Source organism: Panulirus ornatus, chromosome 28 (assembly GCF_036320965.1).
Source record: "Panulirus ornatus isolate Po-2019 chromosome 28, ASM3632096v1, whole genome shotgun sequence".
Classification (NCBI taxonomy): domain Eukaryota; kingdom Metazoa; phylum Arthropoda; class Malacostraca; order Decapoda; family Palinuridae; genus Panulirus; species Panulirus ornatus.
The window spans coordinates 17,795,860-17,867,948 of NC_092251.1; the positions used below are offsets into that span (position 1 = coordinate 17,795,860).

Here is a 72,089-nt window from a genome sequence, read left to right on the forward strand (position 1 = left end):
GAAGACCTCTCTCAACCACACTCTTTTTATTACCACACATCTCTCTTACCCTTACATTACTTACTCGATCAAAGCACCTCACACCACACATTGTCCTCAAACATCTCATTTCCAGCACATCCACCCTCCTCCGCACAACTCTATCCATAGCCCACGCCTCGCAACCATACAACATTGTTGGAACCACTAATCCTTCAAACATACCCATTTTTGCTCACCGAGATAATGTTCTCGACTTCCACACATTCTTCAAGGCCCCCAGAATTTTCGCCCCCTCACTATGATTCACTTCCGCTTCCATGATTCCATCCGCTGCCAAATCCACTCCCAGGTATCTAAAACACTTCACTTCCTCCATTTTTTCTCCATTCAAATTTACCTCCCAATTGACTTGACCCTCAACCCTACTGTACCTAATAACCTTGCTCTTATTCACATTTGCGCTCAAATTTCTTCTTTCGCACACTTTCACATGAATCAGCCACCAGCGCTGTATCATCAGCGAAATACAACTGACTCACTTCCCAAGCTCTCTCATCCACAACAGACTTCATACTTGCCCCTCTTTCCAAAACTCTTGCATTCACCTCTCTAACAACCCCATGCATAAAATAAGTTAAACAACCATGGAGACATCACACACCCCTGCCGCAAACCTACATTCACTGAGAACCAATCACTTTCCTCTCTTACACGTACACATGCCTTACATCCTCGATAAAAACTTTTCACTGCTTCTAACAACCTGCCTCCCACACCATATATTCTTAATACCTTCCCAGAGCATCTCTATCAACTCTATCATATGCCTTCTCCAGATCCATATATGCTACATACAAATCCATTTGCTTTTCTAAGTATTTCTCACATGCATTCTTTAAAGCAAACACCTGATCCACACATCCTCCACCACTTCTGAAACCACGCTGCTGTTCCACAATCTGATGCTCTGTACATGCCTTCACCCTCTCAATCAATACCCTCCCATATAATTTACCAGGAATACCTAACAAACTTATACCTCTGTAATTTGAGCACTCACTCTTATCTCCTTTGCCTTTATACAATGGCACTATGCAAGCATTCCGACAATCCTCAGGCACCTCACCATGAGTCATACATACATTAAATAACCTTACCAATCAGTTAACAATACAGTCACCCCCTTTTTTGATAAATTCTACTGCAATACCATCCAAACCCGCTGCCTTGCCGGCTTTCATCTTCCGCAAAGCTTTTACTACCTCTTCTCTGTTTACCAAATCATTTTCCCTAACCCTCTCACTTTGCATACCACCTGGACCAAAACACCCTACATCTGCCACTCTATCGTCAAACATATTCAACAAACCTTCAAAATACCCACTCTATCTCCTTCACACATCACCACTACTTGTTATCACCTCCCCATTAGCCCCCTTCACTGAAGTTCCCATTTGCTCCCTTGTCTTACGCACTTTATTTACCTCCTTCCAAAACATCTTTTTATTCTCCATAAAATATAATGATACTCTCTCACCCCAACTCTCATTTGCCGTCTTTTTCACCTCTTGCACTTTTCTCTTCACCTCCTGCCTCTTTCTTTTATACATCTCCCACTCATTTGCATTTTTTCCCTGCAAAAATCGTCTAAATGCCTCTCTCTTCTCTTTTACTAATAATCTTACTTCTTCATCTCACCACTCACTACCCATTCTTATCTGCCGACCGCCCACGCTTCTCATGCCACAAGCATCGTTTGTGCAAGCCATCACTGCTTCCCTAAATACATCCCATTCCTCCCCCACTCCCCTTACCTCCTTTGTTCTAACCTTTTTCCATTCAGTACTCAGTCTCTTCTTGTACTTCCTCACACAAGTCCCCTTCCCAAGCTCACTTACTCTCACCACTCTCTTCAGCCCAACATTCTCTCTTCTTTTCTGAAAACCTCTACAAATCTTCATCTTCGCCTCCACAAGATAATGATCAGACATCCCTCCAGTTGCACCTCTCAGTTACATTTACATCCAAAAGTCTCTTTTCCGTGCCTATTAATTAACATGTAATCCAATAACGTTCTCTTGCCAACTCTCCTGTTTACATACGTATACTTATATATATCTCTTTTTAAACCAGGTGTTCCCAATCACCAGTCCTTTTTCAGCTCATAAATCTAAAAGCTCTTCACCATTTTCATTTACAACACTGAACACTCCATGTGTACCAATTATTCCCTCAACTGCCAAATTACTCCCTTTGCATTCAAATCACCCATCACTATAACCCGGTCTCGTGCATCAAAACCACTAACACACTCATTCAACTGCTCCCAAAACACTTGCCTTTCATGATCTTTCTTCTCATGCTCAGGTGCATATGCACCAATAATCACCTATCTCTCTCCATCAACTTTCAGTTTTACGCATATCAATCTAGAATTTACTTTCTTACACTCTATCACATACTCCCGCCTCTCCTATTTCAGGGGTAGTGCTACTCCTTCCCTTGCTCTTGTCCTCTCACTAACCCCTGACTTTACTCCCAAGACATTCCCAAACCACTCTTCCCTTTTACCCTTGAGCTTCGTTTCACTCAGAGCCAAAACATCCAAGTTCCTTTCCTCAAACATACTACCTATCTCTCTTTTTTTCTCATCTTGGTTACACCCACACACATTTAGACACCCAAATCTGAGCCTTCGAGGAGGAAGAGCACTCCCCGCGTGACTCCTCCTGTTTCCCCTTTTAGAAAGTTAAAATACAACGAGGGGAGGGTTTCTAGGCCCCCGCTCCCGTCCCCTTTAGTCGCCTTCTACGACACGTGAGGAATGCGTGGGAAGTATTCATATATATATATATATATATATATATATATATATATATATATATATATATATATATATATATATATATATATATATATATATATATATATTTTGGGAGCCTTGAAAAATGTGTGGAAGTCGAGAACATTATCTCGGAAAGCAAAAATGGGTATGTTTGAAGGAATAGTGGTTCCAACAATGTTGTATGGTTGCGAGGCGTGGGCTATGGATAGAGTTGTGCGCAGGAGGATGGACGTGCTGGAAATGAGATGTTTGAGGAAAATGTGTGGTGTGAGGTGGTTTGATCGAGTAAGTAACGTAAGGGTAAGAGAGATGTGTGGAAATAAAAAGAGCGTGGTTGAGAGAGCAGAAGAGGGTGTTTTGAAATGGTTTGGGCACATGGAGAGAATGAGTGAGGAAAGATTGACCAAGAGGATATATGTGTCGGAGGTGGAGGGAACGAGGAGAAGAGGGAGACCAAATTGGAGGTGGAAAGATGGAGTGAAAAAGATTTTGTGTGATCGCGGCCTGAACATGCAGGAGGGTGAAAGGAGGGCAAGGAATAGAGTGAATTGGAGCGATGTGGTATACAGGGGTTGACGTGCTGTCAGTGGATTGAGTCGGGGCATGTGAAGCGTCTGGGGTAAACCATGGAAAGCTGTGTAGGTATGTATATTTGCGTGTGTGGACGCGTGTATGTACATGTGTATGGGGGGGGGTGTTGGGCCATTTCTTTCGTCTGTTTCCTTGCGCTACCTCGCAGACGCGGGAGACAGCGACAAAGTATAAAAAGAAAAAAAAAAAAAATATATATATATATATATATATATATATATATATATATATATATATATATATATATATATATATATATGTATATATTTTCCCTGGGGATAGGGGAGAAAGAATACTTCCCACGTATTCCCTGCGTGTCGTAGAAGGCGACTAAAAGGGAAGGGAGCGGGGGGCTGGAAATCCTCCCCTCTCGTTTTTTTTTTTTTTTTTCCAAAAGAAGGAACGGAGGGGGGGTATAGGTGGGGATGTTCCCTCAGGGGCCCAGTCCTCTGTTCTTGGCGCTACCTCGCTATCGCGGGAAATGGCGAATAGTATGAAAAAAAAAAAAAAAATATATATATATATATATATATATATATATATATATATATATATATATATATATATATATATATATATATATATATATATATATATATATATATATATATATATACATATATATATATATATATATATATATATATATATATATATATATATATATATATATATATATATATATATATATATATATATTTCTACTTTCTTTCTTTTAAACTATTTGCCATTTCCCGCGTTAGCGAGGTAGCGTTAAGAACAGAGGACTGGGCCTTTTTTGGAATATCCTCACCTGGCCCCCTCTGTTCCTTCTTTTGGAAAAAAAAAAATCTTTCTTCTCATACTATTCGCTATTTACCGCGTTAGCGAGGTAGGGTTAAAAACAGAGGACTGAGCCTTTGAGGGAATGTCTTCACTTGGCCCCCTTCTCTCTTCCTTCTTTTGGATAAGCAAAAATGCTAGGGGAGAATTTCCAGCCCCCCGCTCCCTCCCCTTTTAGTCGCCTTGTACGACATGCAGGGAATATGTGGGAAGTATATTTTCTCCCTATAAATATATATATACATATATATATATATATATATATATAGAGAGAGAGAGAGAGAGAGAGAGAGAGAGAGAGAGAGAGAGAGAGAGAGAGAGAGAGAGAGAGAGAGAGAGAGAGAGAGAGAGAGAGAGAGAGAGAGAGAGAGAGAGAGAGAGAGAGCTAAAGTTGACAAAGAGAAAATATATGTCAGAAGTGAAAGGAACAAGAAGCGGGAGACCAAATTGGAGATGGAACAATGTAGTGAAAAAGGTTTTCAGTGATCTTGGCTCGAACACACACGGGGGAGACAGGCGTGTAAGGAAAAGAGTGAATTGGAACGTTGTGGTATACCGAGGTCGACTTGCAGTCAATGGACTGAGCCAGGGAAAGTGAAACGTCTGGTGTAAACCATGGAAATGTCTGTGGGGCCTCTATGTTGATAGGTAGATGTTGGTTCGGTGCAATACACATGACAGCTAGAGACAGAGTTTAAAGGAATGTGACCCTTGTCTTTTATCCTGGCGCTACGTCGCTGAAGCAGTGGGTAGCGATGCTGTTTCCTGTGGGGCAGAGTTGCTCCAGGAATGGATAAAGGCAAACAAGTATAAATTTGTACATTTATTTATGTATATGTCCATGTTTGAGTATGTATATGTAAGTATATCTGCATGCATGGGCGTATATATATATATATATATATATATATATATATATATATATATATATATATATATATATATATATATATATATATATATTTTCTTTTTTCTTTCATACTATTCGCCATTTCCCGCGATACCGAGGTAGCGTTAAGGACAAAGGACTGGGCCTTTGAGGGAAAACCCTCACCTGGCCCCCTTCTCTATTCCCTCTTTTGGAAAAGTAAAAAAAAAAAATAAATACATGTATATGAATATATATATATATATATTATATATATATATATGTATATATATATATATATATATATATATATATATATATATATATATATATATATATATATATATATATATATATATATATATATATATATATATATATATATATACACATATATATATATATATATATATATATATATATATATATATATATATATATATATATATATTTTATATTTATTATACTTTGTCGCTGTCTCCCGCGTTTGCGAGGTAGCGCAAGGAAACAGACGAAAGAAATGGCCCAACCCCGCCCCATACACATGTATATACATACGTCCACACACGCAAATATACATACCTACACAGCTTTCCATGGTTTACCCCAGACGCTTCACATGCCTTGATTCAATCCACTGACAGCACGTCAACCCCGGTATACCACATCGCGCCAATTCACTCTATTCCTTGCCCTCCTTTCACCCTCCTGCATGTTCAGGCCCCGATCACACAAAATCTTTTTCACTCCATCTTTCCACCTCCAATTTGGTCTCCCTCTTCTCCTCGTTCTCTCCACCTCCGACACATATATCCTCTTGGTCAATCTTTCCTCACTCATTCTCTCCATGTGCCCAAACCACTTCAAAACACCCTCTTCTGCTCTCTCAACCACGCGCTTTTTATTTCCACACATCTCTCTTACCCTTACGTTACTCACTCGATCAAACCACCTCACACCACACATTGTCCTCAAACATCTCATTTCCAGCACCTCCATCCTCCTGCGCACAACTCTATCCATAGCCCACGCCTCGCAACCATACAACATTGTTGGAACCCCTATTCCTTCAAACATACACATTTTTGCTTTCCGAGATAATGTTCTCGACTTCCACACATTCTTCAAGGCCCCCAGAATTTTCGCCCCCTCCCCCACCCTATGATCCACTTCCGCTTCCATGGTTCCATCCGCTGCCAGATCCACTCCCAGATATCTAAAACACTTCACTTCCTCCAGTTTTTCTCCATTCAAACTCACCTCCCAATTGACTTGACCCTCAACCCTACTGTACCTAATAACCTTGCTCTTATTCACATTTACTCTTAACTTTCTTCTTCCACACACTTTACCAAACTCAGTCACCAGCTTCTGCAGTTTCTCACATGAATCAGCCACCAGCGCTGTATCATCAGCGAACAACAACTGACTCACTTCCCAAGCTCTCTCATCCCCAACAGACTTCATACTTGCCCCTCTTTCCAAAACTCTTGCATTTACCTCCCTAACAACCCCATCCATAAACAAATTAAACAACCATGGAGACATCACACACCCCTGCCGCAAACCTACATTCACTGAGAACCAATCACTTTCCTCTCTTCCTATACGTACACATGCCTTACATCCTCGATAAAAACTTTTCACTGCTTCTAACAACTTTCCTTCAACACCATATATTCTTAATACCTTCCACAGAGCATCTCTATCAACTCTATCATATGCCTTCTCCAGATCCATAAATGCTACATACAAATCCATTTGCTTTTCTAAGTATTTCTCACATACATTCTTCAAAGCAAACACCTGATCCACACATCCTCTACCACTTCTGAAACCACACTGCTCTTCCCCAATCTGATGCTCTGTACATGCCTTCACCCTCTCAATCAATACCCTCCCATATAATTTACCAGGAATACTCAACAAACTTATACCTCTGTAATTTGAGCACTCACTCTTATCCCCTTTGCCTTTGTACAATATATATAGAAGTTTCAGTTTCTAAATTGTTTCTTACATTTTTCATATGTATATATATGTATGTGTGTGTGTGTGTATATGTGCGTATGTATGTGTATGTGTGTGTATGTGTATATGTATATATATATGTATATTATCCCTGGGGATAGGGGTGAAAGAATACTTCCCACGTATTCCTCGCACGTCGTAGAAAGCGAATAGAGGGGACGGGAGCGGGGGGCCAGAAATCCTCCCCTCCTTGTATTATCTTTCTAAAATGGGAAACAGAAGAAGGAGTCACGCGGGGAGTGCTCATCCTCCTCGAAGGCTCAGAGTGGGGTGCCTAAATGTGTGTGGATGTAACCAAGATGTGAAAAAAGGAGAGATAGGTAGTATGTTTGAGGAAAGGAACCTGGATGTTTTGGCTCTGAGTGAAACGAAGCTCAAGGGTAAAGGGGAAGAGTGGTTTGGGAATGTCTGGGGAGTAAAGTCAGGGGTTAGTGAGAGGACAAGAGCAAGGGAAGGAGTAGCAATACTCCTGAAACAGGAGTTGTGGGAGTATGTGATAGAGTGTAAGAAAGTAAATTCTCGATTAATATGGGTAAAACTGAAAGTTGATGGAGAGAGGTGGGTGATTATTGGTGCATATGCACCTGGGCATGAGAAGAAAGATCAAGAGAGGCAAGTGTTTTGGGAGCAGCTGAATGAGTGTGTTAGTGGTTTTGATGCACGAGACCGGGTTATAGTGATGGGTGATTTGAATGCAAAGGTGAGTAATGTGGCAGTTGAGGGAATAATTGGTATACATGGGGTGTTCAGTGTTGTAAATGGAAATGGTGAAGAGCTTGTAGATTTATGTGCTGAAAAAGGACTGATGATTGGGAATACCTGGTTTAAAAAGCGAGATATACATAAGTATACTTATGTAAGTAGGAGAGATGGCCAGAGAGCGTTATTGGATTACGTGTTAATTGACAGGCGTGCGAAAGAGAGACTTTTGGATGTTAATGTGCTGAGAGGTGCAACTGGAGGGATGTCTGATCATTATCTTGTGGAGGCTAAGGTGAAGATTTGTATGGGTTTTCAGAAAAGAAGAGTGAATGTTGGGGTGAAGAGGGTGGTGAGAGTAAGTGAGCTTGAGAAGGAGACCTGTGTGAGGAAGTACCAGGAGAGACTGAGTACAGAATGGAAAAAGGTGAGAACAATGGAAGTAAGGGGAGTGGGGGAGGAATGGGATGTATTTAGGGAATCAGTGATGGATTGCGCAAAAGATGCTTGTGGCATGAGAAGAGTGGGAGGTGGGTTGATTAGAAAGGGTAGTGAGTGGTGGGATGAAGAAGTAAGAGTATTAGTGAAAGAGAAGAGAGAGGCATTTGGACGATTTTTGCAGGGAAAAAATGCAATTGAGTGGGAGATGTACAAAAGAAAGAGACAGGAGGTCAAGAGAAAGGTGCAAGAGGTGAAAAAAAGGGCAAATGAGAGTTGGGGTGAGAGAGTATCATTAAATTTTAGGGAGAATAAAAAGATGTTCTGGAAGGAGGTAAATAAAGTGCGTAAGACAAGGGAGCAAATGGGAACTTCAGTGAAGGGCGCAAATGGGGAGGTGATAACAAGTAGTGGTGATGTGAGAAGGAGATGGAGTGAGTATTTTCAAGGTTTGTTGAATGTGTTTGATGATAGAGTGGCAGATATAGGGTGTTTTGGTCGAGGTGGTGTGCAAAGTGAGATGGTTAGGAAAAATGATTTGGTAAACAGAGAAGAGGTAGTGAAAGCTTTGCGGAAGATGAAAGCCGGCAAGGCAGCAGGTTTGGATGGTATTGCAGTGGAATTTATTAAAAAAGGGGGTGACTGTATTGTTGACTGGTTGGTAAGGTTATTTAATGTATGTATGACTCATGGTGAGGTGCCTGAGGATTGGCGGAATGCGTGCATAGTGCCATTGTACAAAGGCAAAGGGGATAAGAGTGAGTGCTCAAATTACAGAGGTATAAGTTTGTTGAGTATTCCTGGTAAATTATATGGGAGGGTATTGATTGAGAGGGTGAAGGCATGTACAGAGCATCAGATTGGGGAAGAGCAGTGTGGTTTCAGAAGTGGTAGAGGATGTGTGGATCAGGTGTTTGCTTTGAAGAATGTATGTGAGAAATACTTAGAAAAGCAAATGGATTTGTATGTAGCATTTATGGATCTGGAGAAGGCATATGATAGAGTTGATAGAGATGCTCTGTGGAAGGTATTAAGAATATATGGTGTGGGAGGAAAGTTGTTAGAAGCAGTGAAAAGTTTTTATCGAGGATGTAAGGCATGTGTACGTGTAGGAAGAGAGGAAAGTGATTGGTTCTCAGTGAATGTAGGTTTGCGGCAGGGGTGTGTGATGTCTCCATGGTTGTTTAATTTGTTTATGGATGGGGTTGTTAGGGAGGTAAATGCAAGAGTTTTGGAAAGAGGGGCAAGTATGAAGTCTGTTGGGGATGAGAGAGCTTGGGAAGTGAGTCAGTTGTTGTTCGCTGATGATACAGCGCTGGTGGCTGATTCATGTGAGAAACTGCAGAAGCTGGTGACTGAGTTTGGTAAAGTGTGTGGAAGAAGAAAGTTAAGAGTAAATGTGAATAAGAGCAAGGTTATTAGGTACAGTAGGGTTGAGGGTCAAGTCAATTGGGAGGTTAGTTTGAATGGAGAAAAACTGGAGGAAGTGAAGTGTTTTAGATATCTGGGAGTGGATCTGGCAGCGGATGGAACCATGGAAGCGGAAGTGGATCATAGGGTGGGGGAGGGGGCGAAAATTCTGGGGGCCTTGAAGAATGTGTGGAAGTCGAGAACATTATCTCGGAAAGCAAAAATGGGTATGTTTGAAGGAATAGTGGTTCCAACAATGTTGTATGGTTGCGAGGCGTGGGCTATGGATAGAGTTGTGCGCAGGAGGATGGATGTGCTGGAAATGAGATGTTTGAGGACAATGTGTGGTGTGAGGTGGTTTGATCGAGTGAGTAACGTAAGGGTAAGAGAGATGTGTGGAAATAAAAAGAGCGTGGTTGAGAGAGCAGAAGAGGGTGTTTTGAAGTGGTTTGGGCACATGGAGAGGATGAGTGAGGATAGATTGACCAAGAGGATATATGTGTCGGAGGTGGAGGGAACAAGGAGAAGAGGGAGACCAAATTGGAGGTGGAAAGATGGAGTGAAAAAGATTTTGTGTGATCGGGGCCTGAACATGCAGGAGGGTGAAAGGAGGGCAAGGAATAGAGTGAATTGGAGCGATGTGGTATACCGGGGTTGACGTGATGTCAGTGGATTGAATCAAGGCATGTGAAGCGTCTGGGGCAACCTATGGAAAGCTGTGTAGGTATGTATATTTGCGTGTGTGGACGTATGTATATACATGTGTATGGGGGGGGTTGGGCCATTTCTTTCGTCTGTTTCCTTGCGCTACCTCGCAAACGCGGGAGACAGCGACAAAGTATAATAAAATAAAATAAATATATATATATATATATATATATATATATATATATATATATATATATATATATATATATATATATATATATATATATATAGGTATATATATATATATATATATATATATATATATATATATATATATATATATATATATATATATATATATATATATATATATATATATATATATATATATATATATATATATATGTATATATATATATATATATAGGTATACATATATATATATATATATGTATACATATATATATACATACATATATATATATATATATATATATATATATATATATATATATATATATATATATTTTTTTTTTTTATACTTTGTCGCTGTCTCCCGCGTTTGCGAGGTAGCGCAAGGAAACAGACGAAAGAAATGGCCCAACCCCCCCCCCCATACACATGTATATACATACGTCCACACACGCAAATATACATACCTACACAGCCTTCCATGGTTTTCCCCAGACGCTTCACATGCCCTGATTCAATCCACTGACAGCACGTCAACCCCGGTATACCACATCGCTCCAATTCACTCTATTCCTTGCCCTCCTTTCACCCTCCTGCATGTTCAGGCCCCGATCACACAAAATCTTTTTCACTCCATCTTTAAACCTCCAATTTGGTCTCCCTCTTCTCCTCGTTCCCTCCACCTCCGACACATATATCCTCTTGGTCAATCTTTCCTCACTCATTCTCTCCATGTGCCCAAACCACTTGAAAACACCCTCCTCTGCTCTCTCAACCACGCTCTTTTTATTTCCACACATTTCTCTTACCCTTACGTTACTCACTCGATCAAACCACCTCACACCACACATTGTCCTCAAACATCTCATTTCCAGCACATCCATCCTCCTGCGCACAACTCTATCCATAGCCCACGCCTCGCAACCATACAACATTGTTGGAACCACTATTCCTTCAAACATACCCATTTTTGCTTTCCGAGATAATGTTCTCGACTTCCACACATTCTTCAAGGCCCCCAGAATTTTCGCCCCCTCCCCCACCCTATGATCCACTTCCGCTTCCATGGTTCCATCCGCTGCCAGATCCACTCCCAGATATCTAAAACACTTCACTTCCTCCAGTTTTTCTCCATTCAAACTCACCTCCCAATTGACTTGACCCTCAACCCTACTGTACCTAATAACCTTGCTCTTATTCACATTTACTCTTAACTTTCTTCTTCCACACACTTTACCAAACTCAGTCACCAGCTTCTGCAGTTTCTCACATGAATCAGCCACCAGCGCTGTATCATCAGCGAACAACAACTGACTCACTTCCCACGCTCTCTCATCCCCAACAGACTTCATACTTGCCCCTCTTTCCAAAACTCTTGCATTTACCTCCCTAACAACCCCATCCATAAACAAATTAAACAACCATGGAGACATCACACACCCCTGCCGTAAACCTACATTCACTGAGAACCAATCACTTTCCTCTCTTCCTACACGTACACATGCCTTACATCCTCGATAAAAACTTTTCACTGCTTCTAACAACTTGCCTCCCACACCATATATTCTTAATACCTTCCACAGAGCATCTCTATCAACTCTATCATATGCCTTCTCCAGATCCATAAATGCTACATACAAATCCATTTGCTTTTCTAAGTATTTCTCACATACATTCTTCAAAGCAAACACCTGCTCCACACATCCTCTACCACTTCTGAAACCACACTGCTCTTCCCCAACCTGATGCTCTGTACATGTCTTCACCCTCTCAATCAATACCCTCCCATATAATTTACCAGGAATACTCAACAAACTTATACCTCTGTAATTTGAGCACTCACTCTTATCCCCTTTGCCTTTGTACAATGGCACTATGCACGCATTCCGCCAATCCTCAGGCACCTCACCATGAGTCATACATACATTAAATAACCTTACCAACCAGTCAACAATACAGTCACCCCCTTTTTTAATAAATTCCACTGCAATACCATCCAAATCTGCTGCCTTGCCGGCTTTCATCTTCCGCAAAGCTTTCACTACCTCTTCTCTGTTTACCAAATCATTTTCCCTAACCCTCTCACTTTGCACACCACCTCGACCAAAACACCCTATATCTGCCACTCTATCATCAAACACATTCAACAAACCTTCAAAATACTCACTCCATCTCCTTCTCACATCACCACTACTTGTTATCACCTCCCCATTTGCGCCCTTCACTGAAGTTCCCATTTGCTCCCTTGTCTTACGCACTTTATTTACCTCCTTCCAGAACATCTTTTTATTCTCCCTAAAATTTAATGATACTCTCTCACCCCAACTCTCATTTGCCCTTTTTTTCACCTCTTGCACCTTTCTCTTGACCTCCTGTCTCTTTCTTTTATACATCTCCCACTCAATTGCATTTTTTCCCTGCAAAAATCGTCCAAATGCCTCTCTCTTCTCTTTCACTAATACTCTTACTTCTTCATCCCACCACTCACTACCCTTTCTAATCAACCCACCTCCCACTCTTCTCATGCCACACGCATCTTTTGCGCAATCCATCACTGATTCCCTAAATACATCCCATTCCTCCCCCACTCCCCTTGCTTCCATTGTTCTCACCTTTTTCCATTCTGTACTCAGTCTCTCCTGGTACTTCCTCACACAGGTCTCCTTCTCAAGCTCACTTACTCTCACCACCCTCTTCACCCCAACATTCACTCTTCTTTTCTGAAAACCCATACAGATCTTCACCTTAGCCTCCACAAGATAATGATCAGACATCCCTCCAGTTGCACCTCTCAGCACATTAACATCCAAAAGTCTCTCTTTCGCACGCCTGTCAATTAACACGTAATCCAATAACGCTCTCTGGCCATCTCTCCTACTTACATAAGTATACTTATGTATATCTCGCTTTTTAAACCAGGTATTCCCAATCATCAGTCCTTTTTCAGCACATAAATCTACAAGCTCTTCACCATTTCCATTTACAACACTGAACACCCCATGTATACCAATTATTCCCTCAACTGCCACATTACTCACCTTTGCATTCAAATCACCCATCACTATAACCCGGTCTCGTGCATCAAAACCACTAACACACTCATTCAGCTGCTCCCAAAACACTTGCCTCTCTTGATCTTTCTTCTCACGCCCAGGTGCATATGCACCAATAATCACCCACCTCTCTCCATCAACTTTCAGTTTTACCCATATTAATCGAGAATTTACTTTCTTACACTCTATCACATACTCCCACAACTCCTGTTTCAGGAGTATTGCTACTCCTTCCCTTGCTCTTGTCCTCTCACTAACCCCTGACTTTACTCCCCAGACATTCCCAAACCACTCTTCCCCTTTACCCTTGAGCTTCGTTTCACTCAGAGCCAAAACATCCAGGTTCCTTTCCTCAAACATACTACCTATCTCTCCTTTTTTCACATCTTGGTTACATCCACACACATTTAGGCACCCCACTCTGAGCCTTCGAGGAGGATGAGCACTCCCCGCGTGACTCCTTCTTCTGTTTCCCATTTTAGAAAGTTAATACAAGGAGGGGAGGATTTCTGGCCCCCCGCTCCCGTCCCCTCTAGTCGCTTTCTACGACACGCGAGGAATATATATATATATATATATATATATATATATATATATATATATATATATATATATATATATATATATATATATATATATATATATATATATATATATATATATCTGTTTCCCATTTTAGAAAGTTAAAAAAGTACAAGGAGGGGAGGATTTCTGGTGAAAGGAGTGCAAGGAATAGAGTGAATTGGAGCGATGTGGTATACCGGGTTGACGTGCTGTCAGTGGATTGAATCAGGGCATGTGAAGCGTCTGGGGTAAACCATGGAAAGCTGTGTAGGTATGTATATTTGCGTGTGTGGACGTATGTATATACATGTGTATGGGGGTGGGTTGGGCCATTTCTTTCGTCTGTTTCCTTGCGCTACTTCGCAAACGCGGGAGACAGCGACAAAAAAAATATATATATATATATATATATATATATATATATATATATATATATATATATATATATATATATATATATATATATATATGTGTGTGTGTGTTTATAGTTGTGTTACTGGAGTGATAGTTTTCATACATGGTGCTTTGACAAGAAAATAGTGAAATTGGAAAAAATGTAGCTTAGACATTGAAGCTTATTGATACAGTGGTTAAATTGATGAGAACTACTATTGACTTTTGTGTAAATGAATTAAACATTTCCTTTTTCCATAGCCAGAGGTTGAACCATTATGTGACATTCATTTTTTCTTTTCATTTCAAGCTAGAAGTTTCAGTTTTCTAAATTGTTTCTTACATTTTTCATATGTATATATATGTATGTGTGTGTGTGTGTATATGTGCGTGTGTGTGTATGTGTATGTATGTGTATATATATATATATGTATATTATCCCTGGGGATAGGGGTGAAAGAATACTTCCCACGCATTCCTCGCGTGTCGTAGAAAGCGACTAGAGGGGACGGGAGCGGGGGGCCAGAAATCCTCCCCTCCTTGTATTTTTTTTTAACTTTTTAAAATGGGGGATATATATATATATATATATATATATATATATATATATATATATATATATATATATATATATATATATATATTTATTATCCTACTTTGTCGCTGTTTCCCGCGTTAGCGAAGGAAACAGACGAAAGAATGGCCCAACCCACGCACATACACATGTATATATATACACGTCCACACACGCACATATACACACCTATACATCTAGACGTATACATATACATACACGCATAGACATATACATATATACACATGTACACAATTCATAATGTCAGCCCTTATTCATTTCCGTCGCCACCCCGCCACACATGAAATGAAAACCCCCTCCCCCGCATGTGCACGAGGTAGTGCTAGGAAAAGACAGCAAAAGCCACATTCGTTCACACTCAGTCTCAAGCTATCATGTATAATGCACCGAAACCACAGCTCACCTTCCACATCCAGGCCCCACAAACTTTCCAAGGTTTACCCCAGACGCTTCACATGCCCTGGTTCGATCCATTAACAGCACGTCGACCACGGTATACCACATCGTTCCAATTCGCACTATTCCTTCCATGCCTTTCACCCTCCTGCATGTTCAGGCCCCGATCTCTCAAAATCTTTTTTACTCCATCTTTCCACCTCCAATTTGGTCTCCCACTTCTCCTCGTTCCCTCCACCTCCGACACATATATCCTCTTTGTCAATCTTTCCTCATTCATTCTCTCCATGCGACCAAACCATTTCAAAACACCCTCCTCTGCTCTCTCAACGACACTCTTTTTACAACCACACATCTCTCTTACCCTTTCATTACTTACTCGATCCAACCACCTCACAACACATATTGTCCTCAAACATCTCATTTCCAGCACATCCACCCTCCTCCGCACAACTCTATATATAGCCCACGCCTCGCGTCTACTGTACGCCTAGGTACACCAGGATTCTTTCATGGCAATTTCTCGTGGGGTACGTACATAAAAGATATATGAATATGTATTTTTAGAAATTTACTTGACGCAGGAAATATAATGCCTCAGTCGTGACCATATATACCGACAAGAGTAAATGAGATACGGTAAACTATATAATATTGCAGGGATTAATTAGAGCTGAAGTGTCTGTATATCCGACACTTAAAAGACTTTAGGAGGAAGACAGTTATTGGAGATAGACGGGAACGACAGATAACAGGACATATCATTCTCCTCGCCAAGTTTGTCTATTGAGGAACAGTAATATCATTATAGACAGCAAATACATGAGAAAGAGATAGATAGATAGGTAGATGTAGAGAGAGAGAGAGAGAGAGAGAGAGAGAGAGAGAGAGAGAGAGAGAGAGAGAGAGAGAGAGAGAGAGAGAGAGAGAGAGAGAGAGAGAGAGAATCTAGAAGCGACTCGCCACCTCATCCTCTAGTACGCAAGCAGCTTGGAAAATACCTTACATGGGCACTATACATTATGTACAGGGTAAGATACAGTTAAGATTTTATCGAAAAATGTAAACGGGAATATTCCACTGCACTTATACCCAATGGGGATACTGCTAAGTATGTATTTTTCCTTCATAAACAAACTTGCTTATTGATAATTGATATGATTCATGTATTTCTCTTACCGTGACTTAAAGATAACGAAGACCCCAGCAGTAACATCCAATGGTGGTAGCTTATTCCCATCTTCAACAGCTCTATGGTTGATATAACGTTTGCGCAACATCGTATTATGTTTTCCTTTAATCTTTGCACTGCATAAAGTGAAATCAACTATCTATATTTTCCTCACAAAGCTTATTTCTAAGTAACAGAATTAGTTCTGTGGCATTTTTGTTATATTCTTTCTGGTTATTTTTTTCGTATTTGATCCAGTTTTGTGACCACAACTGATCACCGGATATTAATGATGTGTGACTCAGATGGTTAAACTCCGTTTCATGGTTTATGTTTCTGGTTTTGTAAGCCAATATTTCATTTACTCTCCCATAAAATCTTGAAAATGAACATCGCTTTCCATATCAAAGGTCTTTGTTGCCTGTCATTCTTGATTGCTTATTCTTTACGCGCTTCTAACAATTCTTCATCCAGGATGTTCCATCTATGATTTTAGCTTCCTTGGTCAAACGAATTACTTTCACTAAAGAATGTTATAGCTTCTCTCTGCGAGGATTGGAAGCGCTTACACACACACACACACACACACACACACACACACACACACACACACACACATTTACAATGTAGCTTTAGGTTCTTGAATATGGAACATAGACTCAGATAATTAGATGCACTTAAGTACTAACTGACGGTCGAGCTGTTATGCTGAACATATGTTCTGAACTTCTCGATCTTGCAACATGGCGGCCTTCTATCTTGAACATCTCCAGCGTCACAACATGGTGGTGTTTTGTCTTAAACTCCTCCAGTGTTACAATATGTTGTCCCTGTGTCTGGAACAGTGTTACAACGTGGTGACGCTGTGTCTCAAACGTCTGTAGTGTTACATGCTGACCCTGTGTTTTGCACTTCTCCTGTGTTACAACATAGCGACCCAGTGTCTGGAGCTCCATGATAATGAGGCATGTCGGAGCCTTCTCAGCGGCTGTCCTGTTGTTAACACTAATCCATTACTGACCAGCACACCATCAGTCACTTCCTATGAGTGACTTCTGGCCCGGCTGTTTCCCTAGAGGCAACGCCAGAGCGTTGGAGATATTAGGGTAGTAGTGCTTGTGGGAAGTGCTTCTTGGTAGCGTTGGAGGTGTGAAGTACACTTTCCTGTAGTGGACGCCCGGAAACGTAACAGGCTGCTCGTATATTGGTGCTGAGGGACTGTGTTGTCGCTGCCTCTCAATCCTAACCAGACAACTGTTTGGTTTTGTTTGTTGGCTTCTACGGCCATGGACCAATGAGGAAGGTGATTACGCCTGCAACCCTATTTAATACGTGATTAAAGTCATTATCCTCAATTGCCTATTCTAGAAGAAAAAGGAAAAATAGAAAACAGTATAATTCTGATATTCTCATAATAAAGATAAATATAATGTGTACGTGTAGGAAGAGAGGAAAGTGATTGGTTCTCAGTGAATGTAGGTTTGCGGCAGGGGTGTGTGATGTCTCCATGGTTGTTTAATTTGTTTATGGATGGGGTTGTTAGGGAGGTGAATGGAAGAGTTTTGGAAAGAGGGGCAAGTATGAAGTCTGTTGGGGATGAGAGAGCTTGGGAAGTGAGTCAGTTGTTGTTCGCTGATGATACAGCGCTGGTGGCTGATTCATGTGAGAAACTGCAGAAGCTGGTGACTGAGTTTGGAAAAGTGTGTGGAAGAAGAAAGTTAAGAGTAAATGTGAATAAGAGCAAGGTTATTAGGTACAGTAGGGTTGAGGGTCAAGTCAATTGGGAGGTGAGTTTGAATGGAGAAAAACTGGAGGAAGTGAAGTGTTTTAGATATCTGGGAGTGGATCTGGCAGCGGATGGAACCATGGAAGCGGAAGTGGATCATAAGGTGGGGGAGGGGGCGAAAATCCTGGGAGCCTTGAAGAATGTGTGGAAGTCGAGAACATTATCTCGGAAAGCAAAAATGGGTATGTTTGAAGGAATAGTGGTTCCAACAATGTTGTATGGTTGCGAGGCGTGGGCTATGGATAGAGTGGTGCGCAGGAGGATGGATGTGCTGGAAATGAGATGTTTGAGGACAATGTGTGGTGTGAGGTGGTTTGATCGAGTGAGTAACGTAAGTGTAAGAGAGATGTGTGGAAATAAAAAGAGCGTGGTTGAGAGAGCAGAAGAGGGTGTTTTGAAGTGGTTTGGGCACATGGAGAGGAATGAGTGAGGAAAGATTGACCAAGAGGATATATGTGTCGGAGGTGGAGGGAACAAGGAGAAGAGGGAGACCAAATTGGAGGTGGAAAGATGGAGTGAAAAAGATTTTGTGTGATCGGGGCCTGAACATGCAGGAGGGTGAAAGGAGGGCAAGGAATAGAGTGAATTGGAGCGATGTGGTATACCGGGGTTGACGTGCTGTCAGTGGATTGAAGCAGGGCATGTGAAGCGTCTGGGGTAAACCATGGAAAGCTGTGTAGGTATGTATATTTGCGTGTGTGGACGTATGTATATACATGTGTATGGGGGGGGGTGGGCCATTTCTTTCGTCTGTTTCCTTGCGCTACCTCGCAAACGCGGGAGACAGCGACAAAGTATAAAAAAAAAATATATATATATATATATATATATATATATATATATATATATATATATATATATATATATATGAGGGACAAGTATGAAGTCTGTTGGGGATGAGAGAGCTTGGGAAGTGAGTCAGTTGTTGTTCGCTGATGATACAGCGCTGGTGGCTGATTCATGTGAGAAACTGCAGAAGCTGGTGACTGAGTTTGGTAAAGTGTGTGGAAGAAGAAAGTTAAGAGTAAATGTGAATAAGAGCAAGGTTATTAGGTACAGTAGGGTTGAGGGTCAAGTCAATTGGGAGGTGAGTTTGAATGGAGAAAAACTGGAGGAAGTGAAGTGTTTTAGATATCTGGGAGTGGATCTGGCAGCGGATGGAACCATGAAAGCGGAAGTGGATCATAGGGTGGGGGAGGGGGCGAAAATTCTGGGGGCCTTGAAGAATGTGTGGAAGTCGAGAACATTATCTCGGAAAGCAAAAATGGGTATGTTTGAAGGAATAGTGGTTCCAACAATGTTGTATGGTTGCGAGGCGTGGGCTATGAATAGAGTAGTGCGCAGGAGGATGGATGTGCTGGAAATGAGATGTTTGAGGACAATGTGTGGTGTGAGGTGGTTTGATCGAGTGAGTAACGTAAGGGTAAGAGAGATGTGTGGAAATAAAAAGAGCGTGGTTGAGAGAGCAGAAGAGGGTGTTTTGAAGTGGTTTGGGCACATGGAGAGAATGAGTGAGGAAAGATTGACCAAGAGGATATATGTGTCGGAGGTGGAGGGAACGAGGAGAAGAGGGAGACCAAATTGGAGGTGGAAAGATGGAGTGAAAAAGATTTTGTGTGATCGGGGCCTGAACATACAGGAGGGTGAAAGGAGGGCAAGGAATAGAGTGAATTGGAGCGATGTGGTATACCGGGGTTGACGTGCTGTCAGTGGATTGAATCAAGGCATGTGAAGCGTCTGGGGTAAACCATGGAAAGCTGTGTAGGTGTGTATATTTGCGTGTGTGGACGTATGTATATACATGTGTATGGGGGGGGTTGGGCCATTTCTTTCGTCTGTTTCCTTGCGCTACCTCGCAAACGCGGGAGACATCGACAAAGTATAATATAAAAAAATAATATATATATATATATATATATATATATATATATATATATATATATATATATATATATATATATATATATATATATATATATATATATATATATATATATGTTGATATGTATACAAGTTTGTTGAGTATTTCTGGTAAATTATATGGGAGGGTATTGATTGAGAGGGTGAAGGCATGTACAGAGCATCAGATTGGGGAAGAGCAGTGTGGTTTCAGAAGTGGTAGAGGATGTGTGGATCAGGTGTTTGCTTTCAAGAATGTATGTGAGAAATACTTTGAAAAGCAAATGGATTTGTATGTAGCATTTATGGATCTGGAGAAGGCATATGATAGAGTTGATAGAGATGCTCTGTGGAAGGTATTAAGAATATATGGTGTGGGAGGCAAGTTGTTAGAAGCAGTGAAAAGTTTTTATCGAGGATGTAAGGCATGTGTACGTGTAGGAAGAGAGGAAAGTGATTGGTTCTCAGTGAATGTAGGTTTGCGGCAGGGGTGTGTGATGTCTCCATGGTTGTTTAATTTGTTTATGGATGGGGTTGTTAGGAAGGTGAATGCAAGAGTTTTGGAAAGAGGGGCAAGTATGAAGTCTGTTGGGGATGAGAGAGCTTGGGAAGTGAGTCAGTTGTTGTTCGCTGATGATACAGCGCTGGTGGCTGATTCATGTGAGAAACTGCAGAAGCTGGTGACTGAGTTTGGTAAAGTGTGTGAAAGAAGAAAGTTAAGAGTAAATGTGAATAAGAGCAAGGTTATTAGGTACAGTAGGGTTGAGGGTCAAGTCAATTGGGAGGTGAGTTTCAATGGAGAAAAACTGGAGGAAGTGAAGTGTTTTAGATATCTGGGAGTGGATCTGGCAGCGAATGGAACCATGGAAGCGGAAGTGGATCATAGGGTGGGGGAGGGGGCGAAAATTCTGGGAGCCTTGAAGAATGTGTGGAAGTCGAGAACATTATCTCGGAAAGCAAAAATGGGTATGTTTGAAGGAATAGTGGTTCCAACAATGTTGTATGGTTGCGAGGCGTGGGATATGGATAGAGTTGTGCGCAGGAGGATGGATGTGCTGGAAATGAGATGTTTGAGGACAATGTGTGGTGTGAGGTGGTTTGATCGAGTAAGTAACGTAAGGGTAAGAGAGATGTGTGGAAATAAAAAGAGCGTGGTTGAGAGAGCAGAAGAGGGTGTTTTGAAATGGTTTGGGCACATGGAGAGAATGAGTGAGGAAAGATTGACCAAGAGGATATATGTGTCGGAGGTGGAGGGAACGTGGACAGGAGGGAGACCAAATTGGAGGTGGAAAGATGGAGTGAAAAAGATTTTGTGTGATCGGGGCCTGAACATGCAGGAGGGTGAAAGGAGGGCAAGGAATAGAGTGAATTGGAGCGATGTGGTATACCGGGGTTGACGTTCTGTCAGTGGATTGAATCGGGGCTTGTGAAGCGTCTGGGGTAAACCATGGAAAGCTGTGTAGGTATGTATATTTGCGTGTGTGGACGTATGTATATACATGTGTATGGGGGTGGATTGGGCCATTTCTTTCGTCTGTTTCCTTGCGCTACCTCGCAAACGCGGGAGACAGCGACAAAAAAAAAGAAAAAAAAATAATTAGAAAAAATCATGGAAAGAAAAAATTTTGTGGTTATTGATCCAACGTGGCAGCAAACACCGCCCAGTCGGCACAGACCCACAGATGCAATTTACCCAAGAGTGCGAAGAGATAGAACAGACTAGAGATAGTCCTCCACCACGTCATACACAGAATATAATTTGTTCAGAGGCCCGATGGTTCAACCCAATTGAGCAGCTAACACGGAGCGTACCCCATAATCTCATGGCCCACCGCCTAATTAGCGGACATGTCCACCCGCCATGCTAGTAGCCCAAGTAGGAGGAGCCTCACACCGAAGGCAACCCGCCACAGAGAGCAATTCACGAAATGCCTTACATAATTTTTGATATCATCGTATCTTGCTTAATCCTGTTCTGAGAAAGACCATCAATTTGTCAATAGTACTCGAGTTAAAATATGTTAAAACATGTGTTTTGTTGTAATAATCTATTACATTTTCCTATGTTGATTGAATCTATGGCATCAGAGAAATGAATTTTCTATCTTTAAAATTTCTGGGCATTGTTGACAAGTTGGTTCGAGCGTCCCTTGTATTTATAGAACAGGGTGAGGATATCCCATGACGTCATTATTAACACAGACTAGGTTTGCACCATGTTCCCTAACCACAGAAATTGTTGGCTATACATTCTCGTGAATGGATGATCACAAAACGCGCACAAACACAAACTCACCTACACAAACATACAGGGTGACATGGCTACTGTGTAATTTCTTCATAGAAAGGGTTATCATACGTCTGGCAACCGCATTGTCAACTATGTTGTACTGTAGAATAAGTATCAATTATTTGGTGTCTTCTGCATTTTCATGCTTCTAGTTACCATTAAGGACAATTATTTATAATATAAACCTTAGACAAAAGATGAACTGATTTGTGTTTACCAATGATGCAAAGATATCACGTTTTAGCCACAAGATAAGCTGGCATCGTACAGGAGGAGGAGTGCATAGGTACCTGCTTCCAAGAAGCAGACAGAAACATGCTCGCTGTGATTTCATGTTGCATCTTGTGTGTGTGTGTGTGTGTGTGTGTGTGTGTAAGTTTATTTCTTCATAAGAGTTTTTCACATATTCATATCTGTGTTTATCGAAATTGGTTTTAGTTAATGTAATTCTGTTTGTTTCTGTTTGTGCGTAATTGCTTATTATTACATAAAGAAGCAAGATGTACACTTTTAAAGCCTCATATCAACTTTTCCTCATATAAGAATGTATGTGGCCTTACGTGTAACTGTTTATTTCTATGAGTTAAATCCTGTTACAAGGTATGAGGCAAGAGTTTTACGCTGATGAGGCCCACCTTCTTACACTTCCATTTTCATCATTGGATCTTCTGCATTTTCCTATGGTACTCTGTAGGTCATTGCAGTCACTTGACCGTTGAGGATGCAGATAAAGTGATTGATGTTGTGAAGGTGTCAAACCTCGGCCACTCCCAGCTACTTCGTCCCTGACATCTCTCTATCCACGGTAAGTGGTCGTATGATTATCCATGTAGTCCCATCTAATCAAGCTCTATCTGATACTGCCACAGTATTTTCTATTTTTAGTTGTAGATTTTTGGAGTAGGGAAATACGACCATCCTAACTGACGAAAGTTAAAGTGTTGGCTGGAATCATCTTACCCTCTTTGTGCCATGACTTCTCGTTTTATTTTCTCTAATTGATACTTGCCTTCTTGGCTATTCGTAACCTTTCCTCCTATATGTACCACGCATGAGTCCTACTTCTGTATCCTTCTTGTTTTAATATCTTTATTCTTGCCAACCATTTTATTACTGTGACTGACAAAATATTCAGATATATCTGGGATAGGGTTATTGTTGTAAGGGAGAATTGACGAGGGACGTGAACAGTTTACTTGTCTTCACTTTCTTTCCTTCTGTTTTACTTTTTAACATTTCTCCCATAAAACTGGACAGAGAATATGAACGAAATACTTTAGCACTTAATCGATCATAAAAGAAATGACTTTGATTACAACATACTGTTAGTAAGGAATGACTTAAACGTGAAAGACAATGAGTACGGGTGAGTCTGAAATCAAGCACTCCTGGCTGCTCATATCTTTCCATAAATAACACCGTCCTGCTATAATGAACATCATACTACATACACCCTAAATGTAAAGATGGGCTTCTCTTTCCTACCTCAGAAAAATACAGGTTGCAGTGATAGCTAATGACATGTTTGCATTTATTCTTCGTGATAAAACAATGGGCATTAAAACACTGTTCAGGTATCAGTTTCCGTTGGAGACCTGATTAACTGGGAATGATTCACATTAGCTGTTGTGCCAGTGTGGTTCATGAAAAGTTTTGCGTGTCTCTTGCAACAACTAAAACTTGGAACTTGATACTAAAGTTGCTATTTGTAGCAAAGGTGTCACATAGATGGTGCTGAAGGTATCGAGTTTCTTGGATATTCACTTGATTATGAAAACCTTGATATTAAGAGGAATTCCATTAAATACTAAAAGTAAAGCAACGAATACATAAATCTATGCGATGTCTGTGCGTTTCTTTCTCCCTGTCACCTATTAGCACACATTAATGTACATCGACTTAAACCAACACTCAACAAGGAACAGGATATAAGTCTATCACCGTTCACTGTGCTTCAGCTTCGTCATGATTCCTCAGCCTCGTCGTCCATAGGGGCAGAGAGCCTTCTTGAATCTCGCCCCAGGTAAGATCTGTCGTATAACCTTTATTTACCTAAATAAAAACAATAATTTCCCAAAGGAAAACATAAAAACCATGGCGTGAGGAGAATTTATTGTTTGAAGTTTAATACTCAAAACCTGTGTGAGAAGATTAGTCATGCCATTCACTTAGCACTACATAGTATTTTGCCCAATATCCACTGTGATTATAGCATGTTTCTGAGTACATGGATATGTACCTCAGCAGAACGATGGACGCTTGCCAAAGATTCTGTTGCTCAACGTATTTGTTGGTTGAAATTGTTGAGTATAACAGGATGGTGGTCCTGTGTGAGTGGAACTAGTCCAGTGTGTCTAGGAACTAGTCGCCTTGTGTCTAGAACTTCTCCAATATTACAGCAAGGTGACCATTTGCGTGAAACTTCTCCAGAGTTACAACATCATGGCCCTGTATCAGGAACTTCTCCAGTGTTACAATGTGGTGATCCTATATCTGGAAGCTTGAGCATCCTATGGAACATACTAGCCATGTCTGAAACTCCATAGACTTGATACACGGGAGAGCGTCCTCAGCAACAATCTTGCCGTTTCCTGTGAGCCATATCAATACGTCACTCAGGTCCCACTGATTTGGACTCCATTGGTCAGTTCATACATTTCACCTGTCCCCCAGGATGCAGTGTCCTCTCACACGGGCGCTAGGGTGTGGGCCAAGTTAGGGTAGTGATGCTGGTGGGACGGGCCGCTTGGCAGCGTTGGTGGAGTGAAGTACACCTTTTGGTAATAGACCTCCGCAAACCTAACAGGCTGCACGTATATTGGTGCCGAGGGACTGTGGTGTCGTTGCCTCTCCATCCTCAACCTCTCCGCCAATTCCTCCTCCGTCAGAGGCCACGGCATTGCCTCACGTTCCTCCGTCGGTGATCCCAATAGGTGAGCCATGACCAAAGTGAGGACGTGCTAGTAGTGTAACAGGTGCAGTAGCGAGGAGTGCTTGTCTCGATGGAAGTGCACCACACAACTGTTGCGGAGTCTGATCGTCTCTTGTATTTATTGAGGAGAGTGGGGATATCCCACTGACGTCACTATGACGTAGCTATGATCACCGTAACCCTAGGCTTAAGAGTTCATGTTATAACCTGTTTTTCTCATGATCTGTTCTGCTTCTTAACATATTCATTTTCATGTGAACATGTTTGCAGATACGTACACTTGATAATATGCACAATATTACTGAATCTGTTTCGCTAGAAACAATTAATCTTTGTCATGAGAGACAAATCGTTCCGGTGGTTGGCAGCCCCACCGTCGAAAGTGTCGTACTGTATGGATGTGAGTTTTGGAGTTGCACTACCCTGGTAAGATAATGCATATCATCAAGAGAAATTATTAGCTGAATATATATTGAATACTTCATAATGTAAACTTTAGTGCAGTTAGCCCACGCTCAAATCTAAAGGAAAAAATACAAATTTACATCAGGTGGCAGCAGGTAGGCAAGCGGCTACACATAAGGTAGTCACATGAGGTCATCTCAAAGAATTTTGAGAGAGAAACGTTTTGTTTGCAAAGACAAGCGTATCATTACGTGAACGTTCATTTGACAGTTTGTGTGTGTTCGTTTATACGATAATAATGATAATGATAATAACAATGATATTATAGGTGATAATAAGAATAATAATGATGATAATAACTATAACAGTAATAATGATAATGATAATGATACTAATAATGAATGAAGATAATAATGTTAATAATAATAATAATGATAATAATAATAATAATAATAATGATAATAATAACAACAATAATAATAATAATAATAATAATAATAATAATAATAATAATAATAATAATAATAATGATAATAATAAAAAGAAGAATGAAAGTAATAACTAATATTTCACTAAATGAGTTGCAGTCAAATGCAAAACAATATACCGAGAAGAGCATACACAAGGTAAACACAGATTTTAAGTACGAGGATAATCTTAAAAGGACACAAAGACTAGGGTTAATGATCTGGTGTGAGGTGGTTTGATCGAGTAAGTTTTGAATGACTGAGAGATGTGTGGTAATAGAAAGAGCGTGGTTGAGAAAGCACAAGAGGGTGTGTCGAAATGGTTTGGACGTATGGAGAGAATGAGTGAATAAGATTTGACAAAAAAGATATGTGTCAGAGATGGAGGGAACAAGGAGAAGCAGGAGACCAAGTAGAGGTAGAAGGGTGGAGTGAAAAAGATATTGAGTGATCGGAGCCTGAACATGCAGGAGAGTGAAAAGTGTGCACGTGATAGAGTGAATTGGAACGGTATGGTATACTGAGGTCGACGTGCAGGCACTGGACTGAAACAGGACATGTGAAACGTCTTGGGTAAACGATGGAAAGGTGTGTGGGGCCTGGATGTGCAAAGTGAGCTGTGGTTTCGGTGCATTACACATGACAGCTAGAAAATGAGTGTGAGCATATGTGGCCTTTCTTCGTCTGTTTCCTTGCGCTACATCGCTGAAGAAGGTGATGGCGATGGTGTTTCCAGTGGTGCAGGTTGGCACCGGAAATGGATGAAGGCGAGCAAGTATGAATAAATGACTGATAGATGTACCAAAGAAAGCGGCATCAGGTCAAGAGGAAGGTGCAAGGGTTCAAACACAAAGGCAAATGAGAGTTGGGGTGAAAAAATATGATTAAACTTGAAGGAAGATAAAAAGATATTTTGGTAGGAGGTAAAAAACGTGCGTGAAGGGGGCAAGGAGGAAGTGATAATAACGTACTGATGAATTGAGAAAGAGATGGAGTGAGTATTTTCAAGGCTTGTGGAATGTGTTAGATGATAGAGAGGCAGATGTAAGATTCTTTGGTCGGGATGGTGTGCGAAGTAAGAGACAGGCGAGAATTGTTTGGTTAAGAGAGAAGAGGTGGTGAAAGCTTTGCGGAAGATAAAATCCGGCAAGGCGGCGGGTTTAGAAGGTATCTGTTTAATTTATTTGTTTATTGGTTGGTGAGGATCTTCACTGTATGTATGGATCATGGTGAAGTGCCTGAGGATTGCTGCAGCTTCGCAGTGATCCATCAGCGTCGTAGTCCTTCCTGAAGCTCGCCTCAAGTACCATAATATAACCGTTATTCACCCAACCTGAAAAACAATATTCTCTCTGAGCAAAACATAAATCATATAATAAAGAAACTTTATTCTATATTTTTGTTCGTATAATTCAATAATGTGATCTGTTACGCCATTATATTTTTTGTTACCATACAAGTGGTGTCTGCATCTATTTATACAATTTCACCATATCTTCCCATCTGAAGAATGTTAGAGTCGATAAATGTAATGTGATAGTTTTATGCTGCTGTATACAGGAATATGTAATGTACGTCTCTACAATAAAGTATGTTGTACTTGGGTGCCTACTTAAGGCTGAGCAATTCCAAGAACGACATGGGGGCCATAAATCTGAAACTTCTCCATGTTATTTGGTTTCCCTGAGACTGGAACCCTCCCAATGATACAACATGGCAGTTCTGAATGTAGACCGTTCAGTATTGAGCGTCCTCAGTATCAGTCCTGCTGTTAGCACTCATATTTAAGATCCACTATGTAAGGTAGGTCCTACTGACCTGGATACCATCAATCAAATCCTACCTGATGACTCCTGATTCGCTTGTGTATCCCTAGAGACGGAATACCCGATCATACGGGCGCCTTAGTTAGGATATTGGAGCTGATGAGAGAGGCGACCTGGCAGAGCTGGAGGTGTAAAGTGCGCTTTTTTGTAGTGAACATCGGAAAACCTGACAGGCTGTACGTATGATAGTACCGAGGCACTGTGGTGTCGCTGCCTCTTCCTCTTCAGCCTATCCGCCAATTACTTTCCACCAGAGGCCACGGCATCGCCATACGCCCCTTCGTAGGCGAACTTTGTAGATGAGCCATGACTAAGGTATGGGTGCGCTAGTAGTGTAACACGTACAGTAGAGAGCTGTGCTCGTCTTGTCTCATCACGTGATCGATCACTTGGTATATGAATCATCCTGGCCGTATCACCATGACGTCACGAATTCAGTTCTTTGTGATTACACCACATTCCTTAACTCAGGCTTAACGTTGGCTGCCATTATAAAATCTTTTTTATCTCTTCTATATATGAAATATGCAGATATACATATATACCTAACTATTAGCATGCATATTATGCAATTTCTTAAATAGATGAAATCAAACTCTCATACGCCTGGCAACTACACAGTCGAGTGTTGTGTTGTGAACATATGATCCTTGATACTACACTACTAAGGCAAGACTTTAGTTAACAGTAACGACGATAATTCGTTGGTGTACAGTGGAATATCAATTTCTACGTCTTCAGTGAAGTATTTGTGTTTCACAAATAGGTTTGTTCCCATGCTTAGCAGGTACGGAGAAGGAAAGCGAAGTCAGACGTGTCTCATTATGTCACCACGAAAGAAACAGACAAACGTTTTGTTCACTGAGATAGAAAGAAACCTTGTGACTTCATGTAATCCCCTTAAGTGCGTGTACGTTTGAAGTTAGACACTCTTTTGTAAAGATGGTATGCCAAATAATGCTCACTCCAATTTTTGATATCTGTGTGTGTTTGCGTGTGTGTGTGTGTGTTTGTGTGTGTGTGTGTGTGTGAGAGAGAGAGAGAGAGTTCAGATCGACATGCTGAACTATAGGCAGCCAGAGATATGATATGATTTTGTATGTGTTATCTGCGTCTATTATTTCCTCACCCAATATGTATATGTGTGTGTGTGTGCTTGTGTGTGTGTGTGTGTGTGTGTGTGTGATTATCTACTCGCATTCACCCATATGCTCGTAAGGCCCCACTTCTTCAACATTCTCTATTTTCATGCAGCTTTTAAACTTCTCTATGCTCTCAGCATTTAGTAATTCCTCCTTTAATCTGCGTTTATTGTTGTATACATATGTTGAATGCATATTTGCAATTGTCTATATATATATATATATATATATATATATATATATATATATATATATATATATATATATATATATATATATATATATATGGTGATGTGAGAAGGAGATGGAGTGAGTATTTTGAAGGTTTGTTGAATGTGTTTGATGATAGAGTGGCAGATATAGGGTGTCTTGGTCGAGGTGGTGTGCAAAGTGCGAGGGTTAGGGAAAATGAGTTGGTAAACAGAGAAGAGGTAGTAAAAGCTTTGCGGAAGATGAAAGCCGGCAAGGCAGCAGGTTTGGATGGTATTGCAGTGGAATTTATTAAAAAAGGGGGTGACTGTATTGTTGACTGGTTGGTAAGGTTATTTAATGTATGTATGACTCATGGTGAGGTGCCTGAGGATTGGCGGAATGCGTGCATAGTGCCATTGTACAAAGGCAAAGGGGATAAGAGTGAGTGCTCAAATTACAGAGGTATAAGTTTGTTGAGTATTCCTGGCAAATTATATGGGAGGGTATTGATTGAGAGGGTGAAGGCATGTACAGAGCATCAGATTGGGGAAGAGCAGTGTGGTTTCAGAAGTGGTAGAGGATGTGTGGATCAGGTGTTTGCTTTGAAGAATGTATGTGAGAAATACTTAGAAAAGCAAATGGATTTGTATGTAGCATTTATGGATCTGGAGAAGGCATATGATAGAGTTGATAGAGATGCTCTGTGGAAGGTATTAAGAATATATGGTGTGGGAGGCAAGTTGTTAGAAGCAGTGAAAAGTTTTTATCGAGGATGTAAGGCATGTGTACGTGTAGGAAGAGAGGAAAGTGATTGGTTCTCAGTGAATGTAGGTTTGCGGCAGGGATGTGTGATGTCTCCATGGTTGTTTAATTTGTTTATGGATGGGGTTGTTAGGAAGGTGAATGCAAGAGTTTTGGAAAGAGGGGCAAGTATGAAGTCTGTTGGGGATGAGAGAGCTTGGGAAGTGAGTCAGTTGTTGTTCGCTGATGATACAGCGCTGGTGGCTGATTCATGTGAGAAACTGCAGAAGCTGGTGACTGAGTTTGGTAACGTGTGTGAAAGAAGAAAGTTAAGAGTAAATGTGAATAAGAGCAAGGTTATTAGGTACAGTAGGGTTGAGGGTCAATTCAATTGGGAGGTGAGTTTGAATGGAGAAAAACTGGAGGAAGTGAAGTGTTTTAGATATCTGGGAGTGGATCTGGCAGCGGATGGAACCATGGAAGCGGAAGTGGATCATAGGGTGGGGGAGGGGGCGAAAATTCTGGGAGCCTTGAATAATGTTTGGAAGTCGAGAACATTATCTCGGAAAGCAAAAATGGGTATGTTTGAAGGAATAGTGGTTCCAACAATGTTGTATGGTTGCGAGGCGTGGACTATGGATAGAGTTGTGTGCAGGAGGATGGATGTGCTGGAAATGAGATGTTTGAGGCCAATGTGTGGTGTGAGGTGGTTTGATCGAGTAAGTAACGTAAGGGTAAGAGAGATGTGTGGAAATAAAAAGAGCGTGGTTGAGAGAGCAGAAGAGGGTGTTTTGAAATGGTTTGGTCACATGGAGAGAATGAGTGAGGAAAGATTGACCAAGAGGATATATGTGTCGGAGGTGGAGGGAACGACGAGAAAAGGGAGACCAAATTGGAGGTGGAAAGATGGAGTGAAAAAGATTTTGTGTGATCGGGGCCTGAACATGCAGGAGGGTGAAAGGAGGGCAAAGAATAGAGTGAATTGGAGCGATGTGGTATACCGGGGTTGACGTGCTGTCAGTGGATTGAATCAAGGCATGTGTATGGGGGTGGGTTGGGCCATTTCTTTCGTCTGTTTCCTTGCGCTACCTCGCAAACGCGGGAGACAGCGACAAAGCAAAAAAAAAAAAAAATATATATATATATATATATATATATATATATATATATATATATATATATATATATATATATACACGAATAAAGTGCATATTCTTTCACCCCTATCCCCAGGGATAATATATATATATATATATATATATATATATATATATATATATATATATATATATATATATATATATATACACATACACACATATACACACATATACACACATATATATATATATATATATATATATATATATATATATATATATATATATATATATATATATATATATATATATATATATATATACATATGAAAAATGTAAGAAATAATTTAGAAAACTGAAACTTCTAGCTTGAAATGAAATGAAAAATGAATGTCACATAATGGTTCAACCTCTGGCTATGGAAAAAGGAAATGTATAATTTATTTACAGAAACGTCAATAGTAGTTTTCATCTATTTAACCACTGTATCATACTGCCTGGTCCACTTCTCTTATCATGAAACTGGAATATTGGCTTATGATGTTTCTCAATTGTCTTCATTACACAAAGTACACCCATATCTTGGATACATGAGGGTAGGTAGTTGGTCATCCGCCATAATATAGCCTTGACAGACCAAAAGTTTATCTGGACCTCAACTTTTCCAGTACATTCATGAAAAACACCTTTTTGCTTTCCATCTCTATAATATGTATATATTATCCCAGGGGATAGGGGAGAAAGAATACTTCCCACGTATTCCCTGCGTGCCGTAGAAGGCGACTAAAAGAGGAGGGAACGGGGGCTGGAAGTCCTCCCCTCTTGTTTTTTTTTTTTAATTTTCCAAAAGAAGGAACAGAGAAGGGGGCCAGGTGAGGATATTCCCTCAGAGGCCAAGTCCTCTGTTCTTAACGCTACCTTGCTAACGCGGGAAATGGCGAATGTTTGAAAGAAAAAAAGAAAGATATATATATATATATATATAGGGGTACATGGGGTGTTCAGTGTTGTAAATGGAAATGGTGAAGAGCTTGTAGATCTGTGTGCTGAAAAAGAACTGGTGATTGGGAATACCTGGTTTAAAAAGAGAGATACACATAAGTATACGTATGTAAGCAGGAGAGATGGCCAGACAGCGTTATTGAATTACGTGTTAATTGATAGGCGCATGAAAGAGAGACTTTTGGATGTTAATGTGCTGAGAGGGGAGCTGGAGGGATGTTTGTCCATTATCTTATGGAGGCGAAGGTGAAGATTTATAGTGGTTTTCAGAAAAGAAGAGAGAATGTTGCGGTGAAGAGAGTGGTGAGGGTAAGTGAGCTTGGAAAGGAGACTTGTGTGAGGAAGTCCCAGGAGCGACTGAGTGCAGAATGGAAAAAGGTGAGAGCAAATGACGTGAGTGGGGGTGGAATGGGACGTATTTAGGGAAGCAGTGATGGCTTGCGCAAAAGATGCATGTGGCATGAGAAAGATGAGAGGTGGGCAGATTAGAAAGGGGCGCGAGTGGTGGGATGAAGAAGTAAGATTGTTAATGAAAGAGAAGATAGAGGCGTTTGGACAATTTTTGGAGGGAATTGGTGCGAATGATTGGGAGATGTATAAAAGAAAGAGGCAGGAGGTCAAGAGAAAGGTGCAAGAGCTGGAAAAGAGGGCAAATAAGAGTTGGGGTGAGAGAGAGTATCATTAAATTTTAGAGAAAATAAAAAGATGTTTTGGAAGGAGGTAAATAAAGTGCGTAAGACAAGAGAACAAATGAGAACATCGGTGAAGGGGGTTAATGGGGAGGTAATAACAAGTAGTGGTGAAGTGAGAAGGAGATGGAGTGAGTAATTTGAAGGTTTGTTGAATGTGTTTGATGATAGAGTGGCAGATATAGGGTGTTTTGGTCGAAGTGTTGTGTGAAGTGATAGGGTCAGAGAGAATGGTTTGGTAAAGAGAAATTGTCGTGAAAGCTTTTCGGAAGATGAATGTCGGCAGGCGGCGGGTTTGGATGGTGGTGACTCTGTTGTTGACGGTTTGGTAAGGATATTCAGTGTATATATGGTTCATGGTGAAGTGCCTGAGGATTGGCGGAATTAATGCATAGTGCCATTGTACAAAGGCAAAGGGGATAAAGGTGAGCGTTCAAATTACAGGGGTGTACGTTTTTTGGGTATCCCTGGGAAATTATATGGGAGGGTATTGATTGTGAGGGTAAAAACATGTACTGAGCATCAGACTGGAGAAGAGCAGTGTGGTTTCAAAAGTGATAGAGGATGTGTGGATCAGGTGTTTGCTTTAAAGAATGTATGTAATAAATACTTAGAAAAACAGATGGATTTGTATGTAGCATTTATGGATTTATAGAAGGCATATGATAGATTTGATGGAGATGCTTTGTGGAAGATTTTAAGAGTATATTGTGTGGGTGGTAAGTGAAAAGTTTTTGTCGAGGATGTAAGGCATGTGTACGAGTAGGAAGAGAGGAAAGTGACTGGTTCCCATTGAATGTCGGTTTGCAGCTGGGATGCGTGAGATATCTCTGGTTGTTTAATTTGTTTATGGATGGGGCTGTTAGGGAGGTGAATGCCAAATTGGAGGTGGATGGATGGAGTGAAAGAGATTTTGAGCGATCGGGGCCTGAACATACAGGAGGGTGAAAGGTGTTCAGGGAATAGATTGAATTGGAACGATGTGATATACCGGGGTCGACTTGATGTCAATGCATTGAACCAGGGCCTGTGAGGCGTCTGGGGTTAACCATGGAAAGCTTTGTTGGGTCTGGATGTGGAAAGGGAGCTGTGGTTTCAGTGCATTACACATGACAACTAGAGACTGAGTGTGAATGAATGTGGCCTTTGTTGTCTTTTCTTGGTGCTACCTCAAGCCCGCGCGGGGGGAGGGGGATGCCATCTCATGTGTGGCGGGGTGGCGACGGGTATAGATGGGGGCAGCAAATATGAGTGTATACATGTGTATGTATGTATATGTCTGCGTGTTTATGTTTATGTATACGTTGAAATGTATAAGTATGTATATGTGCGTGTGTGTGCATTTATGTATATTCATATGTATGTGAGCAGGTTGGGCCTTTCTTTCGTCTGTTACCTTACGTTACCTTGCTAACACGGGAGACAGCGATAAAGTATAATAAATAAATAAATAGAATAAAATATGTAACCAAGATGAGAAGAAAGAAACATAGGTAGCATGTTAGAGGAAAGAAACTTATATGTTTTGGCTCTAAGTGAAACAAAGCTCAAGGTAAAGAGGAAGAGTAGTTTGGGAAAATCTTAGGGGTTGGCAAGAGGATAAGAGCAAAGGAAGGAGTAACTCTACTCCTAAGGCAGGAGTTGTGGGAGTATGTGATCGAGTGCAAAAAAGTAAATTCTAGATTCATGTGGGTAAAACTGAAAGTGGATGGAGAGAGACGGGTGATAATTGGTGCCTATGCACTTGGTCATGAGAAGAAAGATCATGAGACGCAAGTGTTTTGGGAGCAGCTGAGTGAGAGAGCTTTGATGCATGAGACCGGTTTACAGTGATGGGTGATTTCAAATCAATGGTGAGTAATGTGGCAGTGGAGGGTAGAATTGGTGTATATGTGGTGTTCAGTGTTCTAAATGGAAATTGTGGAAAACCTGTCGATTTGCATGCTGAAAAAAGATTGGTGACTAGGAATACCTGGTTTAAAAAGAGAGATATACATAAGTATACGTATGCGAGTAGGAGAGATGGTCAAAAGGCGTTATTGGATTAAATGTCAATTGATAGCCGTGTAAAAGAGAAACTTTTGGATGTTAATGTGCTGAGGGGCAGCCGGAGGTATGTTTGATCACTGTCTTTTAAAGGCGAGGGCTAAGATTTGTATAGGTTTCCAGAAAAAGAGAGAGAATGCTGGGGAGAAGAGAGAGGTGAGAGTTAGTGAGCCTGGTAAGAAGACTAGTGTGAGGAAGTACCAGGAGAGATTGACTGTAGAATGGCAAAAGTTGAGAGCAAATGATGTAAGGGAAGTGGGTGAGGAATGGGATGTATTTAGGGAGGCAGTGATGGCTTGCGCAAAAGAAGCATATAGATGAGAAAGATGGGAGGTGGGCAGATTAAAAAGGGTAGTGAGTGGTGGGATAAAGAAGTAAGGTTGTTAGTGAAAGACAAAAGAAAGGCGTTTAGGCGATACTTGCAGGGAAGTAGTGCAAATAACTGGGTGATGTATAAAAGAAAGCGGAAGGAGGTCAAGAGAAAGGTGCAAAAGGTGACAAGAGGGCAAATGAGAGTTGGAGTGAGATTATCATTAAATCTTATGGAGAATAAAAAGATGTTTTGGAAAGAGATAAAGAACGTGCATAAGACAAGAGAACATCGGTGAAGGGGCAAGTGGAAAGGTAATAACAAGTAGTGATGAAATGAGAAGGAGATAAAGTAAGTATTTTGAAAGTTTGTTGAATGTGTTTGATGATAGAATGGCTAATATAGTGTATTTTGTTCAGGTTGTGTGCGAAGTGAGAGGGGTAAGGGAGAATGGCTCGGTAGTAAAAGCTTTACGGAAGATGAAAGCCTACAAGGCGGCGGGTTTGGATATAGATATAGATTGAATTAAAAAACGGATGACTGTGTTGTTGATTGGTTGGTAAGGATTCAGTGTATGTATGGATCATGGTAAAGTGCCTGAGTATTTGCGGAATGCATGCATAGTACCATTGTACAAAGGCAAAGGGGATAAAGGTAAGTGTTCATACTACAGGGGTATAAGTTTGTTGAGTATATCTTGGAAATTATATGGGAGGGTATTGATTGAGAGGGTCAAAGCAGGCAAAGAGCATGAGATTGAGGAAGAACAGTGTGGTTTCATAAGTGGTAGAGGATGTGTGGATCAAGCGTTTGCTTTGGAGAATGTAAGCCCCGATCGCTCAAAACATATTTCACTCCATCCCTCCACCTCCATTTTTGTCTCCCGCTTCTCCTTTTTCCCTCCACATCAGACACATATATCCTATCTCTTAACTTTTCGTCACTCATTCTCTCTAAATGTCCAAACCTTTCAATGCACACTTTTCTGCTCTCTCAACCACAATCTTTTAATTTCCACACATCTCTCTTACCCTTTCATTACTTACTCGATCAAACCACCTCACACAACAAATTGTCCTCAAACACTTCATTTCCAACACATCCACCCTCATTCGCACAAAACTTTCTATACCCCATGCCTCACAAACATATGATATTGTTGGAACTACTATTCCTTCATACACACCCATTTCTCCTCTCCGCGATAACGTTATCTCCTTCTACAACTTATTCATCGCTCACCAAGCTTTCGCCTTCTCCCCCACCTTGTGACTTATTTCCGCTTCCATGATTCTATTCGCTGCTAAGTCCACTCCCAGACATCTGAAACACTTCACTACCTTCAATTTTTACTCCATTCAAACTTACTTCCCAATTAACGTGTCCTCAACCATACTGAATTTGATAACCTTACTGTTCCTCCCACACAAGTCCCATAGGAGGAGAAACCGGTGAAACATAACTCGCGAGGCGGAGCAACACATGGGGGGTATCAAACAGCTCGAGTCTCGTGGTGTACTGAGTTTATTTACTTCGCTGAGTAAACATGATCTCTTCCTGCCAGTAAACAACAATGGGATCTTATGCATTCAATAAGGCATCTTACAAACTGACAATGGGATCTTATACATTCAATAAGGCATCTTACAGACTGACGTGTCCACAATGGATTAAATGAGCCATCCATTATTTTCGCAGTCAACTTTCATACGTCTGGCGCCAACATCTCCCCACCATAGGAGTACCTTTAATAACTCCTATCCTTACTCTCAACAACATGATCATATGGCATCAGGATGTATAAATACAAATGTCTCACTACGTGTCAACCCTCACCCTGGGAAGCAAATGATACAATAAAACAATAAACAATACCCAAAGGGACTATAATGATCACCAACCTAAATCTACAATACATCTCAAACCCTCCAATCTCACATATTCAGTCTCTGAGGAGGCTTTACAGTTCGTGCTGTTCTAGACACATTAAGTTGACGACGGTGTCATGGAGTGAGCCTAATCAGAACCTTGAGCATATGCTGGGAAGGCATCTGTTGGTGGTAAGGGACTATGAGCTTCATCTGTTGTAGCATCCTCCCCTGCAGATGAAAGCTCCAAGTTATGCAGTTTTTGCACTGGCCTACTAATTACTCCCTTTGCAGTCTTAACTTTGACACTACGAATTATTCCATCCTTCCCAAGGAATAGCTCAACAATCACTCCAAGGGGCCATTGCAAACGAGGAGCATTATCTTCCCGAACCAGCACAACAGATCCCTTCTCCAGTTTACATCTGGGTGTGAAACCTGTAATGATAGGGGGTAAATTCAATAAATAGTCAGACACCCACACATTCCAAAACTTATCAAGTTGTTGATGTCTCAGGCTTTCTTGCTCACATAGGTCCTTATGTGACATTTCAGTAACCTGGCAATCACCTTTAAGCTCTCTATGAAATCCAGCAGTGCGTCCAATTAAAAAATGAGGTGTTAAAGGGCTTACAGAATTAGGATCATCTGTGGCAAAAGTTAAGGGTCTGGAATTTACACATGCCTCAATTTCATGTAAGGTAGTCTCTAGCTCACATCTTGTTAAAAATTTTATACCAAGAGTCTTTCTCAGAGCTAATTTAACAGATGGGACTAATCTTTCCCACCAACCTCCCCACCATGGAGCATGGGGTACAACAAACTTCCACTGGGGAGCAAGGGTGCCAAAGAACTGATGCATTTGTTTAGACATACTAATAAAAGTCTTGGCATTGTCAGAGTAAATAACTGATGGAAGGCCTCTTCTGGCAGAAAACCTACGAAAGGCAAGTAAGCAATCATCATAAGACATAGAGTTAGTCAACTCTAAGTGTACTGCACGGACAACTCCACAAGTGGATAACAAAATGTACAGCTTCTTGCATGGAAAATCAACACAAAACAGTGGTCCAGCATAATCCACACATGTCACAGTGAAAGGAGGAGCAGGGTTAATTCTTAGTCTTGGGAGAGGAGCTACAGGCTGACGGCAAGCTTGTGAGTGATGTCTACGACAAATCATACACTCTCTACAGACTACCTTAGCAAGCTTTCTTAATCCGACAATTATGTAACAAGATCTTAATGTTGAAATTAAAGTGGAAACACCAGCGTGTTTCAGAAATACATGTTGGAAACTAACTAACAGCTTGGCAATGTGAGCTGCTGGAATAATCATAGGATACTTGCAATCATAACTTAATTCAGCCTGGTCCAGCCGACTCTTACTTCTCAAAAGACCATTTTCATCCATAAAAGGATTGAATTTCCTAATGTCAGAACTCTTAGGCAGTGACTTTCCAAGCATTAAGGCATTGGTCTCTTGGCTGTACCTTTCTCTCTGAACACAAATTATTAACTTTGTCTTAGCTTGATCTAACTCTGTATAAGACAAGGGCCCAAAACATTTAACAACATGAGGTTTACAATTGTTCACAAACCTAATTACCCAAGCTACACACTTAATAGCTTTTGTAAAATGACCCCAGCGGGCGTAGTCAATCCCTGCTGATGGATGCTCGGACACTAAGCATGTCACTGGGCTGTCTGGGAATACCTCCTCTACAATGGGCAGTGCTGCTGGTACCTCATCCTGTTGCATGGGAGTAAAGTGTTCCGAGAGCCAAGCAGGACCATTCAGCCACGAGGTACAGGAAATTAAGTCTTCAGCAAAGGCACCTCTGGAAATAAGGTCTGCTGGATTATCTTTACCAGGAATATGCTTCCACTGAACTGGGGGGATTAAACTCTGAATCTCAGTTACTCTATTCGCTACAAAAGTCTTCCATCTATAGGGTCTCCCTTTATCCATGACAATGCTACTTTAGAATCAGTCCAGCAGTACATTTGTACATCAATTAAGTGTAGGGAAGTCTTCACAAATACAGATAGCCTAGCACACAAAGAGCACCCATTAATTCCAACCTCGGTACCGACAATTTCTTCATAGGTGCTACCCTTCCTTTGGCTAGAACTAAGATTACCTTAAATGACCCGTCATTATCAGGAACTCTCAAGTATACACAGGCACCATACCCCTTCTCGGAAGCATCTCCAAAGGCATGCAGTTCTACATTTTGTAGCTTGTTCCATACAAGTTCTGGAAAGTAACAACGATTAACTTGCCATGTGTTAAGAACTTTTATATTTTGGACCCAGTTCTGAAACCGGTGTTGCAATTCTGTAGGCAAGATCTCATCCCAAGAAAGTCCAAGTCTCCAAATATCTTGGAACATAATTTTTGCCATCATGATTACTGGGCATAGAAGGCCAAGAGGATCAAATAATTTACTGATGACACTGAGAACTGCTCTCTTTGTGGATGCTACCTCAAGATCCTTCAATTCTAAACAATCAAATGAAAAACTATCTCTAGTCAAACACCACTGTAAACCAAGAATCTCTGTCTCTGCATGCTTGCTGGGCTCTAAGTAGTCATTAAATCTGTCTTTTAAGGCACTGCAGTTCGAGCTCCACTTTGAAAGTGTCATACTGGCCTTGGATAGAACTGACCGTGCCTCATCAAACTTAGCAAAAGCTTCCTCTGCACTGTCAGCTCCTGACAACCAGTCATCCACATATAGGTTATCCTTTAGCTCTGCAATAACTTCAGAATCAGGAAAGTTTTTAAGATGATGTTTAACAGTTGCGTTCAACAGAAATGGACTACTTTTATTACCAAATGGAACTCTAGTAAATCTCATTATCCGAATGTTACCATTATAGTTCCAAAGAAATCTATGCACTTCCCTGTCTTCTTTCCTTACATTAATCTGGAGGAAAGCTTTAGTGATATCACCAGTTAAGGCAACCTTCCACCTTCAGAACCTCATAAGTACCTCTACCAACTGTGGGTTAAGAGGGGGACCCACCTCAAGACAGTGATTTAATGAGTTTCCATTATAGCTCACAGCAGATGCGTCAAAGACTGGTCTTACTTTACTTGTGGTGCTGACTTCCCTGACGACAGGATGATGAGGAAGGTAGAATGTGGGGTATGGGCTGTTCATCTCACCCTCAGGTATCTCTTCAATGATGCCTTCCCGTTCGTAACCCTCAAATACGGCATCATACTCCTCCTGAAGTTTAGGATTGGATTTAAATTTATGCATCAAACATAACAACCTTTTTCTTGCAAGCCTTTCATTATTTTGGAGGCTACACTTATGCTCTGATTTCCAGGGAAGAGCAACCTCATATCTATTATCCTTAAACTTAACTGTCTCTGAAAAGGATTTTAACACAGGATGGTTGCTAACATCAGGATATACTTCTTTGTTACAAATTCCCACTGACTCTAAATCCCAAAACTTATGTAACTCATTCTCATTGAAACTGTTAATGCATAACATCTGAGACAACTTAAGATTTCCCTTGGATGCCGAAGTACAATTCCCGGATAGGATCCAACCAAACACCGTCTCTTGAGCCACTAGTCCCTCAACCTGCAAATTCTTGTTGGGGATTACAAATTTCCAATAGGCATCGAGTCCTATCAAAATGTCAACATTTACCTTCCTGTCCCGCTCATACTCATCTGCTAACTGCACAGACTTAAAGGGCAGTAGGGTTTCAGCTGGAACACAAGGACGTAATAATGGAGCACATATTGTGGGCACTCCAGCTGCAAGTAAACACACTACTTCATTATTAACATCCACTAACTTCAGGTCATAAATATTACACTGGGTAGATCCAGAACTCTTCCTTCCCCCAAAGGCAGAATAGGACATCCGTTCAGAAGATACCCATGTAGGCCTAACCTTCCTTACAAATTCACTCGACACATAGGATCGATCTGCCCCAGAGTCGAACAACAAGGTAGCTTCACTGTACTTGCCATGCCTTCCATACACTTTAACTTTTGCTGTCGGCAAGACACAACACCTTTGTTTAAACTGTGAAGAATGAGAAACACCAACTAGATCACCAGGCACAACATTGGTATCTCCCGTTTCCCATTCACTCTCCTTGGCCGGCTGACTAACAGCCCTGCCCTTAGATGAAACAGTATCCTTTGAGCAGAGAAGGACATTATGGTTGCCTTTACACTTAGAGCACTTTGCCTTGCAACCTCTAGCTATGTGCCCCCTTTTTAAGCACTTATAACACAGTTCAGCAGAACGAATATTTTCCAGTCGTTCTGCACGTGGAAGTTTGATAACTTTAAAGCACTTTTCACTGGAATGGGACTTATCACAAAATCCACACCCACCTAAATATGTCTCTGAGACTGTCTGAAGAGCAAATGCAGAACTAGGAGGCTTCTTTCTTCTCTCAGACTCCCTCACACTGCGACTGTCTGTCCCTGCAGCAGTAGTCACGTCCTTAAAGGAGTCTGAGCGTTCACGGCGCTCAATCTCCTTCCTAAGAAAATCCAGCAGCCATGCGAGATCCCTTTCGTGGCCCGATCCTTCCCTTGACCACTCCGAACGGATGTCGCTCGGCAGACGAGACAAAATCACTGGGGTGAGGAAGAGGCCAAACTCACTGCCACTTACCCCCAGTGCCTCCAAACTCCTGATGTGGATCAGGAGGTCATCCTGCAGCTTCCTCAAGGCGGACACATAAGTCGTAGATCCTTGAGGCTTGAACGGCAGGCTCAAGCAAAGAAGAGCTTTTATGTGGGCGAAGATAATCCTCTCTGGCTTCCCATACCGCTCCTTCAACAGCTTACAGGCCACAGCATAATCAACTGCAGTAAGTGACAAGCCTTGGATGACAGACTTGGCCTCACCTTCCAGTAAGGCCTGCAGATAGGTGAACTTGCTGATAGGTGGTAGAGTAGAGTCGTCTACCATGGCCACGAACAAATCCCAGAATGACTGCCACTGGGTTAGTTCACCACTAAACTTCGGCAAGTCGAGCCGTGGAAGGTTCACACTGGCACTAGTACACACTGCGCTTGCACTTGCAGACTTATCTTCACTACTTCCCGAACCTTCATGGACGGCAGTCTCATCCAGTTTCGACAACAGTTCGCCAGCCTGCACCCGAACAGCTCTAACACCACTGCGTAAACTATCTGCTTTGTCCAGGTCTGCTTCCAACAATTCAAGGTCACTTATTGTCAGTTCATGTACCGCTTGAACTCGGTCCAAGGTGTCTAGACCTTTATCTAAATCCGCTATAGCGTCTTCCAGCTGCACCCTGGACACAGTTGGCAGTTCAAGCAAAGTCAGCAAAGCCTTGGAGGCTCTCGTACACCATCCTCGAGTAGCCGCCCGTCCTCTTTCAAGTTGCTCCTTCTCCGCCATCACGAGTAATCACCACAGCTTGCTGCACGTATACAGTTCAGTTCGCTTGAGCACGTAAAGGCTGCTCCCGGGTCTGGGCACCACTTGTTCCTCCCACACAAGTCCCATAGGAGGAGAAACCGGTGAAAAATAACTCGCGAGGCGGAGCAACACATGGGGGGTATCAAACAGCTCGAGTCTCGTGGTGTACTGAGTTTATTTACTTCGCTGAGTAAACATGATCTCTTCCTGCCAGTAAAAAACAATGGGATCTTATGCATTCAATAAGGCATCTTACAAACTGACAATGGAATCTTATACATTCAATAAGACATCTTACAGACTGACGCGTCCACAATGGATTAAATGAGCCATCCATTATTTTCGCAGTCAACTTTCATACGTCTGGCGCCAACACTTACTCTTATCCACATTTGCTCTCAATTTTCTCCTTTCGCACACTTTTCCAAATTCAAACAACAACTGCAGTTTCTCACTCGAATCAGTCACCAGTGCTGTATCGTCGGCAAACAACAACTGACTTAATTCCCAGGCCCTCTCATCTCCAACAGACTCCATACTCACCGCTCTCACCAAAACTCTTGCATTTACCTCCCTAACCATCCCATGAATATACAAATTAGACAACTACGGGGACATCACGCACCCCTGCAGCAGACGGACCTTCACTGGGAACCAATCACTCTCCTCTCTTCCTACCCGTAAAAATGCCTTACATCTTTAATATAAACTTTTCACTGCTTCCACAAAGCATCTCTATCAACCCTATCAATCCTTCCAACCCTATCATATACCTTCTCCAAATCTAAAAATCTAAGTATTTCTCACGCATACTCTTCAAAGCAAACACCTGATCCGCATACCCTCTGCCACTTCTGAAACCACACTGTTCTTATCCAGTTTGATGCTCTGTACATGCCTTCACCCTCTCAGTCAATACTCTCCCAGGCTTGCAAGGAATAGAGTGATTTGGAACGATGTGGTACACCGGGATCGACGTGCTGTCAATGGATTGAACCAGGGCATGTGAAGCGTCTGGGGTAAACCATGGAAAGTTCTGTCTGGCAGGATGTGGAAAGGGAGCTGTGGTTTCGGTGACAGCTAGAGATTGACTGTGAACGAATTTGGCCTTTGTTGTCTTTTCCTTTCGCTACCTCGCGCACATGCGGGGGGGATGGGGTTGTTATTTCATGTGTGGCGAGGTGCCGACGAGAATGAATAAAGGCAGACAGTATGAATAATGTGCATGTGTATATATGGGTATGTCTGTATGTATGTATATATATGTATACGTTGAGATGTATAGGTATGTATTTGTGCGTGTGTGGTCGTTTATGTATATACATGTGTATGTGGGTGGGCATGGGCCATTCTTTCGTCTTTCGTCTGTTTCCTTGCGCTACCTCGCTAACGCGGGAGACAGCGACAATGTATGTGTGTGTGCATGTGTGTGTGTGTGTGTGTGTGAGTGTGTGTGTTGCTGGTCTCCGCTTGCAAGAGGTTACACCATTAGGAAATGTCCCCTTTGACGAAGCCTTATCGCTAGGATTACAGTCCGGTCAAAGAACTTATTATTCCTAAGATGTCTCCATTTCTCTGCCACTGGAAGTAGTGAATGCTTGGGCTGCAAGCGCGTCTAATGTAGTCCTAGGTACTCCGGGATTCTTTCATGGCAATTTTTCGTGGGGTACTTACATAAATGATATATAAATGTCTATTTTTAGAAATTTACTTGACGCAAGAAATAGAATGCCTCAGTCGTGATCATATATACCAAGAAGAGTAAATGAGATACGGTAAAATATACTATATTGCAGGGATTACTTAGAGCTGAAGTGTTTGTATATCAGACACTTAAAAGACTTTAGGAGGAAGACAGTTATTGTGAGTAGACGGGAACGACAGATAACGGGACATATCATTCTCCTAGCCAAGGTTATCTACTGAGGAACAGTAAGATTATCATGAATAGCAAATACATGAGAAAGAGATACATAGATAGATAGATGTAGAGAGAGAGAGAGAGAGAGAGAGAGAGAGAGAGAGAGAGAGAGAGAGAGAGAGAGAGAGAGAGAGAGAGAGAGAGAGAGAGAGAGAGAGAGAGAGAATCTAGAAGCGACTCCCCACCTCATCCTTTAGTTCGCAAGCAGCTTGGAAAATACCTTAGATGGGCACTATACATTATGTACAGGGTAAAATACAATTACGATTTTATCGGAAAATGGAAATGGAAATATTCCACTGCACTTATACCTAATCAGGATACTGCTAAGTATGTATTTTTCCTTCATAAACAAACTTGCTCTAAACAAACTTGCTTATTGATAATTGACATTATTCATGTATTTTTCTTACCATGACTTAAAGATAATGAAGACCCCAACATTAACATCCAATGGTGGAAGCTTATTCCCATGTTCAACACCTCTATAGCTGATATAATGTTTGCGCAACACTGTATTATGTTTTAATTTAATCTTTGCACTGTTATCTGAGATCGGTGAATCTGTAACATGAACGATATGTCTTATGATATTGATGTATAGACTGTGCAGTATTTTCAAATCAATTGAATCACCTCATGATCCATGATTTTCTTACATAAAGTGAAATTAATTATCTTTTCCTCACAAAGCTTATTTCTAAGTAACAGAATTAGTTCTGTGGCATTTTTCTTATATTCTTTCTAGTAATTTTTTTCGTATTTGATCCAGTTTGGTGACCACAACTGAACACCGGATATTAATGATGTGTGACTCGGATGGTTAAACTCCGTTTCATGGTTTATGTTTCTGGTTTTGAAAGCCAATATTTCATTTGCTCTCCCAGTAAATCTTGAAAATGAACATTGCTCTTCATATCAAAGGTCTTTGTTGCCTGTCATTCTTGATTGCTTATTCTTTACGCGCTTCTAACAATTCTTCATCCAGGATTTTCTATCTATAATTTTTAGTTTCCTTGGTCAAACGAATTACTTTCACAACAGAATGTTATAGTTTCTCTGTTCGAGGAATGGAGCGCACACACACACACACACACACACACACACACACACACACACACACACACACACACACACACACACACACACACTACAGTGTAGCTTTAGGTTCTTGAATATGGAACATAGACTCAGATAATTAGATGCACTTAAGTACTAACTGACGGTCGAGCTGTTATGCTGAACATATGTTCTGAACTTATCGATCTTGCAACATGACGGACTTCTATCTTGAACATCTCCAGCGTCACAACATGGTGGTCTTTTATCTTAAACTCCTCCAGTGTTACAATATGGTGACCCTGTGTCTGGAACATCCTCAGTGTTACAACGTGGTGGCGCTGTATCTCAAACGTCTGTAGTGTTACATGCTGACCCTGTGTTTTGCACTTCTCCTGTGTTACAACATAGCGACCCAGTGTCTGGAGCTCCATGATAATGAGGCATGACGGAGCCTCCTCAGCGGCTGTCCTCTTGTTATCACTCATCCATTACTGACCAGCACACCATCAGTCAGTTCCCACGTGTGAATCCTAGCCCGGCTGTTTCCCCAGAGGCAGCACCAGAGCGTTGGAGATGTTAGGGTAGTAGTGGTTGTGGGAAGAGCTTCTTGTCAGCGTTGGAGGCGTGAAGTACACTTTTTTTTTGTAGTAGACGCCCTGAAACGTAACAGGCTGCACGTATATTGGCGCGGAGGGACTGTGTTGTCGCTCCCCCTCCATGCTAAGCCATTGACACCAAGAATGTTTCCGTTATCCCTTTCAATAATAATTTTACTTTATATCCCATGTTGCTTAAATCCTTTAATGTAAAGGATGCCTTCAGCAACAACAATGCTATAAAGAATATCTTAATCAGAAATTCACCGGAAAATTCTCCTAGGTGCACCTATAAAGTGCCATGTAGAAATTGTGATAAGTTTTATGTTGAGCAGACTGGTAAGGATCTTTCTGTTAGACTTAAAGCAACATGAATATCTTATGAGAATCAAATACCTTGTTTATTCATGTTATAAACTATGATTATTGCATTGACATAACATCCCAGTTATTAACTCTAACTATGTTACCACGAGAAATTTCATTGAATCTTCTATTACTAAATACACAAAGAATTATAATCTTAATATTTGTGATGATCTATACAAATTGGATAACATTATTGTTGATGAAATTTGTAAAATAATCTTATGATACGCTCGTTGTCTGTTTTTGACAATTGCATGTTTACCAAATGGCGTCCTAGCTACGTCTCTTCGTTGTGTGTCAACTTACTGTTATATTTCTCTCTTGTCTCCCCTGATAATATTATTATTAAACGAAAGTGCACTTATTGCTTTATTTTCCCCGTGGACTCTTAGGAATATATATATATATATATATATATATATATATATATATATATATATATATATATATATATATATATATATATATAGTTAAAAACGTGTGTGTTTGTGTGTCCTTGTGTATGCTGGTGTCATCCAGTTTTGAAGCCAGATGGCCATTTGTCCTTGAGCACCCGGACCCTTATCAGAGGCGTGAGTTTGAGTTGTCAATCAGTTACGGAATATTTCACCACCGTACGGAATATGTCATCGCTGCATGTTTAAACAAGAGGACCAAGGAGTGTGATCTACGCAGAATCTGCGACGGTAGGATACTCTAACCCATCACAAGTGCTCTTAGTCCCATAGCCAATCAAAGGTAGCGTTATAAGAGCGAGGTGGACGCTCGTCTTCACTTGTAGTAAATACCCATGACACCCGCTGAGATTTGATTCCTCTCTCTCTATCCCAGCGAGATAAGTGGTGTCCCCCCCTGCTGTGCTGTAAGCAAGTCCGTTATAATTGAGTATCAAAGTGTAATGTTATCGAAGAATTTGTCATAAAGGAAAGAGATCTCCTTGTTTTAAATCTTATCTGGAATGTTTACTCATTTTCAATGTTAACTCATGTTCAGTGTTAACCCATGTTCAGTGTTAACTCATGTTCAATGTCAACTCATGTTCAGTGTTAACACATGTTCAATGTTAACTCATGTTCAATGTTAACTCATGTCCAGTGTTAACCCATGTTCAATGTTAACTCATGTTCAATGTTAAACTCATATTCAGTGTTTACGTAAATGAGTTGTGCCCTTAGTGTGTTTATCTTTGTACACTTCAATTCCTTTTCAATATAAGTAGTTATAATGCTGGTCTTTGAATCAATCCCATAACTTTCGGATAGTGTTGTCCTGTTGTGAGACATAACAAATCTAACGTCCTTACAAGACAAGGATCAGTATAGTATTTGTAACACATGTATGTTACTGGCGACCTTATATATATATATATATATATATATATATATATATATATATATATATATATATATATATATATATATATATATATATATATATATATATATTTTTTTTTTTTTTTTTTTTTATACTTTGTCGCTGTCTCCCGCGTTTGCGAGGTAGCGCGAGGAAACAGACGAAAGAAATGGCCCAACCCCCATACACACGTACATACACACGTCCACACACGCAAATATACATACCTACACAGCTTTCCATGGTTTACCCCAGACGCTTCACATGCCTTGATTCAATCCACTGACAGCACGTCAACCCCTGTATACCACATCGCTCCAATTCACTCTATTCCTTGCCCTCCTTTCACCCTCCTGCATGTTCAGGCCCCGATCACACAAAATCTTTTTCACTCCATCTTTCCACCTCCAATTTGGTCTCCCTCTTCTCCTCGTTCCCTCCACCTCCGACACATATATCCTCTTGGTCAATCTTTCCTCACTCATTCTCTCCATGTGCCCAAACCATTTCAAAACACCCTCTTCTGCTCTCTCAACCACGCTCTTTTTATTTCCACACATCTCTCTTACCCTTACGTTACTTACTCGATCAAACCACCTCACACCACATATTGTCCTCAAACATCTCATTTCCAGCACATCCATCCTCCTGCGCACAACTCTATCCATAGCCCACGCCTCGCAACCATACAACATTGTTGGAACCACTATTCCTTCAAACATACCCATTTTTGCTTTCCGAGATAATGTTCTCGACTTCCACACATTTTTCAAGGCTCCCAAAATTTTCGCCCCCTCCCCCACCCTATGATCCACTTCCGCTTCCATGGTTCCATCCGCTGACAGATCCACTCCCAGATATCTAAAACACTTCACTTCCTCCAGTTTTTCTCCATTCAAACTCACCTCCCAATTGACTTGACCCTCAACCCTACTGTACCTAATAACCTTGCTCTTATTCACATTTACTCTTAACTTTCTTCTTCCACACACTTTACCAAACTCAGTCACCAGCTTCTGCAGTTTCTCACATGAATCAGCCACCAGCGCTGTATCATCAGCGAACAACAACTGACTCACTTCCCAAGCTCTCTCATCCCCAACAGACTTCATACTTGCCCCTCTTTCCAGGACTCTTGCATTTACCTCCCTAACAACCCCATCCATAAACAAATTAAACAACCATGGAGACATCACACACCCCTGCCGCAAACCTACATTCACTGAGAACCAATCACTTTCCTCTCTTCCTACACGTACACATGCCTTACATCCTCGATAAAAACTTTTCACTGCTTCTAACAACTTGCCTCCCACACCATATATTCTTAATACCTTCCACAGAGCATCTCTATCAACTCTATCATATGCCTTCTCCAGATCCATAAATGCTACATACAAATCCATTTGCTTTTCTAAGTATTTCTCACATACATTCTTCAAAGCAAACACCTGATCCACACATCCTCTACCACTTCTGAAACCGCACTGCTCTTCCCCAATCTGATGCTCTGTACATGCCTTCACCCTCTCAATCAATACCCTCCCATATAGTTTACCAGGAATACTCAACAAACTTATACCTCTGTAATTTGAGCACTCACTCTTATCCCCTTTGCCTTTGTACAATGGCACTATGCACGCATTCCGCCAATCCTCAGGCACCTCACCATGAGTCATACATACATTAAATAACCTTACCAACCAGTCAACAATACAGTCACCCCCTTTTTTAATAAATTCCACTGCAATACCATCCAAACCTGCTGCCTTGCCGGCTTTCATCTTCCGCAAAGCTTTTACTACCTCTTCTCTGTTTACCAAATCATTTTCCCTAACCCTCTCACTTTGCACACCACCTCGACCAAAACAACCTATATCTGCCACTCTGTCATCAGACACATTCAACAAACCTTCAAAATACTCATTCCATCTCCTTCTCACATCACCACTACTTGTTATCACCTCCCCATTTACGCCCTTCACTGAAGTTCCCATTTGCTCCCTTGTCTTACGCACCCTATTTACCTCCTTCCAGAACATCTTTTTATTCTCCCTAAAATTTACTGATAGTCTCTCACCCCAACTCTCATTTGCCCTTTTTTCACCTCTTGCACCTTTCTCTTGACCTCCTGTCTCTTTCTTTTATACTTCTCCCACTCAATTGCATTTTTTCCCTGCAAAAATCGTCCAAATGCCTCTCTCTTCTCTTTCACTAATACTTTCACTAATATATATATATATATATATATATCTTTTTTTCAAACTATTCGCCATTTCCCGCATTAGCAAGGTAGCGTTAAGAACAGAGGACTGGGCCTTTGAGGGAATATCCTCACCTGGCCCCCTTCTCTGTTCCTTCTTTTGGAAAAAAAAAAACGAGAGGGGAGGATTTCCAGCCCCCCGCTCCCTCCCCTTTTAGTCGCCTTCTACGACACGCAGGGAATACGTGGGAAGTATTCTTTCTCCCCTATCCCCAGGGATTATACATATATATATATATATATATATATATATATATATATATATATATATATATATATATATATATATATATATATATATATATATCGCAGTGGATGGTATTGCAGTGGAATGTATTAAAAAATGAGGTGATTGTATTGTTGACTGGTTGGTAAGGTTATTTAATGTATGTATGACTCATGGTGAGGTGCCTGAGGATTGCCGGAATGCTTGCATAGTACCATTGTACAAAGGCAAAGGGGATAAGAGTGAGTGCTCAAATTACAGAGGTATAAGTTTGTTGAGTATTCCTGGTAAATCATATGGGAGGGTATTGATTGAGAGGGTGAAGGCATGTACAGAGCATCAGATTGGGGAAGAGCAGTGTGGTTTCAGAAGTGGTAGAGGATGTGTGGATCAGGTGTTTGCTTTGAAGAATGTATGTGAGAAATACTTAGACAAGGAAATGGATTTGTATGTAGCATTTATGGATCTGGAGAAGGCATATGATAGAGTTGATCGAGATGCTCTGTGGAAGGTATTAAGAATTTATGGTGTGGGAGGCAAGTTGTTAGAAGCAGTGAAAAGTTTTTATCGAGGATGTAAGGCATGTGTACGTGTAGGAAGAGAGGAAAGTGATTGGTTCTCAGTGAATGTAGGTTTGCGGCAGGGGTGTGTGATGTCTCCATGGTTGTTTAATTTGTTTATGGATGGGGTTGTTAGGGAGGTGAATGCAAGAGTTTTGGAAAGAGGGGCAAGTATGAAGTCTGTTGGGAATGAGAGAGCTTGGGAAGTGAGTCAGTTGTTCGCTGATGATACAGCGCTGGTGGCTGATTCATGTGAGAAACTGCAGAAGCTGGTGACTGAGTTTGGTAAAGTGTGTGAAAGAAGAAAGTTAAGAGTAAATGTGAATAAGAGCAAGGTTATTAGGTACAGTAGGGTTGAGGGTCAAGTCAATTGGGAGGTGAGTTTGAATGGAGAAAAGCTGGAGGAAGTGAAGTGTTTTAGATATCTGGGAGTGGATCTGTCAGCGGATGGAACCATGGAAGCGGAAGTGGATCATAGGGTGGGGGAGGGGGCGAAAATTTTGGGAGCCTTGAAAAATGTGTGGAAGTCGAGAACATTATCTCGGAAAGCAAAAATGGGTATGTTTGAAGGAATAGTGGTTCCAACAATGTTGTATGGTTGCGAGGCGTGGGCTATGGATAGAGTTGTGCGCAGGAGGATGGATGTGCTGGAAATGAGATGTTTGAGGACAATGTGTGGTGTGAGGTGGTTTGATCGAGTAAGTAACGTAAGGGTAAGAGAGATGTGTGGAAATAAAAAGAGCGTGGTTGAGAGAGCAGAAGAGGGTGTTTTGAAATGGTTTGGGCACATGGAGAGAATGAGTGAGGAAAGATTGACCAAGAGGATATATGTGTCGGAGGTGGAGGGAACGAGGAGAAGAGGGAGACCAAATTGGAGGTGGAAAGATGGAGTGAAAAAGATTTTGTGTGATCGGGGCCTGAACATGCAGGAGGGTGAAAGGAGGGCAAGAAATAGAGTGAATTGGAGTCATGTGGTATACAGGGGTTGACGTGCTGTCAGTGGATTGAAGCAAGGCATGTGAAGCGTCTGGGGTAAACCATGGAAAGCTGTGTAGGTATGTATATTTGCGTGTGTGGACGTGTGTATGTACATGTGTATGGGGGGGGGGGGTTGGGCCATTTCTTTCGTCTGTTTCCTTGCGCTACCTCGCAAACGCGGGAGACAGCGACAAAGTAAAAAAAAAAAAAAAAAAAAAAATATATATATATATATATATATATATATATATATATATATATATATATATATATATATATATATATATATATATATATATATATATATATATATATATATATATATATATATATATATATATATATATATATATATATATATATATATATATATATATATATATATATATATATATATATATATATATATATATATATAAAACTTCCTCTGTCGGCAATCCCGCCAAAGAAGCCAAGGCCAGTGTATGTATGACAAGTACAGTTGCGATCTGAGCTCGTTTCACTTAATATTGCACCAGAAAACTGTTTTGGAGTTGTTCTTTGGATTTTACGGCCATGGACCAATGAGGAAGGTTATTAGGCCTGCAACCCTGTTTAATACGTGATTGATGTCATTATCCCTAAATACCTGTTCTAGAAGAAAAAGAAAAAAAAAATTGAGAACTATAATTCTGATATTCTAATAATAGAGATAAATATAATTTGAAAAAATAATGGAAAGAAAAAATTTGGTGGCTATTGATCCGACGTGGCGGCAAACACCGCCCAATCGGCACAGACCCACAGATGCAATTTACCCAAGAGTGCGAAGAGATAGAACAGACTAGAGATAGTCCTCCACCACGTCATACACATAGAATATAATTTCTTCAGAGGCCCGACGGTTCAACCCAATTGAGCAGCTAACCCAAAGTGTACCATATAACCTCAAGGCCCACCTCCTAATGAGTGGACATGTCCACCCTCATGCTAGTAGCCCAAGTAGGAGGAGCCTCTCACCGAAGGCAACCCGCTACAGAGAACAACTCACGAAATGCCTTACATCATCGTATCTTGATTAATTATGTTCTGAGGAAGGCCATCAATTTGTCAATAGTACTCGACTTGTTCCCGAGTACATTGACAATGTTAAAACATGTTTTTTGTTGTAATAATCTATTACATTTTTCCTGTGTTGATTGAAACTATGGCATCAGGGAAATATATTATCTATTGTTAAAATTTCTGGGCATTATTGACATGTTGGTCCGAGCGTTCCTTATTTTTATAAAATAGGATGAGGATATCTCAGTACGTCATTATTAACTCAGGGTAGGGTTGCACCATGTTCCCTAACCACAGTAATTGTTGGCTGTACATTCTCGTAAATGGATGATAACAAAACACGCACCCACACAAACTCACCTACACAAACATACAGGGTGATATGGCTACTGAGTAATTTCTTCGTAGAAAGAAAAAAAAAAAGGGGAATATCATACGTCTGGCAACCGCATTGTCAACTCTTTTGTACGGTAGAATAAGTATCATTTATTTGATGTCTTCTGCCTTTTCAGGCTTCTAGTCACCATTAAGGACAATCATTTATAGTACAAACCTTCGACAAAAGATGAAGTGATTTGTCTTTACCAATAGCTGATGGAAAAATATCACGTTTTAACCACAAGATAAGTTAGCATCGTACAGGAGGAGGAGTGCATAGTTACCTGCTTCCAAGAACCAGACAGAAACATGCTCACTGTGATTTCATGTTACATCTTGTGTGTGTGTGTGTGTGTGTGTGTGTTCATGAGAGTTTTTCACATATTTATGTTTGTGTTTATCGAATTTTTTCTATGTTCGTTGATGTAATTCTGTCTGTTTCTGTTTGTGAGTAATTGCTTACCATTACATGCAAGAAGCAAGATTTACACCTTAAAAGCCTCATATTAACCTTTTCTCATATAAGAATGTATGTGGCCTTACGTGTACCTGTCTATTTCTATGAGTTAAATCCTGTTACAAGGTATGAGGCAAGAGTTTTACGCTGATGAGGCCCACCTTCTTACACTTCCATTTTCATCATTGAATCTTCTGCATTTTCCAATGGTGCTCTGTAGGTCATTGCAGTCACTTGACCGTTGAGGATGCAGATAAAGTGGTTGATGTTCTGAAGGTGTCAAACCTCGGCCGCTCCCAGCTACTTCGTCCCTGACATCTCTCTATCCACGGTAAGTGGTCGTATGATTATCCATGTAGTCCCATCTGATCAAGCTCTATCTGATACTGCCACAGTATTTTCTATTTTTAGTTGTAGATTTTTGGAGTAGGGAAATACGACCATCCTACCTGACGAGAGTTAAAGTGTTGGCTGGAATCATCTTACCCTCTTTGTGTCATGACTTCTCGTTTTACTTTCTCTCATTGATACTTGCCTTCTGGGCTATTCGTAACCTTTCCTCCTATATGTACCACGCATGAGTCCTACTTCTGTATGCTTCTTGTTTTCATATCTTCATTCTTGCCAACCATTTTATTACTGTGACTGACAAAATATTCAGATATATCTGGGGTAGGGCTATTGTTGTAAGGGAGAATTGACGACGAACGTGAACAGTTTACTTGTCTTCACTTTCTTTCCTTGTTTTACTTTTTAACATTTCCCCCATAAAACTGGACAGAGAATATGAACGAAATACTTTATCACTTAACTGATCATAAAAGAAATGACTTTGATTACAACATACCGTTAGTAAGGAATGACAAACGTGAAAAACAATGAGTACGGGTGAGTCTGAAATCAATCACTCCTGGCTGCTCATATCTTTCCATAAATAACACCGTCCTGCTATAATGAACACATCATACTAGATACACCCTAAATGTAAAGATGGGCTTCTCTTTCTTAACTCAGAAAAATACAGGTTGCAGTGATAGCTGATGGTATGTTTGCATTTATTCTTCGTGATAAGACAATGGCCATTAAAACTCAGTTCAGGTATCACTTTCCGTTAGAGACCTGATGGATTGGGAATGATTCACAATAGCCGGTGTGCCAATGTGGTTTATGAAAATTTTCGTGTTTCTCTTGCAACAACTAAAACTTGGAACTTGTTATTAAAGTGGCTACTAGTGTCACATAGATGGTACTGAAGGTATCGAGTTTCTTGGATATTCACTTGATTATGAAAACCTTGATATTAAGAGGAATTCCATTAAATACTAAAAGTAAAACAACGAATACATAAATCTATGCCAGAAATTAGGAGGCTGTAACTGAAAGTGTGATAATAGTCGATGTGGATCGTAATCGGCCAAGAAGAATGTTAAGTATCATAGTGTTTCTGGGCAGCATATACAGTATCTTATCAAATACGACGATCAGGATACGTCATCCGTCAAGCGATGACTGCGCGTTTCTTTCTTCCTTTCACCTATTAGCACACATTAAAGTACATCGACTTAGACCAACACTCAACTGTCAACGAGGAACAGGATATAAGTCTATCACCGTTCACTTAGTAACTATGTATATTCAAAATAGGAAAGTTTAGCACTGTGTGCTTCAGCTTCGTCATGATTCCTCAGCCTCGTCGTCCATAGGGGTAGAGAGCCTTCTTGAATCTCGCCCCGGGTAAGATCTGTCGTATAACCTTTATTTATTTAAATAAAAACAATTATTTCCCAAAGGAAAACATAAAAACCATGGCGAGAGGAAAATTTATTGTTTGAAGTTTTAATATTTAAAACCTGCGTGAGAAGAATAGTCATGCCATTCACTTAGCACTACATAGTATTTTGCCCTATATCCTCTATGATTATTGCATGTTTCTGAGTACATGGATATGTACCTCAGCAGAACAATGGATGCTTGCCAAAGATTCTGTTGCTCAACGTATTTGTTGGTTGAAATTGTAGATTATAACAGGATGGCGGTCCTGTGTGAGTGGAACTAGTCCAGTGTGTCTAGGAACTAGTCGCCTTGTGTCTAGAACTTCTCTAATATTTCAGCAAGGTGACCATTTGCGTGAAACTTCTCCAGAGTTACAACATCATGGCCCTGTATCAGGAACTTCTCCAGTGTTACAATGTGGTGATCCTATATCTGGAAGCTTGAGCATCCTATGGAACATACTAGCCATGTCTGAAACTCCATAGACTTGATACACGGGAGAGCGTCCTCAGCAACAATCTTGTCGTTTCCTGAGAGCCATATCAATACGTCACTCAGGTCCCACTGACTTGGACCCCATCAGTCAGTTCATACATTTCACCTGTCCCCCAGGATGCAGAGTGTCCTCTCACACGGGCGCTAGGGTGTGGGCCAAGTTAGGGTAGTGATGCTGGCGGGACGGGCCGTTTGGCAGCGTTGGTGGAGTGAAGTACACCTTTTGGTAATAGACCTCCGCAAACCTAACAGGCTGCACGTATATTGGTGCCGAGGGACTGTGGTGTCGTTGCCTCTCCATCCTCAACCTCTCCGCCAATTCCTCCTCCGTCAGAGGCCACGGCATTGCCTCGCGTTCCTCCGTCGGTGATCCCAATAGGTGAGCCATGACCAAAGTAAGGACGTGCTAGTAGTATAACAGGTGTAGTAGAGAGGAGTGCTTGTCTCAATGGAAGTGCACCACACAACTGTTGCGGAGTCTGATCGTCTCTTGTATTTATTGAGGAGAGTGGGGATATCCCACTGACGTCACTATGACGTAGCTATGACCACCGTAACCACAGGCTTAAGAGTTCATGTTATAACCTGTTTTCTCATGATCTGTTCTGCCTCTTATCACATTCATTTTCATGTGGACATGTTTGATAATACGTACACTTGATGATATACACAATATTACTAAATATATTTCGCTAGAAACAATTAATTTTAGTCTTGAGAGACAAATCGTTCCAGCGGTTGGCAGCCCCACCGTCGAGAGTGTCGTACTGTATGGATGTGAGTTTTGGTGTTGCACTACCCTGGTGAGATGATACATATCATCAAGAGAAGATATTAGCTGAATGTATATTAAATGCTTCATAAAAAAAAAACTTTCGTACGGTAAGCCTTCGGTCAAAATCTAACGCAAAAAATACAAATTTAATCGCAAGATCAGGTGGCAGCAGGTAGGTGAGCAGCTACACATAAGGTAGTCACACCAGGTGTCTGGTCAGGTAAGATTACCGGGTCATTTCAAAGAATTGCAACAGGCAAACGTTTTGCTCAAGAAGACAAAAGTAGCTTTACGTGAACGTTCATTTTACAGTGTGTGTTCGTTTATACGATAATAATGATAATGATAAAAACAATAATGATGTTAGTAACAATAATAATGATAATAATAATAATAATAATGATAATAATGATAATAATAATAACAATAATGATAATAGTAATAATGATAATAATAATGATAATAATAATAATGATGATAACAACAATAATGATAATGATAGTCATAATGATATTAATAATAATAATAATAATAATAATAATAATAATAATAATAATAATAATAATAATAAAAATGATTATGTTAATAATAACTTATGGTTTACTGAATGAGTTGCAGTCAACTGCAAAACAATGTATCGAGAAGAGCATATACAAGGCAAACACGGATTGTAAGTACAAGGATGATGTTAAAAAGACACTTTACACAAAGACTAGGGTTGATAAAGATTTGTTGTGAGTTGGTTTGATCAAGTAAGTTTTGAATGGCAATGAGAGATGTGTGGCAATAGAAAGAGCTTGGTTGAGAAAGCTCAAGAGGGAGTGTCGAAATGGTTTGGACGTATGGAGAGAATGCGTGAATACAATTTGACGAAAATGATATATGTGTTAGAGATGGAGGGAACAAGAAGCAGGAGACCAATTAGAGGTAGAAGGGTGGAGTGAAAAAGATATTGAGTGATCGGGGCCTGAACATGCAGGAGAGTGAAAAGTGTGCACGTAATACAGTGAATTGGAACGATGTGATATACTGAGGTCGACGTGCAGGTATTGGACTGATCCAGGGCGTGGGAAACGTTCTGGGTAAACCATGGAAAGGTGTTTGTGGCCTGGATGTGCAAAGTGAGCTGTGGTTTCGGTGCATTACACATGACAGAAAATGAGTGTGAGCAGATGTGGCTTTTCTTCGCTACATCGCTGAAGAAGGGAGTGGCGATGCTGTTTCTAGTGTAGCTGGTTAGCGCCGGAAACGGATGAAGGCGAGCAAGTATGAATAAATGACAGGTAGATGTATAAAAGAAAGCGGCAGCAGGTCAAGAGGAAGTTGCAAGGGTTGAAAAACGAAGGCAAATGATAATAGGGATGAAAGAGTACAATTAAACTTGAAGGAAAATAAAAAGATATTATAGTAGGAGGTAATAAACGTGCGTGAAAGGGGCAAAGGGGAAGTTATAACACGTTGTGATGAAGTGAGTATTTTGAAGGCTTCTGAAATGTGTTTGATGATAGAGTGGCAGGTGTAGGGTTCTTCGGTCGGGATGGTGTGCGAAGTGAGAGGGTGAGGGAGAATGGTTTGGTTGAGACAAGACGTGGTAAAAGCTTTGCGGGAGATGAAATCCGGTAAGGCGGTGGGTTTAGATGATATCTGTTTCATTTAATTTGATTGGTTGGTAAGGATATTCACTGTATGTATGGATCATGGTGAAGTGCCTGAGGATTGCTGCAGCTTCGCAGTGATCCATCAGCGTCGTCGTCCTTCCTGAAGCTCGCCTCAAGTACCATAATATAACCTTTATTCAACCAACCTGAAAACAAGATTCTCTCAGAGCAAAACATAAACCATGTAATAAAGAAACTTTCTTTTGCATTTTTGTTCTTATAATCTGTTACACCACTATATTTTTTGTTACCACACAAGTGGTGTCTGCGTCTGTTCATACAATTTCACCATATCTTCCCACCTGAAGAATGTTAAGAGTCGGTAAACGTAATGGGATAGTTTTATGCTGCTGTATACAGGAATATGTAATGTACGTCTCTACAATAAAGTATGCTGTACTTGGGTGCCTACTTAAGGCTGAGCAATTCCAAGAACGACATGGGGGCCATAAATCTGGAACTTCCTCAATGTTATTTGGTTTCCCTGAGACTAGAAACCTTCCAATGATACAACATGGCAGTCCTGAATGTGGACCGTTCAGCATTGAGCGTCCACAGCATCAATCCTGCTGTTAAAACTGTTACGAACTCAATATTTATTCGGGCAAGGTCGCCAGTAACATTTATATGTTACAAATACAATACTGATCTTTGCCTTGCAAGGACGTTAGATTTGTTATGTTTCACAACACAGGATAACATTATTTGAACGTTATGGGATTAAAGCAAACACCAGGGTTAAATCTACATATAGTACAAGAAATAAGAATACAAGATTACAAGCAAATTGATCGGGTACAAACACTTTCATTAACACCTGACATTCAATATTCTACATTCTACATTCCAGGTAAAATTTCAAACCAGATCTCTTTCCTCTAAGACAATTTGACTATAAAACATTACACTTAGTTAGACCTGACGTGACACAGTAAACATCTTACAAACTAGGGCAGCGGTGGCTACGGGGCTCGAGACAGGGAAAGCCTACATTACCTTGCTGGGCTTTGGACTGCTCAAGGAATCGACTCCCAGACGATCGTCTGAGCCGTTTAAGTGAAGGACCAGCAAGGCAGGAACAGCTAACCACGCCTTGACCCGCCACCTACGGCTGCGATAGGTCGGAATGACCACAATTGCCCTTGATAGGTCAAAAGCCTGATTGTCACGCCCTCATCCCAACGTGATTGGCTGGAGAAGGCCTAAGGTTCGGCCCACATGGCGTAGAGTTCAATCTCCTTTGTTCCCTTATTCACGACAGCAGCGAACGTACGGGATGACATACCCTGCAGCTGGCCCCACGACTTAACCTGATGCCATTGATAAGGGTCTGGCTGCTGGAGGACTGGTAAACATCTGCTTCAAAATAAGATTACTAAGACAAATAACTCGGTCAGGGAAGTGAGGTCCGAGCCGAGAGCAACAACACCCTACACAAAGGCACACTATATGCAAAGACATACCATACACATTTATACGAACATGTGGGCACACACACCATGTTCGTAACAGCACTCATATTTAAGATCCACTATGTAAGCTGGGTCCTACTGACTTGGATACTGTCAATTAAATCCTACGTGATGACTCCTGATTCACTTGTGTATCCCGAGAGACGGAATACCCGATCATACGGGAGCATTAAGGCCTGTCTACACGAGCGGGCCTGATCGGCGGGCTTGCCCGTTAACGGTCATATTTGACGGGCAAACGATCAAATTGCCCGAAAGCCCGCCGAGCGAAATCACTGAGTTGGTGCCCGGTAGCTGGAGTTTCTACCCTGCCAGACGCAAGATAAAATCGTGAACCCACAGCAGGCCTTCATCCCACATCCCACGGCATAGTAGCTCAGTGAACATTTAACGATGGCAGCCCAGGATAACTCTAGTGAGCCACAAACAATTTTTTGGTCTAAAGCACTTACTAGTACTTTGATTGACCTTTATCGTAAGAATCCATGTTTATGGAATGTGAAGCTGAAATGCTATAAGAACAGAGACAAACGCATAACAGCAGTGAAGGCTATTGCTGCGGAGATGAGAGAGCATGGTACTACCGTTACGACGGATGACATAAAAAAGAAAATAGACACGCTGCGTAACCAATTTCGGCGTGAATGCAAGAAAGTAAAGCATTCACAGAAGTCAGGAGCTGGGAGTGAGGATATCTATGTACCCAGAGTTGCTTCCAGACGAGCTTCTGCTGTAATGCTGTTTCTCATAACTGTGTCTTTCTTCACTATGTATGGCTCTACCTTTGATAACGAGATGTAAAAAGTGCTTACACTCATCCTCAGGAATTTCTGAAGTCGTGTTCCTCACTACTTTGTAGTTCATGAAGTATTGTTGCAGTGCTTCCAAACATACTTCTTTTCTTTAACCAATCTTTACACCATATCCTTTTCTTCTTGAGACACAAAGCTATTATCATAGAGCACAAGCTATTATCATAGAGCACAAAATCTTTTTCTTGACAATGCTAGGCACCATGGTTCTCGTACCGCACTCCACCCGCTACTGGCAACATCGTCGGGCAGGCCCGGCTGTTCATCACTTCGGTCGTGTGGACAACATTCACGGGCAGGCCCGCCAGAATTTGCCCGTTAACGGGCAAACCCGCCGATCAGGCCCGCTCGTGTAGACAGGCCTTTAGTTAGGATATTGGAGCTGATGACAGCGGCGACCTGGCAGAGCTGGAGGTGTAAAGTGCGCTTTCTTGTAGTGGACATTAGAAAACCTGACAGGCTGTGCGTATGATACTACCGAGGCACTGTGGTGGCGTTGCCTCTCCATCCTCAGCCTGTACACCAATTCCTCCTCCGTCAGAGGCCACGACATCGCTATATGCTCCTCCGTCGGCGAACTTTGTAGATGAGCCATGACTAATGTATGGGTGCGCTAGTAGTTTAACACGTACAGTAGAGAGCTGTGCTTGTCTCGTCTCATCACGTGAGCGATCACTTCGTAGATGAATCATCCTGGCCGTTTTTCCATGACGTCACTACTTGCGTTCTTTGTAATTACACCACATTCCTTAACTCAGGTTAACGTAGGCTGTCAGCATACAATCTTCTCATTTATCTCTTCTGTATATGAAATATGTAGATATACAGAGATATATAACTAATAGCATGCATGTTATGCAATTTCTTAAATAGATAAAATCACACTCTCATACGCTTGGCAACTACACACTCAAGTGTTGTGCTGTGAACATCTGATCCTTGATATTTCACTGCTCTGGCAAGGCTTTAGTTAAAAGTAACGACGATAATTCGTTGATGTAAAGTGAAATATCAATTTCTACGTCTTCAGTGAAGTATCTGTGCGTCACAAATAGGTTTATTCTCATACCTAGCGGGTACGAAGAAGGAAAGCGAAGTCAGACATGTCTCATTGCGTCACCTCGAAAGAAACAGACAAACGTTTTGCTCACTGAGAGAGAAAGAAACCTTGTGAATTCATGTAACCCCCTTGAGTGTGTGTTATGGTGGAGTTAGACACTCTTCTGTAAAGATGGTAGGTCAAATCATACTCAGTTCTATCTTTGATATATTTGTGTGTGTGTGTGTGTGTGTGTGTGTGTGTGTGTGAATATCTACTCGTATTCACCCATTTGTACTATGTGGGTAGGGAACATTTGCTCGTAAGGCCCCACTTCTTGAACATTCTCTATTATCACGCAGATTGTAAACTTCTGTATGCTCTCTGTAATCATCATTTCCCCCTTTAATCTGTCTGTATTGTTGTATACGTATGTTGAATACATAATTGAAATTAGCTGTTCACACTCTACGTAATAGTTTTATACTTGTGGGGCCTCATTTCTTATACCTTTTCTTCTATCATATATTCATTAAAACTTTTCCTTTCTGTCTGCATTTATTACATCTTAACTCAATCTGTGTGTACGTATGTGAGCGTGTAAACTTTTATCTAATTCTTATGCGCCAATTTTACTGTAACATGGAGAGAGTTTTACGCTTGTGGGGTCCCTACTCTTCAACAATCTCTATTCTCATGCAACCCTTTTAATACTGCATTTTGTCCGTATTAACCGCATCCTCTTTCTCTTTATTCCTCTCGTACAAAACTCTTCAGCTGTAAGAGTTTTTTCTCTACATCATTTTGAACATGTTTCTCGCTTCATTTCATGTTATGTCCTCTTGCTGTCCTTTCCCTGCATGGTTTCGAACTCTGGTTACGTCACTTCGATCACATCCAATCCCAGCTTTTCACACATCTGTTGACCCAGGTTGATAAATAGGTACCTTGCTTAGGCTGAAGTTTGTGTATGTGTATACATATATAAGAGTAAAAACACTGTACATAATCACAAAGTTAAGAGATGGACAACAAAAGTGTAAAGATTTCTCCCCGTACCACACAAATAGTAATCAAACTCACAGACACACACACACACACACAGACACACACACACACACACACACACACACACACTTTCACATTTCTAGAAAACTAAGAGGTTCAGGAATGCAAAAACGGATACAAAGGAATTCAAACTGATATAGACCATTGGATCCTTTCGAAAGTGCTTTTTAGTGAGTGGTTGATATCAGAAACTCACAGATGACTGTGGTAAAAAATGGAAGGTATAACAGATGATTCAGATACAATAACCTGCAAATTGTCTTTGTGGCTATGGAGCCGCAAATAATGTATGTCGTGTACTTAAAGCGGAATAGTTATCAAACCTATTTGTAAACTTACCTATAGGTCTGCTTTTAATCGCTCTAGTTCGCAAGTTGTTCTATATGTTTACAATCATGTCGGAGAAAAAGTACTTGGCCTCTTTCGTGGTAAAACCTTTACCCATAATTTTGAATTCAATACAGCGAGTGAAAACAGACGATTCAAGTAATAAGTAACTTGATAAATCAAGATCATCAAAGCCTTTGATAATTTTGAATGTTTTGAATGCTTTTATCAGAGCACCTCTTAGCTTTCTACTTTCTAAGATAAATATATTCAAGTCGTTTAATATGCTCTTATAGGCATTGCTTCTAAGACCGAAAATTATTTTACTCTCTCGATGTTGGACGCTCTCCATTTTGTTAGATTCTTTATGGAAGGTTGACCAAAGCTGAACGCAATATTCAGGATGAGTACGAACCAATGAAATGTAAAGAGTAAGGATGATGTTCCTGGACTTGAATTCCAAGGCCTTACTCACAAGTCCAAGAATTTTGTTCCCTCTTCACTGCTTCTAACAGCTCACCTCACCACGCCATATACAATTAATCCTTCCACAAAGCATCTCTATCAACCCTATTGCATGCTTTCTCCACAACCAAAATGCTACATACAAATCTATCTGTTTTTCTAAGTATTTCTCGCAAAATTATTTAAGCAAACACCAAATCGACAGACACTTTACCACTTCTGAAAGCACACTTCTACTCCTCAATCTGATGCTTTGTACCTGACTTCAACCTCTAAATCAATACATTTCCATACAATTTCCCGGGAATACTCAAAAACACATATGCATCAGTAGTTGGAACCCTCTGTACAATGGCAAAATACATGCAAAGTACCATATATATATATATATATATATATATATATATATATATATATATATATATATATATATATATATATATATATATATTGTTACGAACTCAGTACTTATTGGAGCAAGGTCGCCAGTAACATATATATGTTACAAATACTATGCTGGTCCTCGTCTTTGCAAGGACGGTAGATCTGTAATTTAGCACAACTCAGGATAACGCTATCTTAACGTTATAGGGTTAAAACAAACACCAAGGTTAGAATTACTTATAATGAAAGAATTCAAATGTACAAGGTGAACACATAAATCAGGCACGAATCATTTACGTTAACGCTGAACATGAGTTTAATATTGAACATGAGTTAACATTCCAGATAAGATTTCAAATCAGGAGATCTCTTTCCTTTGAGACTTTGTTCGTTAGCATTACATTTAGTTGGATTCTGACGTGACACAGTAAACATAATCGTTACACTTAGCTAACCTGACGTGACACAGTAAACATATCGTTACACTTAGTTAAACTTGACGTGACACAGTAACATCTTACAACCTAGGGCAGCGGTGGCTACGGGGTTCGAGACAGGGAAAGCCTACATTACCTTGCTGGGCTCGGGACTGGTGAAGGAATCAGCTCTCAGACGATCGTCTGAGCTTTTTATGTGAAGATCCAGCATGGCAGGAACAGCTAACCACGCCTCGACCCGCCACCTGATTCTACTATAGGTCAGAATGACACAATTGCCCTTGATAGGTCAAGAGACTGATAGTCACGCCCTCTTCTTGACGTGATTGGTTGAAGGAGGCCTAAGGTCCGGCCTACATATGTGGCGTGCATTCAAAATCCTTTGTTTCTTTGTCCACGACAGCAACGAACGCACGTGACGTCACTCCGTAGCAGTTCCCATGGTTGGACCTGACGCCGTTGACCTGACGTTTGGGTGCTAGAGGATTGGTCAAGATCTGGGTCAAAACATAATTACTAAGGCAATTAACACGGTCAGGGAGGGTGAGATACGAGCCGATAGCAGCCGCTCCGTACACCAGGCACGCCATACACAGAGATACACCTAGACACATATACGAACATGTGGACACAAACACACGTGTTCGTAACACCCCCCTCCTTAAAGGAGAAATTTCCTAGAAGAGGAATTTTCTAGCGTTAAGAGCGGGATAAACAATCGGCTAACACATTATGTGCGCCAGCAAGATGGTGAATATCTAACTGTACTCTTGAAGAAAAAAAAACAAGGCCCACCTGATTGATTTCTGACTCCGATCCCGTAACTTAACATTTTGAAAGGGGTTGGTAGTCAGTACACTCTAAATTAATTGGCTGATGGACACAAATATACAAAGTGTTATAATACAAAGAACGGACAAAGGTTCCTTGTCCATGGTAGCTATCTCTTTGGGCTCAACCTTCTCTCTGTCCTCCTGCATGAGGACCTCACCAGCGTCAGCATTCCTGGCTTTCACAGCTAATCTGGTTGGAGCCTGCAAAATATAACAGTTAAAAAAAAAGTAGGGTTCCTAATTGATGAGAGAGACTGTCTCACACTGCTCATTCCAACCATCTGATATCATTCTTCAATAAATCTGTCAGAGGGGATTGCGAGTGTTGCAAAATTTATAATGACATCCCATAGTACCCAACCATATCCAAGTAACACTTCAGTTCTCTCACGCCTCCGCCCGGGTCCCAGGTCTCCGAGACACTCGCAGCTAAGTCGTCGACTTCATCACACATGGCTACCGTTGGACGTAAGATGATGCAGACTGGCACCTTCTGTTCCAAAGAGGGAGGATCACGATGGAAATACGGCTTAAGCATATTGACGTGGCATAATCTCCGACCTCTGCGCCTACCGGGGGTAGAGACGAGGTAATTTGAGTCTCCTACACTCCGGATAATGGAGTAGGGACCCTGAACCCGGGCAGCCAAGGGTTGACCTGGCTGCGGTAGTTGAAGTAACACCTCGTCGCCTGCCTCAAACCTTCTCAAACGAGATCGTTTGTCAGGCCATATTGTCCTCCGTTCCTGAGACTCTCCTGAATGGGTGCGAGACAAATCCTCAGTCTCACCAACTGATTCTTGTACGGACTCGTAACAGCACAGGAGGTATCACACATCTTCTCACCAATTTCATCCTCCTGGAGAGTCTTCTCTCTTGAATGGGAGCGAGATAAAACCTCAGTCTCACCCACTGAACCTCGTTCGGACTCGAAACTAGCACAGGAGGTATCACACAGCTTCTCCTCACTAATTTCATCCTCATGGAGAGTCTTCTCTCTTGAATGAGAACGAGACAAACTCTCAGTCTCAACGGAGTCTACACCAGGGGAGAGGGTATCACCCAGCTTCCTCTCGCTAGCCTTACTCTCATGAAGAGTCTTTAAGTCCTCTGTCTCATCGGAATCTACAGCAGGGGAAAGGGGTATCACACAGCTTCCTCTCGCTGGTCTCAGTCGGGGGGAGAGTCTTAACTTCCTGCGTCTCAACGGAGTCTATACCAGGGGAGAGGGTATCACACAGCTTCCTCTCGCTGGCCTCAGTCGGGGGGAGAGTCTTAACTTCCTGCGTTTCAACGGAGTCTATACCAGGGGAGAGGGTATCACAAAGCTTCCTCTCGCTAGACTCACTCGTTGGGAGAATCTTCAAGTCCACTGTCTCAACGGAGTCTACACCAGGGGAGAGGGTATCACACAGCCTCTCGCTGGCCTTACTCGGGGGGAGAGTCTTAATTTCCTGCGTTTCAACGGAGTCTATACCAGGGGAGAGCGTATCACAAAGCTTCCTCTCGCTGGTCTCACTCTCGGGCAGTGACTGTAGTTTTCCCGCCTCACGCTCTGTCTCCTGGGGCTTGCAATTTGCTTTCGTAGCGGACATGGACCGGGTAACTGCGCACACGGGGAATAGGTCCGGTACCTCTTCCTCAAGCTGCACTGCCTCCGTGGACTCCACCGGGCCCGTAAGCAACACCGGCTCTGGGTTCATCTTCCCACCCGCTAGGTCACTGCCTAACACAAAGTCCACGTCTAAGACAGGTAACTTATCTACAGTCCCTACAAGGGCATGGTCCGTGAAGAGATCTGTTCCTACTCTCACATCAGCTAGTGGAGCTTCCTTGGAACCCGACTGTCCATCTGGCAAGACTCGGTCTCCAAACTCTTCTCGCGGCACCAAACCATCCAACATCGAGGACTGCAGCGCACCAGAATCCCGTGATACGGTTTCTTTTCGTCGTACACCACCTCTACTAACACAGCCCTCAGACAGGAACGCATTGTAGTTCCCACAGGACGGATCCTTAACTACAGATTGATTAACACTCTCGCAACCCCTCACTTTCCTAAGAGCAGGGATAGCCTTACCATCTTTACTAAGTGGACCTAAAGTTGAGAAGAGACTTACCGGCCTACTTTGGGTGAAGTCTCTGCATTCCTTCGCTCGAGCCCAGCAATCCCTCACCTGGTGCCCAGCCTTGCCACAGTGAGAACAAAACTTTACTTCCTGGGAGTATTTCCCCTGACTTTTACGAGTTACCGGCAAGGTAGCAGATTCAGGTGGGATCACATGACCTCTGGTCCTGCCTCTGCCGTCGTAGCCCTTTGAACGTCTGCTCACGTCAAGTTTGAGACTTGGCATGTACTCATCTGGTAGTTTCCCAGCTTCCTCAAAATTCTCCGCTGTTTTAGTCATTATGTACTGCCGTACATCACGGGGTAGACCGTCCTTACATTCCTCGAATACTACTAGTTTTAGGACAGAGTCAGCATCATGATAAGCTCCTTCGGAGCGTACCCATTGCACGCCTAACTTGTACTTTTCACGAAAGTAATCTAGGTAGGTTTGATCAGGACGCTTATTTTTAGCTCGAAATCTGAGTCGGTGTGCTTCCGGGCTTAAATAATAAGAAATCAGCACTGCCTGTTTCACGACTTCATAATCATTACACTGGTCATCGTTCAACGCGGTGCATGTGGATTCAGCTTTGCCAACAAGGAGGGGCCGCAAAACTGTCCCCCAGGCTGACTTCGGCCAAGAGCAATCACGGGCAGTCCGTTCAAGCTTAAGGAAAAAGGAAGCCACATTATCTTCGTCGAACTTAGGTACGAGACGTAAGTCACCTAACCGAGACGACACTGGTCCCGAGGGTGAAGACTTAAGTCTAAGTTTTTCACGTTCGACCGCGAACCAAGCTTGTTCAGTCTGCTCCTTCTGTACCTGCACTTGTGCTTGTTGTGCTTGTGCATTGAACTTAGCTATCTCTAGCTGCTTTCGCCAATAATTGAGATCAACATTAACATCACTGGGGATATGGGGAAAGATCGAGACTTTGGCCGACGTTAATGATTGAGCGGTATTGTCAACACTGATCAACGACATGATTAACGAATCAAGGAAAGAGATTCCGTTAAGGCAAGAAACATCCTGGCAAGGTTGCCAATTTATGTGTTACGAACTCAGTACTTATTGGAGCAAGGTCGCCAGTAACATATATATGTTACAAATACTATGCTGGTCCTCGTCTTTGCAAGGACGGTAGATTTGTAATATAGCACAACTCAGGATAACGCTATCTTAACGTTATAGGGTTAAAACAAACACCAAGGTTAGAATTACTTATAATGAAAGAATTCAAATGTATAAGGTGAACACATAAATCAGGCACGAATCATTTACGTTAACACTGAACATGAGTTTAACATTGAACATGAGTTAACATTCCAGATAAAATTTCAAACCAGGAGATCTCTTTCCTTTGACACTTTGTTCGATAGCATTCCATTTAGTTAGATTCTGACGTGACACAGTGAACATAATCGTTACACTTAGCTAACCTGACGTGACACAGTAAACATATCGTTACACTTAGTTAAACTTGACGTGACACAGTAACATCTTACAACCTAGGGCAGCGGTGGCTACGGGGTTCGAGACAGGGAAAGCCTACATTACCTTGCTGGGCTCGGGACTGGTGAAGGAATCAGCTATCAGACGATCGTCTCAGCTATTTATGTGAAGATCCAGCAAGGCAGGAACAGCTAACCACGCCTCGACCCGCCACCTGATTCTACTATAGGTCAGAATAACACAATTGCCCTTGATAGGTCAAGAGACTGATAGTCACGCCCTCTTCTTGACGTGATTGGTTGAAGGAGGCCTAAGGTCCGGCCTACATATGTGGCGTGCATTCAAAATCCTTTGTTCTTTTGTCCACGACAGCAACGAACGCACGTGACGACACACCGTAGCAGTTCCCATGGTTGGACCTGACGCCGTTGACCTGACGCCGTTGACCTGACGTTTGGATGCTAGAGGATTGGTCAAGATCTGGGTCAAAACATAATTACTAAGTCAATTAACACGGTCAGGGAGGGTGAGATACGAGCCGATAGCAGTCGCTTCCTACATCCAGGCACGCCATACACAGAGATACACCAAGACACATATACGAACATGTGGACACAAACACACGTGTTCGCAACAATATAGGTAGCGCAAGGAAACAGACGAAACAAATGGCCCAACCCACACCCATACACATGTATATACATACGTCCACACACGCAAATATACATACCTACACAGCTTTCCATGGTTTACCCAACACGCCTCACATGCCCTGATTCAATCCACTTGTCAGTGGATTGAATCAGGGCATGTGAAGCGTCAACCCCGGTATACCATATCGATCCAATTCACTCTATTCCTTGCCTTCCTTTCACCCTCCTGCATGTTCAGGCCCCGATCACACAAAATCTTTTTCACTCCATCTTTCCACCTCCAATTTGGTCTCCCTCATCTCCTCGTTCCCTCCACCTCCGACACATATATCCTCTTGGTCAATCTTTCCTCACTCATTCTCTCCATGTGCCCAAACCATTTCAAAACACCCTCTTCTGCTCTCTCAACCACGCTCTTTTTATTTCCACACATCTCTCTTACCCTTACGTTACTTACTCGATCAAACCACCTCACACCACACATTGTCCTCAAACATCTCATTTCCAGCACATCCATCCTCCTGCGTACAACTCTATCCATAGCCCACGCCTCGCAACCATACAACATTGTTGGAACCACTATTCCTTCAAACATACACATTTTTGCTTTCCGAGATAATGTTCTCGACTTCCACACATTCTTCAAGACTCCCAGGATTTTCGCCCCCTCCCCCACCCTATGATCCACTTCCGCTTCCATGGTTCCATCCGCTGCCAGATCCACTCCCAGATATCTAAAATACTTTACTTCCTTCAGTTTTGCTCCATTCAAACTTACCTCCCAATTGACTTGACCCTCAACCCTACTGTACCTAATAACCTTGCTCTTATTCACATTTCCTCTTAACTTTCTTCTTTCACACACTTTACCAAACTCAGTCACCAGCTTCTGCAGCTTCTCACATGAATCAGCCACCAGCGCTGTATAATCAGCGAACAACAACTGACTCACTTCCCAAGCTCTCTCATCCCCAACAGACTTCATACTTGCCCCTCTTTCCAAAACTCTTGCATTCACCTCCCTAACAACCCCATCCATAAACAAATTAAACAACCATGGAGACATCACACACCCCTGCCGCAAACCTACATTCACTGAGAACCAATCACTTTCCTCTCTTCCTACACGTACACATGCCTTACATCCTCGATAAAAACTTTTCACTGCTTCTAACAACTTGCCTCCCACACCATATATTCTTAATACCTTCCACAGAGCATCTCTATCAACTCTATCATATGCCTTCTCCAGATCCATAAATGCTACATACAAATCCATTTGCTTTTCTAAGTGTTTCTCACATACATTCTTCAAAGCAAACACCTGATCCACATATCCTCTACCACTTTTGAAACCACACTGCTCTTCCCCAATCTGATGCTCTGTACATGCCTTCACCCTCTCAATCAATACCCTCCAATATAATTTACCAGGAATACTCAACAAACTTATACCTCTGTAATTTGAGCACTCACTCTTATCCCCTTTGCCTTTGTACAATGGCACTATGCACGCATTCCGCCAATCCTCAGGCACCTCACCATGAGTCATACATTCATTAAATAACCTTACCAACCAGTCAATAATACAGTCACCCCCTTTTTTAATAAATTCCACTGCAATACCATCCAAACCTGCTGCCTTGCCGGCTTTCATCTTCCGCAAAGCTTTTACTACCTCTTCTCTGTTTACCAAATCATTTTCCCTAACCCTCTCACTTTGCACACCACCTCGACCAAAACACCCTATATCTGCCACTCTATCATCAAACACATTCAACAAACCTTCAAAATACTCACTCCATCTCCTTCTCACATCACCACTACTTGTTATCACCTCCCCATTTGCGCCCTTCACTGAAGTTCCCATTTGCTCCCTTGTCTTACGCACTTTATTTACCTCCTTCCAGAACATCTTTTTATTCTCCCTAAAATTTAATGATACTCTCTCACCCCAACTCTCATTTGCCCTCTTTTTCACCTCTTGCACCTTTCTCTTGACCTCCTGTCTCTTTCTTTTATACATCTCCCACTCAATTGCATTTTTTCCCTGCAAAAATCGTCCAAATGCTTCTCTCTTCTCTTTCACTAATAATCTTACTTCTTCATCCCACCACTCACTACCCTTTCTAATCAACCCACCTCCCACTCTTCTCATGCCACAAGCATCTTTTGCGCAATCCATTACTGATTCCCTAAATACATCCCATTCCATTAGGTACAGTAGGGTTGAGGGTCAAGTCAATTGGGAGGTGAGTTTGAATGGAGAAAAACTGGAGGAAGTGAAGTGTTTTAGAT

General features: G+C 41.4%; 3 long non-coding RNA genes across 3 annotated transcripts in view; 1 reads left to right on the top strand and 2 right to left on the bottom strand.

The window, feature by feature from the left end:
- Positions 1-24,770: 24,770 nt before the first annotated feature.
- Positions 24,771-28,459, bottom strand: LOC139757873 (uncharacterized). Its single transcript, XR_011714726.1, has 2 exons — positions 28,321-28,459; positions 24,771-27,810 (listed from the first exon to the last, which is right to left on the bottom strand). It is a non-coding gene; the product is annotated as an uncharacterized lncRNA (long non-coding RNA).
- Positions 28,460-53,544: 25,085 nt separating this feature from the next.
- Positions 53,545-72,089, top strand: part of LOC139757875 (uncharacterized) — a 23,456-nt gene continuing 4,911 nt past the window's right edge. Inside the window, exon 1 of the long non-coding RNA XR_011714728.1 lies at positions 53,545-54,369. This is a non-coding gene — a long non-coding RNA (uncharacterized lncRNA). The remainder of the gene's footprint in view (positions 54,370-72,089) is intronic.
- LOC139757874 (uncharacterized) lies at positions 55,847-63,104 on the bottom strand. The gene is made up of 3 exons (XR_011714727.1): positions 59,736-63,104; positions 58,765-59,262; positions 55,847-57,106 (listed from the first exon to the last, which is right to left on the bottom strand). It is a non-coding gene; the product is annotated as an uncharacterized lncRNA (long non-coding RNA).